The sequence below is a fragment of the Amborella trichopoda genome, chromosome 2 (genome assembly GCF_054954075.1).
Source record: "Amborella trichopoda isolate Santa Cruz 75 chromosome 2, AtrichopodaSantaCruz75HAP2 v2.0, whole genome shotgun sequence".
NCBI classification, from domain to species: domain Eukaryota; kingdom Viridiplantae; phylum Streptophyta; class Magnoliopsida; order Amborellales; family Amborellaceae; genus Amborella; species Amborella trichopoda.
The window spans coordinates 2,264,804-2,336,892 of record NC_142337.1 but is presented as its reverse complement, the minus strand read 5'-3'; the positions used below and the strand labels follow the sequence as shown (position 1 = coordinate 2,336,892).

The following is a 72,089-nucleotide window of genomic DNA, read 5'->3' as shown; positions in this document are numbered from 1 at the left end:
TGTTGTATGTGTTTCATGATTTATTTCTTGTACTTTATTTACTAAAAAAATCAACCCATCAGATTTAGAGCTTCCGTGCACAAGTGGTATCAGAGCCAAGTTTGGGGGTTTCGAGATGGCAGTAAAGGTTTCGAATTCAAGGTTCGAAGTGGAGAAATTTGATAGCAAGCATTATTTTCAGCAAGAATTATGAATAAATTTATTTGGCAAAAGATGAAGAATCCATGAAGCTATCCAATGGATGTTGGCATGGTGAGTATGTAATTTTGATATCAAGGTGGAGATTGTTGGATTTGGTGCAATCAAAATCACCAACATTATGACATTATCAAATTATGTGGGATTGAGATATTCTCATATTATGTGGGATTGAGATATTTCAATATTATGAGGGATTGAGATATTATCATATTTTGTGAGCTTGAGATTACTATTGATAAGTTTCCTAAGGGAAATATAAATCCAAAAAGAGTAGGACTTTTTGGAAATATCTCTTGGGTTTTGAGATGTATGCAACATCTATATGAAGTTTCCTATTTAGTATGGACTTCTAATTTTATATATATAGGATGAAAGTGCAAAGAATTTGTGTGCTCATTTTGGGTCACCATATGAGAATGGTGGTTCCTCTAGAGAGAGAGGGAGCTGGAGTCTGCTGTATATAAGATTCAATTTCCTCTTAGAGAGAAGAAAGCTTCATATGGAGATAAACATTGTGATGGTGTTTCTTGTTGACTCTTTAAGATTGAGAGGCTTGTTTCTTGTAGAGAAGTGGTTCCCATGGATATTTTGGGTTGTTTACTCTTTTAGTGAGATAAAATCTCGTTTGCTCACAAAGTTGTTATCTTCTTAGAAAGTGGTATAGTTATGGAATAAAGATGAGAGATCGGCATGGTGCCGTTTGGGACAACAGGTTTAAAAGGGGGTTTGTTCGATTTGTGTTTTTGTTGATGTTTGTTCCAAAATCTTTGATGCAACTTTAATTGGAATAGTAGATTTTTGTTTTCCGTGCTCGTGGATGTAGCCATTTTGGGGTGAACCATGTAAATCTTTGTGTTTTTTGTTGTATGTGTTTCATGATTTATTTTTTGAATTTTATTTGTCAAAAAATCAACCCATCAGGTTTAAAGCTTCCGTGCCCAACAAGTGGTATCAAATATAATAGGCAAGTGGGCGTATTGAGACCAAAATCTCGAAGTAGATGTATGGAAGTTTGGAAAAAGAATATTATAAAGCAAAGCAACAAGATGTATTTTTTTTTGGTTCCATCCTATTTTTAAGGAAAGCATTTCATGTTTTAGTGGATAATTAAATTGAGGAATATTAATGAAAGACAAATACAAAAGAGAAACAAAATAAAATAGGGAACATCACATATTCATTGAAGGATTGGCTAAATTTATGCACAAAAGGGGAAAATACTGCTTGGTATTTCAAAGGAATATTCAGCTTGAAGACAAAAATTAGGGCTTCATTTGAGAGGGAGAGAGATGGGGATCAAGATTTAGAGACATTTGCACCCATTCCCTTACAGCACCAAGAGAGGGAAAGGGGTAGGGAGTCCATACTAAATAGGAGAGCGGGAGAGCGGTAATTCAGCACGTTGTGTTTCCATTCTTATTGACATTGTCCCAGTAATACCTTTTCAAAAATTAATTTCTAAAATATTTGAAAAACGGGTAGAGAACTATTTTCCTCACTGAAGTATGGAAAAAAAAAAAAAAAGGTTTATAGGTCTAAGTTGACACGTCAAGGACATAACATGACACAATGAGAGTGCTACATGTCTGACTCTTTGAAAACTTGGATACGTTTTCTTGGTAGTTTCTCCATGGAAGTTTTTAATACCACCTTCTAAATAAAAGATGTATTTATATAGTATCTAGAAACGTGAATTTTGATATACACATTTGAGACACTAGCTTGTGTTAGATGGCAACGCGTGTATTCCCATGTTTTGCAACTTAAGTTTTACTCCAAATATGTGATTGGTTTGGATATAATTAAATAGAGTTGAGGCTCTAAACTATCAAAATAAAGCATACCTTCAAATAATGGCAATACATGTTTCATTATTAGAAATCTTCATGATAGCTTGACGCTTTATTTTCATATCTACTTATAACATTTAAATAGTAAAAAATAATGTAGATTGATCAGATCTATGACCGGATCCTACATTTCAGGTTCAATTTTTGGACCCATACCTGGACTTGGTTCGGATCTACCCTTAGTCCCGGGTCGGGTCGGGTCGGGTCGGGTCGGGTTGGATTGGATCCATTGCCTCCCCTGTGTCCAACGAACCCTTGTTAACATGTGACACTGGTGTGTGCTGCGCTAAGAAAATTTAGAAAACTCAAGTGCCATCTTTGTTACCTACTTCGGCAGCGGGCGTTCGGGCGTTAGGTGATCAGGACCACAGACAACACTACGTTGAGACCACAGACAACACTAGGTTGAGCTCCCAGAAAACATGGTCACGTTTTCTCCTTTTTTTAATTTCAAATATTACATAGCGTCTTTATTTACTAGTAAGATCAAATTAAGAAAATAATAGTTCAAAAAATATTTAATCTCAAATATTACATAGCGTCTTTATTTACTAGTAAGATCAAATTAAGAAAATAATAGTTCGAAAAATACTAAAAGCTCCCCAACTCAAAGCTTAGAAAATTGTTCATAAGGTGAACAAAAAATTATCCAAAATTTTATATGCTAACAACATCTCCATAGGGATGGGCCAAGTAATTAGGTGGTATAGCTGGACCACTATAATCCATTTCGTCACATAACTTTTTAGGGGAGGTCTTTATGCGTCTGGGGTCGCAATGCTACAATGGCGTCCCACGCATAAAACATCTATCTTAAAGTTGGATGTAAAGTGTCTAAAAATTATCTTCAAAGGTTATATTTTTTTTTTTTAATTTTATTTTATTTTATACATACCACTCCAGAATGTGAGAGTGAGAGAGAGAGAGACCATGACGTATTTACATGCGAACTTGGTGATGTTTACTCGAACTCGATGTGGTTGTTTGAACTCGATAGGCTTTTGAGTCTGCAATCAAATCCATGAGAATTGGCCTAGTCTAATTAGTCAGAACAACTTATCATCTTTATTTTGATTGGATCGAGTTTTTTATAGACCTAGGCGAGTTTGCCAGATTCGACTCGAGCATGAGAACCCAGTATGTCTCGACTCAAGTCCTTGTTTTACAATATTGGACATATGCAAGGTATGACGAAAAGTATTGATAAACGGATCTTGTTTATATACAGTGATTTTGTGATCTCCATCGTCCATTGCAAATTGAAAGTAGATGAATCAGGTGACAAAGTGCTTTTCCTTGATATTATAAATATTGAAATACAGAATACTAGTGGAGAGGAACATTTAATAATCCAAATCCTGGAGATGCAGGAGCAAAACAACGAAGACGAAATAGTTCTTTGAAAAAAATGGATATGTGGGATAGATCGTCTCCTACTGATCGATCGCGTGTTAGATAGGTTAGTCAAGATCGATGATATGAAAAAAACACTTTAAATAATTTTAGGAAAATAAAATTGGGGTTTATGGGAGGATTTAATGAACTATCAAATGACAATATTTAAAAGTAATAAATATTAAATATGAAGGAGATTAACAAGGCCATTTTTGGTTCCTTATGGAAGCAAGCTCAATGGGTTCACTTCACTATAAGTCATGAAATCACGAACGTGATATATAAAATTTTGGAAAATAATTGAAAATTTGCTAGAAAATAACATTTTTAATATTCAAATAAAACATAAAAAAATATATACAATGAGACCATTTATTTTTTATAAAAGGAGGTCATAATTATTATTGATCATTAGAAGTCAAATTACATGGTTGGGGAGATATTATTTTTATTTTTTATACAAGGAGGTCATAATTATTATTGATCATTAGAAGTCAAATTACATGGTTGGGGAGATATCATTGACTACGCACAACATCCAAAATAAATTTCTTGAATTTTGTGACATGTTTATTTTAGTAATTCAATAGAGAAGACATGCATTCGCAAGATTGAAAACGACAACGTCATAATTAGATATGAGGGTGCTATCACCACAACCCAAGCCCTTTCCTTGTGAGAAACTTCAATAATTGAATTTCACAGCCAATGGCTTAAAATAATCGTGATTTCTTTCCTTGCGAGAAACTTCAATGATTGAATTTCAAATCCAATGGCTAAAAATAATCGTGATTTTTATGTATTAAATGTAGGGTGCAGTGTGTATAGAACCTAGCCTTTAACACAACCAAATTAGAGCCTATCTCCAAATAGCGTCAAGAAATGTGGTTTCAAAATTGGAAATCTTTGTGATAGCTTTAAAATATATTTTCATATCTGTTTAAGCAGTTCAAAGCTTCAAAAATAGTGTAGATCGACATATCTATGATATCTTGAAAATTGACGGTCCAAAAATGCTTTACAAAATACACTATTTTCAAAAATTGCAATCCATTTTTTTCTCATGTCCATACATCTTGATGACGATATGATCAATTTGAAGATATTTGGGAATAAAAAAACAATCTTCTAATGAAATGTATGAGGTAGGCTCAAATTTGATTGTTTAGAGCCTCAGCTCTATATAAACTTTCCCTTAAAAGTAAAGGAAAAGTTTATATAGAGCCGAGGCTCTAAACAATCAAATTAGAGCTTTCATCAAAATTTTCACTAGAAGATGTTGTTTTGATGCCCAAATGTCCTCAAATTGATCATCTCGATATCAAAATGCATGAACAAGAGAAAAAAATGGATTTTAAATTTTGGAAATAGTGTATTTTGTAACGCATTTCTGGACCGTCAATTTTCAAGTTTTCATAGATATGTCGATCTGCACTATTTTTTAATATTTAGACTTTATAAATAAAGATGAAAATATATTTTAAGGCTATCACAAAGATTTCAACCTTATTTCTCAACACTATTTGAAGGTAGCTGTGGTTTGTATCAAACCGATGCTCTAAACAATCAAATCAAAGCCCACAGTCAAATAGTACAGAGAAATGTGGTTTCAATGCAGGAAATCTTTGACTAGCCTTAAAATATATTTTAATATTTAATTATAAAGTTTAAAGCTTAAAAACAGTATAGATTGAGCCCATCTATGAAAACTTGAATAACTTAATAATTATCGGTCTAAAAATGCGTTATAAGATGCACTGTTTTCAAAACTTGAAATCCATTTTTTTCTCAAACCTTGCATCTTGATGTCAGGATGATCAGTTTGAAGATATTTGGGCATCAAAACAACCTCTTCAGCATTTTGATGTCAGGATGATCAGTTTGAAGATATTTGGGAAATTTTTGAGATACGTCCCAAATCGATTGTTTAGGGCCTAGACTGGAAAATAAATGGCAATAAATAAACAAATAAATAAATAACACCATCTTTCACATGTGGCCTTAATGATCATCATGTGTCGAAAAGACACCGGAAAAAACATTGCAAAAAGTGGTGGTCCCTCTTGTCCAGTCTTGCTCTCCAACACGACAAAAACGTCTTCTCTTTGACAACTCAGACGCCAACTCGACACGGTGGAATCATACTCCAATGCCAGCGGATGTGCCGTGTCATCATTAACCAATGGTCCCACGACACGTTTCGTGAGGCATAGGCGGCCGGCTACCTAGCTGGCGGCCACGTTTCCGTGTTGGATCTTTGACATCGCCACGTCCGACAAATGACAAGTGGCAGATGAGACGCCTATGGACGACCTGTTTTTAGCTGGAGAAATTACCATGACTGCCATCTGGTTTTTACGTAATGCCGAAATTGTCTCATCCTGAACTGTTCACATGACCGTATTCTCCTCATGAAGCCTCCATTTGATTTTTTTTTTGCTCCTGCTGGACTGCACCTATTCCCTCCATCAAAACACCTATCGCACTTTAATTTGTTTACTTTAACCATATATAGAATTCCTAGATGATTATTTTTAAAATAAAAAATTTCAATTTTGAGTTTTGTGACTTCAAAAATGGGATTAGTACTTTATTTCGAAAATTATATTTGCTCCTATTATTGTATGAATTGTATGATATTATATCACCAAAATTTAAGATCTAAAAAGTAACCTTGACATGTATTTTGCCTTATAGGAAGTAAATAGATATGTACTCTGCCTTATAGGGAGTAAATAGATATGTACTCATGGAAGAGTAATAAATCTTTTGACTTTTGTTGACTACTACAAATTTTTTTTGATTGAGTGGGCTGGTTATTTATTTTTGGTACAACGAACTCGCAATTATTCTTAGCCATTGGATATGAAATCTAACGGATTAAAATATATCATGTTATTTGAAAAATTTTATTTTGGATTTTATACCTAGTCAATGATATATCACCAACCACATGATTTCATATCTAACAGTAATATTGATTGTGATCTCTTTTTACCAAAAGTAAGTGGTCTTATATACATTTATTGTTTTTTTTAATCGTCCGTGGACCTCTTAAGGATTTATCCAAATAAAATATTATTAAAATGGACAAATCACATATTAAAAAAATTAAGAAAGTCAAATCGAATAATTTATCGACTATAGTGATTACTTTAAAACACTATAAAGAGTAGGGTTGGTTTGTATAAGTTGTCAATCTTAAATAATTAAACAATCAAAGTAAGGAGAACCACTAAATCTTGTTAAAAGATGGAATTATGGTACCAGAAACACTTATGATGCTCTAAAAATATATTTTTGCCCCTAATTATGGAAATTAAAATTCTAAAATGGTGTAGAGTGAACAAATATATGAACATTCTAAAATTTTGAAAATTGACTATTTAAATAATTTGTAACAAGATGCACTACTTTTAAGACTTGAATTCTTTTTTTTGCATATTCATTTTTTTAGGAACAATATTTTTTGGTGGATTTTTGAAGTTCGCCTTACTAGAGCATAAGGTTAACACCTTATATGATGTTCCAAAAAAAGGGTTAACACTTTATATAAATTATTTCCTAGATATTATTTCTTTATAATATGAGTGAGATTTATATAAGGTTCCCACTCTATATTATATTAGTAAAGTACCTCTAAAAATTGCCATAAGATGTAATTCCGCTGCTAGAAACTTTATGGTAGCTTGAAAATGCATATTCTACTCTAATTAAGAATTTAAAAATTTTAAAACTAGGGCAAACTGAGCATATCTATATACATTTCAATTCAAAATCTTGAAGATAGTCGGTCTAGACAACTTATTAGAGATTAACCACTTTTAGATCTTGAAATTCTTTTTTTTTTCTTTACACCATATATCTCGAGGTCGAAATCAATAATAAGAAAGTTGTCTAACTTCGAAACACTATTTTCTATTGGACTTTTAAGAAGCACCTTACTTCTATAATATACGGTTGCAACTTATATAAGCTATTTCTTTTTAGTATTTACTCTATCATTTTAGTGAATATTAAAATAAATGCCCCTCTAAATCTCATTAAAAGATGCATTTTCAATGCCAATACCTCTTACAATATCGTAAAAACTATTCACCCCTGATTTTGAAATTTAATAATCCAAAAATAATGCAAATCGAGCAATATGATACACACTTAGATATTTTTAAAATGAACAATCTAGACAATGTATTATAGGATGCACTACTTTTAGGAATTTTTTTTCCATATCTATACATCTCGAGGTTATATGATCAATTGTAGGGTTTTTCAACGTCAAACATAACCTTTTCAAGTGGAATTTTTAGGTGCAACTACCTTCTAAGCATAAGGTGGACATTTTATATGGATATTTTTCATTTAAAAATACCCAAAATGCTGTTTGTTTTGAATTTGGAATCCTGAACAAGTGGGAGGTTTGATAATCAAGCCCCTCCAAGGTGGCTCAAGCTAGATGATGGAATACTCCAAAGCATAATCACATCATTTCCATTGAAGTCCATTGTTCCTTGTTTAAGGCCTAGAACTAGTAGAGGTATTTACATTTTTTGACTATGCTTTAGTAGTTAGAGTCGAAAAATGAAACTACTTCCCCTCATGCGAGTTACAAACTTGAACAAGTTATTTTTTTTTGCTTAAAATCTCTTGTCACATGTTTCGAACACAGAACAAGAAGGAGCATTTTCGCAAACTCATTGAGCATTTTAACGCCCTGAATAGCTATATGTTGGCTTTTAAAATAAAATACTCGATAAGGTATTTGATTTGAGCCAAAAGATATTATACTCCTGTAGAGTATATTGTCCATTTACTCCCTCGTATAAAACCCCACCTAGAATTAAGGCCCCATATTTTTTAGATGTAACCTCTTAAACCCATAGAATAACCTCAATTAAAAAAAAGCCCAATCGCATCCTCTATGCACATAGAAAATTAATGTCTTGAGATTAAATAGAGACCATCAAAATTTTAGATGGTGAGAACTAATTGTTCGAAAACTCAATTTTCAAAATTTCATTCTGAAAATAATCATCTAGTGATTCTTAAGTAGTTTCCAAAATTCCACAATAAAAAAATCCTTTTAAGTTGGTCTTTTGATCAAGGGAGTAGAAGTAAGCAACATTCTTAAGGGAGCATAGTATACTCCTCTTGACTTGATCATGTAACCACTTTATTGAGAAATTGATGGATATAACTATCTCAGTTATTTTCTTGAAAATACCGCTTAAATTGTTAAACGAACTTGTAGAATTATTAAGATGATCAAATCAACATATTTAGCTTTAAACTTTTTAGGTTTTATTTCACTCTTACATCCTCAAAAAATGTTTAATATTTACCAAATTACTCTGTGCTTTATTGAGAATCATGAACGATCTAGGTTATTTTATTAATTTGGCCACATCAAGTAGCCCAAACTAGCTGATGATAATACCCTTCATTATGAAAGGATACAAAACTGCCGAACAATACTTAGTAGGGTGCGGTGTGGAAGAGCCGAGCTCTAAACAATCAAAGTAAAACGCATCTTCAAATAGCGTCTAAAAATGTGGTTTCAATACTGAAAATCTTTGTGATAGTCTCAAAATATATTTTCATCTTTAATTATAAAATTTAAAGCTTCAAACATAGTATAGATCGAGCAAATCTATGAAAATATTGAAAATTGACGGTCCAAAATTGTATCACAAGATGCATTATTTTCAAAACTTGAAATCCATTTTTTTCTCATGTCTATACATCTTGAGATCAAGATGATAAATTTGGGGATATTTGGGCATCAAAACTACTTCTTCTAGTGAAATTTACCCTAATTTGATGGTTTAGAGCCTCACACTTATATAAATTTTTTCCGTACTATGCAACACGCAATTGGTTCTTTTTTTCATGCAAATGTCAAATATACTAAAAAATATTTAAATAACTAGAATGGCCCATTACTTCTAGCAAATTGTGCTCCAAAAATAAAAATATATTCCTTCGTTGTGTACTATATAGCCTTTCATTGTATTAAAATTATTTTAAAGAATTATTAATATTAACTAAACCACTATTTTGAGCAGTGCGTTTTTTTGTGGTGCCACTATGTTGTGCTATCTACTCAACTTGTGTAAAATTCATTTTAAAAAAATTAATATGAATGTATAATTTATTTAAACTGGATTATATTGTTTTACTATAGAGTTTAAAGCAGTACTTAAAAATTATAAAATGGAAGTTCTTTACTATGGTCTTGTTAAATTGTATTGCATATTTGTTTTAATTAATCTTGTAGTAGTGCATTGCGTCATATTTGTGTTGACACTATGTAGGGGCTTCATACTTTAATTGTGTAGAAGAAGAATAATATAAGTTTTTTATTGTAGCATTGCTATACTATATTGTAGGTTTGTCTGTAATTAATGTTACGTTTTTTAAGTCAATTAGATTTGTTAATCAATTTTCAAAAGTTTGTTCCAATTATAAGTTATAATTTATTATAACTTATAAAAAATTATTTAAATATTTGAAATAATTAGTTAAGTTACAAATATGTACTTATGTGTGTGTGAGAGAGAGTTACAATTTACAACTTATAGATGACAATTTAAATATTTGTATATTATATATACATTTAAATATATGGAAAATGATAAATTAATAAACTTATACAATTATAATTTACAAATAATAACTTTTATAGTGAATTATGCATTCTATTGTTTTAAACAAAAATTTATTTTGCAGTAAAACAAAAAAATTTAGAGTTAATTAAAAGCCATTAAACTCCATATAAAGTATATAGACAAAAACAATGCGAACTACAACTTCAAGGAGTTCATCTTTTTTTTTCCATCGAAGTTCAACTCTTTCACAAAATCTTGTTTATTATCGAACATAGGATTACCGACTCCACGTGGACACTCATCAAATATTGGTAGTGATTTTTTAAATAATCTCATGTAAAACTATTGTTTAGAATAGTGCTTTGTACTGACACTATGTTGTGCTACTTACTCAACTTGTGTAAAATCCATTTTAAAGAAATTAATATGAATGTAGAATTTATGGTTTTTTATGAAAAAAGCCATAGTATTTGACTTGGACTTGTTGAAAACTTATTTTTTACTTTGGCTCCCCTCCTTTTTGTAGAGGAGCAAATTGACCATTTTGCCCCCTTTTTAAAAATAAATTCCTAATCTAATTTTTTTTCTCATCTTGCACAAATTTTTCCTATAGTTTCTTCCTACGGCTTTATCTATTTCTCTAAAAATTTAATTTTGTGAAGCTCTTCTCTCCCACATTCTCTCTCTAAAAACTTGACTCATTATTCCATCTTCTAACATTTTCTCTCAAAATACCAAATATGTTATTTTCCACTATCACATTCTCAATCCAATTCTTCTCTCATCTCATATTCTCTCTCTAGAAATCTAATCTCATTTTTGTTTCCAAATACATTTCCTCTCTAACCACCCAACCCATTTGTTGGGTCCTCTCATATTCTCTTGCTTGTAAACCAATTTCATTTTTGCCTCCACTCACATTCTCTCTCACAACATCAACCCCATTCTGGCCTCTTCTCACTTTTTTTTTTTTTAGAGAAGAATGTGAGAAAAAGGAATAATGCACCGGGTTTCCAAATAGATGATGTATGAGGAGAGAGGAAAATCACCGGAAAAAAAAAAAAGGTCAAATATAAGATTTTGTTTTTGAAAGAGGGGCAAATCGGTCTATTTACCTCTCTATAAAAAGGGAAAGGGACAGTCAAAAATAAAATCTCATGATGTCTCATTTGTTAAAAGAAACTTATTATAAGGTTTTTATTTTAAAAAGTCCTAGAATTTATTTAAACTGTCTATTTTTTTATTATTATAGAGTTTAAATGGGCATGTGTATTGGATTACCTAGAAGTTATTTATTGTAGTTTTGCTAGACTGTATTGTAGGTTTGACTTTAATTAATTTTATATCAGTGCAACATGTCATTTATATGTGTCAAATGTTTATTTAAAAATATCATGAATGTAGAATTTATTTAATCTTTTTTTAAAAAATCATGATTCTAATATTGTAATTTAAGAAATATTTTTTCTTCATAATAGCGTTTCATAGCATTTCTTCCTTCATATTTTTCTTAATCTTGATATTATACCTATAAAGTCATAAATATGTAATTAAGATTCAAAACCTTACCTAAAATTTTGGTCATAAAGTGTTCAAGTAAATCAATGAAAATGTGAGTAACCTCATGTACGCCTTTTATGAAAGAAGAATAGTTTTATTTATGATTTAAGACTAATTTTATATTAATTATGATATTGCTTAATTATAAATATTTTATATTTAAAATTAATTTTTTTTATATATTTATTATTTATAAATTCTAATTTATAGTCATAGTTATAAATTATAATTTATAGTCATAATTATAAATTTTAATTTATAGTGATACTTTTAAACTCGTTTATTAAATAATTTAAAATTTTGATGTTTTGAAAATATCTTTGTAAGAAATTTATAGTTTTAAAATAAATATTTGAAAATAACATAGATCTAAAATAAATGAATATTAACTTTTTACATAAAATTTATAGCTTTCGAATGAAATTGTGAGAAACAACATGAATGTAACATTTATAACATAAATGCATAATTTTAAAAAATGAAATGTGTTGTTTGTTTTGACTTTTAAATAAAATTTTGAATTTCAAACCTATAATATATATATATATATATAAACGATGTGTTATATTCATGATTTTAATTTTTATATAAAAACAAATCACGAATCAATTTGATAATAACATTAGAATGCCAATTTAAAGGGAATAATATATGCTTTGTATATAATTAAAGATAAGAAGGGCATTGTCTTTTACAATAAAGCTATTAATCATTTTGGAGGACCCGATTTTTACGAGTCCATCAACCCATATTATTCTAGTGTGAGCTCCTTCTAACACCTATTTTTTATGTAGATCTTGGATCCAAACTTATAGAAATCTATGATGTACACTATGATGATTGTGGATATAAAAATACCAATTTTTTCATGCTATTGCCTCCTCTAGACGAAGGCAAAATGATGTTTCATGATTAACTATCCCTGAAATAGATCCTGAGAACACTTTGGCCATGAAATAGGGTATTGTGAACACCACTAGCAATAACTCTATGGGACTTCGTCAAGGTGATCCACTATCGCCTTTTCTTTATACAATTTATGCAGAGTGTTTTAGTCTCATGCTGAGTAATGTTGAGAGGAGTGAGGTCTTATAAAGATTCCAAATTGCAAATTCTGATATCACCGTGTCTCATCTTCAATGTGCGGATGATACACTTGTTTTTTGTAATGCTCAAGCAGTGCAGTTGGAAAATATCGCCAAGTTCTTAGAAATATGCGAAGTAGTTATGGGGATCAAAGTAAACCTCTACAAGTCTTCACTGCTGAATATTAACTGTGGGGTTAGGGTGGTGGAGAACCTTGCAAGAGTGGTGGGTTATAAAGTGGGTTCTTTTCCTATATTCTACTTGGGCCAACGAATTTTGGATTCTAAATTCCATGTTGCTGTGTGGGATAAGGTAATTGAAAGAATACGAGTTAAGCTAGACTTATAGAAACACAAATACTTATCTTTAAGCGAGAGGGTCACTTTGGCAGCATAAGTGGTTTAAAGAATTTCCCCTAAACGTCGCTTTCCTTGATCTTTTCTGTGTGGTCTCTGAACCAGATTTGGTTGTCGGAGATATGGTTGAGAAAAGAGGGGACATATTTTTTTGGAATATCAATCTCAGATACGGTCGGCCTAGTAATATTATTTTATCCTAGTGGTGTGCTTTGATGGAATTGCTGGAAAAAGTTTATATCACACAAGATGTTGAAGATGAGCTAGTGTGGGAGATTAAGAGTAATGGTATTTTCTCAGTTAAGCCTTGCTATAATTTGTTCTTTGATGATCGCTATAGATGGTCCTCTACTGAAATTGTCCATATATGAAAATGACCTATTCCCTATAAAGTTCAACTCTTCATTTGGTTAGCGGGACAACATAAGATCTTGACTATTAACAACCTTATGAAGCGGGGTAAAATTCTGCCTAATGTTTGCTTACTTTGCAAACAAGACGGTGAATCTGTTGCACACTTGATGATGTATTGCCCTTTCTCCTCTCGGATCTGGCACTGGTTGTTTAGTTTGCTTGATGTTTCTTTGGTAATGCCGCAGAAGGTATTTGAGATATTCTCTCAGTCCTCTCTACCCTTTCTTCCTAAGACAGGGAGAATTGTTTGGAAGATTGCAGTAGGCATGTTGTTGAGGGGAATTTTGAAAGAATGGAATAGAATAACTTTTGAAGGTATTGCTCTACCCTACCAAAAGGTCATTCTTTTAATTCAACAGTTAATTTGGTCATGTCTTTCTATGACTAAGGAGGGATGGGGTATTACAAAAGTGGATGTCATAGCCAATCTTTCCAGTCTTTTTTCACTTGGAGTGAGAAAGTCACGGCCTAAGGCTTTGTGGTGTGCTCCCCCTTTCGGTTGTCTTAAGATGAATTTTGATGGTAGCTCATTGGGTAACCAGATCCTGTGGGTATTGGGGATGTTATTCGCGATTGTTTTGGGAACACTATTCTTTCCTACGCAGGACCTTGGTATGGCAACTTTGAATCTTGCAGAGATAAAAGCTTTACTTAGAGGGGTGCTTATTTTCATACACCGTAACTTGGGCAACAGTTGTCTTGTTGAAGGGGACTCTTTAAATGTTATAAAGTGGTATAGAAAGAAGCAGTTTGTTCCTTGAGAATTTCGATCTCTATGGCTCCAAATATTGGACGCTTTAGTTTCTTTTACTATTACATTTTATTAAGCTTTTCGAGAGGCTAATGAGGTTTCTGATGCTTTGGCTAAAGGGATATTGGGCTTGATTCTCTTATTGTTTCTTCTCATGTAATTTCCTTTTAACCTTTCAATAAAGTTTTAAATATTAGTAAAAAAAGTATAAAAAATAAAATAAAATTTTATAACACTTTTTTAAAAAATATTTCCTAACCATTGGATAGGAATCTTTAGGTGACATTTGTGAGTCCTTAGGCTAGTAATTATGCTGACTCACAAAACACATTTCCTATTTTGGAAGAAGGAAAACTAACTTTTGTAGTTTATTTATTATGGCTATCCACTCCCCCTACACATTGTAAGATGTAAAAATATATTGCCTGAAGTGCATTCATAAGAATACATTGTATACTTGATCTATCAAGAAAAAAAAGCTTATCGGTAGTATTTTATGTATGTTAAATGTAGGGATCTACTTTTAAGTATATATTTTAAAAAGCAAAAAGTTAAATTTTGAGTTTTTAATGAATGTTATGATGAGAGATTATATACTTTAGGCACATAGGATCAACTTCTACCATTAGTTATATTTGACTTTACTCACTTATGGCTTTTGTATATTGTTAGATCCATGAATTTAAACTCAAAAAACATGTGAACTATTTCTTGATTGACACCTAGGCAAAGTTCCATTCAAGTTATATATATATGACAAGCTTTTTATGCTCTCCTATAGCATAAAACAATCTTTTTATGCTTTTTCTATAGCATAAAACTTATATACTTCCCCTTATCCGACCGTCCATTATGAATGGTGGGCTAAGTTTGCCCCAATCACAATGTCACGTCTCTACACTATTTTATTTTTACTTTTTTCTATAAACTATTTTGACACCAAAATTTGGACATCCAATTTTCTATTAAACTTGCACTAGCGAAAAATATTAAAAAAATATTTCCAATAAAATAAAATAACCAAAATACCCATGAAAGATTCAAGGGGTAAGATTCAAGGGGTATTTTGGTCATTATATTTTATCAAAAAATTATCTTTAATATTTTTTATAGGTGCGTCCCAATGAGAATATGACACGTACCAAATTTCACATTCATACAATTTGTATTAAAAAAACTAAAAATAAAATACTTTGAGACGTCGGATCTAAGATCAAACAGTGAGTGGCTCTTTTGATTAAAATTGGACGGCTGGATGGTAGGAGAAGCATAGATCTTCTATGTTGTAGGGGAAGTATAGAAACTTTTCCCATATAGATATAAATATTTTATGTTAGAAACCATTTTCAACATTGTCCTTCATTAATCTTTTAATAAATTAATATTTTTTATTTGAGATTGTCTACAAATAGACCATTTATCTTTAGTACATGGAGATCACTATCATTGTAGTCGTTTAAATTTTGAAATTGGTAGGTGTATGAGTGTCATTGAATAGACATAAAGTCAAAAAAAAAAAATTTCTCGGACTTCGTGACTCACCCAAGCCATCTAATTTGATATCTAATGAGTGGAAATCAAGGTGACCTCCATGTACAAAAGATAAATGGTTTTTTTGTAGACAATCCATTTTTATTTTATTGAATTAACAATTTATTTTCATGATAAACAATCTATTTAATTTAAGAAACAATTTATATACGGTTGCAACCTTATAGAAGTAAGGTGCAGTAATTTACACCATCCATCTTATTTGGAAGGTGTAGATGTGCAACTATCTTAAAAGGTATGCCACTTTTGAAATGGTTTAAAAAAATATGCTAAATCTATATCGTTCGACTAAAATAGACAGTGTAGAGCATCACAACTTTATTTTTACAAGTAAGGTTGCTTGTTATACAAACTGCACCACTTAACTTAGCATATAAAGTAATAAAATTTAGATAAATTTACCCATATATCCGTTATAAATATTGTGATTGCAAAAGTTGCCCCTATTTTTTTATATATTACGTGTGTATGCCTCTTTTGGTTAATTTTTTTATGGAAAATTGTTTCATGCGGGCTGGACTGCATATCCACATGCAATCCAAAAAGTATAAAGCATCCATCTTAAAAATGGATGCAAGTAGGTGTTCCATCTAAAAACAAGGGTAGGTGTTCTATCTAAGAGCAATGGAAACTAATTGTCCAAATCTTTTCTTACTAAAATTATTATGTTTAGTTTTTAAAATTTATTTATTTATTCATATTCATGATTTCCACATTAGATATTACATGTCTTTAAAAGTTAAGCCTTAAAATCCATCTCAAAAATAGATTTATTAATATGCCCGTATTTCTACATATGCACGCTTGGCCATATAGAAACAGTGTCCTTTTTTATACCTTCACTCTGAATATGAAGTTACAAATGTCCTTAAGGATTTTGGATATTGAAAATCCAAGTTCACAATGACTTAGGATTTCCAGAAGAATGCAGTTTTTAAGGCCTGGGTTTTTAAAAAAACAAAAAGTGAAGCTTCATTTTGAATTTTCATCTGGAAAGCACTTTGAGTATCAGAAATCTTCATGATAGCTCTAAAACCAATTTTCAACACCAATTATGAAATTTGAAGCTAAAAAAATGTACACATCTTGCGTATCCATAAACATTTATTTATAAAATGAAATAGACAATATGGAAAATGTGTTACAATATACATTATTTTTAGGGCTTGAAACTTTCTTTTTTTTTTCACAACTATTATTGTCAAAGTCGAGATGAGCAATCTGGAAGTTATTAAATGCTAGGACTACAATTTTCGTGAGTTTTGAGGCTAGGCTTCACAACTATTATGATCAAGCATTTTCCTTTCAAAAATCCTAACTTTGTTTATTTGTTTTTTTCTCTCTCCCCAAAAAATTGATTTTTTTAAAATCCATATATGACTTCGTGTATTGAACATCTAGAGTCATTTTGACTTCAAATTTTCAAATTTCTGAAGTCAAAGAGATTTTGAATTTTCAAATATGAAGTTAGAGAGGTTCTGATCAAATTCAAATTCACTTAGTTTTTTTTTTTTTTTTGACTTATTTTCTAAAATCCAGAGATGACTATGGATATTGAAAATCTGAAATCATCAACTAGCTTCATGACTCCAGGTTTTTTTTATCAAGGGATATGCATATAATATACAAAAAAGAAGACATTTTCATAGTTAGAATAAATTAATAATTATATGAGATGCAAGGGTATATTACTATAAGGGTGCAGTTTTTTATAAGGTTGCAACCTTAAAATTAAAGGGCACCTCCAAATTTTATCATAAGATGTAATTTTGGTGTAAAATATTTTTAGAAATATCTGAAAATCTATTTTCATATCTAATTATAAAAAAATTTAACTCCAAAAATGGTTCAAATCAAGCAGATCTATAAACATATAAAAATCTTGAAAATGGATGGTCTAGATAATATGCTATAAGATACATTATTTCTAGGACTCAAAATCTTTTTGTTTTTTATATTCATACATTTCGATATCAAGATGATCAATTAGAAGATTGAAACCAATACTAAAACGACCTTTTTCGATGGATTTTTGAGGTGCATATGTATTTCTGCATTGTTGCTACCTTATAAAAACTTTTCCCTTACTATTTATCCTACAAAGTCATGAATAAAAAGACAAACACAATAATATCCTAATAAAACCCCCCAGTTTTACTAATTTTTCACGTTCTTAGGGCTTGAGACGAGTACTGATAATTGGACTTTACTCTCCCACGTGAGCGTCACCTCCAACATGTGCGCCTTTCTTTGCAACGAGGTCCCCGCTTTGTTTCTTATTACACATAAGCCTACGGACCAATGGAAACACTCCACGTGGCACGAGGTGATTAGTCTAGGTCGCCTTCCCGGGGTCCCTGGATGCTCCTCCCTCACCAGCACGTAAACTGTCGGCAACCCGCCATTCTCCGCCACGTGGCACTCAACCGATGGTCCCGATTGAGACACGTGGAAGTCAGACATTGGTCAGATCCCCCTCATCCCTGCCGCTTATAAATATAGCAGCTCCTAAGCCAGAGTGTCGGCAAACAAAATATAGAAATTTCTCTTCAAAAAAAAATAGAAAATAACTTGAATCCTCATTTTCTGCCATTTTTCTTCGTTTCTTCAAAAGAATAGAGAATTTGATCTTTGGAGGTGCTGGTTTTCCTCAGGAAGACGTTTATGTGAGATTGGTGGATTTTTCTCACAAGGATTCGGCGGGTGGAATTCGCTGAATTTCCATTAAAATGAGGAGATTGAGCTTCAGCAGGAGTGGTTCAAAGAATGGGGAGATGAATGAGGGGTCGAAAGAGGGGAAGATAGAGTGGGAGATGAGGCCCGGGGGGATGTTGGTTCAGAAGCGGTGTGAAGTTCCCGACGGCTCTTTGGCCCCGACCGTGCGGCTGAGAGTCGCATATGGGGCGTTTCGATACGATATCTCTGCTGACCCACAATCGACATTTGGTAAAAATATGAGTCTGAGTCTCTTCGGGCTTTTTGTTATCTTGTTTTTAGAATGCTGGTTTTGATTTTGATTTTTTATTGGAAAAAAAGCTCTCTGTCTCTCTAAGAATAGAGTTATTCTTGCAATTTTTCAGGGGAACTGAAAAAGTTGCTTAGTAGTGAGACTGGACTACAACCAGGGGAAATGAGCATCAGTTTTAGGGGTAAAGAGAGAGAAAATGGAGATTATTTGGATAATTGTGGTGTGAAGGATCGTTCCAAAGTTGTGGTGATCGAGGACCCCACCAGTCGGGAACGAAAATTCATCGAAATGAGGAAGAAAGAGAAGATCCAAAGCGCCCACAGAGCAATTTCAGATATTTCAATAGAGATTGACAAATTGTCTGAGCAGGTTAATTCATTTATTTGTTTTTATCATATTTTCTTCTGTTTTTAACCTCTTTTTTTCTCTTACTATCTCTTTCCTAATTTTTTTTTTTTTATCCAAACATTTTTTAAGGTCTTAAATCACCACAAACAAAATTCAAGAAACAAGAAAGGCAACAAGAAGAATGAGAAGGGTAATATTTGTAATTTTTAAGTCAAAGTTTAAATGGCTGAAAGGTTCTCTGCTTTCATTGTTGGTGATAATTTACTGTGTGCTCAGTGCTCATAGTGAAATGACCAAAATACCCTTGCCTTGGATTCTACGAAACTCCCGCTTGAAAAGAAAAGACCACCAAAAAGGAATCGCGTTATAATAGGCTTTAATATTTGGGAAAAGTTTATATAAGGTTGGAACCTTAAAATGTAGAATCACATATGCACCTCAAAAATATATCGAAAATCTTGTTTTAATGTCAACGAAACACTCTAGTCGATCATCTCGACATCGAAATGTATGAATATGGAAAAAAAAAGTTTTTGAATCTCGAAAATAATGCATCTTGCAAGAATTATCTAGCCCGTTCATTTTCATAATTTTAACTATTTTTGAAATTTAAAATTTTTTAATTAGATACGAAAATATATTTTAAGATAATACTAAGAATTTTTTAAAACAAAAGTACATGCTATGATAAATTTTTAAGGTGCACCTTAATAGGGTTGTTTACCGCACGCTAAAATATCTCTTTATCCCCTATTTTTAACTTCTATATATCACGAGACCCTTCGACCATAAATTTTTATCTAAACAAACATTAAAATAATACCTTATTCAAACTCTATCTCTCTAAACTCCATATCTCTCTTCGCTTCTTAGTGAGTTTACCGGCTAAGGGCTTCGCTTGAGCTTGAACACGAGCACACCTTCTTATGTGAGAGAGAGATAGAGTTTGGGTTTTAAAAAGAGATAGAGTTTTAGAGAGAGAGATGGAGTTTGAGTTTTAAGGAGAGAAAAACAATGGTGGGAGACAGAGATAGAGTTTTTGAGAGAGAAATAAAGTCCTTTCATAAATTGTTAAAGTCAATAATACATGGTCAAAAAAGTTTGAGGTGGGAAAATAAAAAGATGAGTTTACCAATAATATTTTCAATTCTTGAGTCCAATGAGATATAAAAGTTAAAAATATGAAATAATATGATATTTTCCCTAATATTTAACCCTAAATTTTGCTATAAGAAATTTCCAATTATTTAGTTGGAACCATGATCGGCAAAACTCATTAACAAGGAGTTTTTTATTGGAAAATACTCTAATTTTTTAATAGCATCTTAATGTGTGATTTTTAAAATAGCTTTAGAAGCAAAGTATTTTGAAGAAATAAATATTGGTCTAGTTTCTAATTAATTTTTTTTAAAAAATAACTTTCAAAGATGGACATGGCCCTAAACAATCAAATTAGCCTAAGCTAGTCATAGCATATTGTGATATAAAGTATCAACATTGTTTGGTTTTTTTAGGGGGTATGCTAGAAATTGAATGTAATGTCTCGTGTTGCTAATGTCAATTGTTAACTACTGAAGCACGAGCTCAATTCCTATTTAGTATTGATTCATTAATTTGTTGTTTACATTGTTAATTGAACAATTAACTGCCTCTCCTTGTGCATGTACACCCCATTTTTTAAAATTCCTGCCGTTCATTATTTCCTTTTTGCATTTCTCTTTTCTTGATATTTTTATTTCTAATTTTATTTTCTTTATTTTCTTTATTTTATTTTTTCTTTCTTTTCTTTGCAAATGCAGATTTCTAGCATTGAAAAATCAATAGCAAATGGTAAATCAGTGCCTGAGGTTCAAATCGCTACCTTAATTGAGTTGTTAATGAGGCAAGTTGTGAAGCTTGAGAGGATCCCCACTGAAGGAGAGGCCACCACTCACAAGACAATCCAGGTCAGTTAAGTTAATTTGATTCTCTCTTTCCTTGGAGAAAACAAAGAAAAAAGATAAAAGTTTTCATTGCCTCTTAATTCAATGGATTGGTTTTCTTGAAATGCTTTTTTGTGGTATATGTTTGCTTAGGTCCACAATTTAATGATCCTCGGGCTTGAAATCCAAGTTACCCACACTAGGTCGAGGCCCACAATTTAGATGTGAGGCCCACATATGGTTTCCACCATCTAGATTTTTTAGGCTCAACACAACCACCAATAAAATAACGAAAAAGTTTATATAAGGATGCTACCTTATAATGTAGAACTACGGATACCCCTCAAAAATCCATCTGAAAAGGTAGTTTTAATGTTAAAAACCCTTTGATTGGTCATCGAGATGTATCATTATGAAAAATAAAAAAATTTTAAGTCTCAGAAATAGTGCATTTTACAACATATTATCTACATTGTCCATTTTCAAGATTTTCATATGTTTATAGATCTACTTGATTTTAACCATTCTTAAAATTTAAAATTTTATAATTAGATATAAAAATAGATTTTGAGATAATCCTAAAAACATTTTACATCAAAATTATATACATGATAAAATTTGAAGGTGCACCTTCCCTCTACACCTACGGATGTGTCCGTATGCAAACTGCACCCATAAAATAAAGAAAGGAAAGATAAACAATGAGGGTGTATAGTGTAGTCTTGAGGGAGCTTGTTATAGAGTTATTCCCTTGGTTAAACGTCCTCCTTATAGCGTAGACCTCCAGGAGCTTGTTATAGACTTACTCCCTCGGAGGAATTCTTTCCGAAATCCACTTTGGAATTCATATTAGTACGTTTGGGCATCAAGCAATGCACCTAAGTTTCCTTCCAAAAATCTATGTTAGAGATGGATTTTGAATCTAAAATTTTACATGTCGATAATCTAAACCCCCATATGACTATGAATCTAAAAAAAACATAGTTTTTTAACATTAAAATAGACTATTTTAAACTTTGTATTTGGACATTTTATTGTAATTATTTGCATATCATCATGCACTATATTTTGAGTTGCAAATTCATGGGTCTAAAGCGGAAATGCATCAAGAAGGACTTAGGATGTGTTTGATATCCTAAATCTATCTTAATAATGAGTTTTTTTTTTTTTTGGAAGGGAATTGCATTTGAATAGGTGTGTCAGGAAACACACCATAATTTTACCTTTTTCTGAACGAAGATTTTTTTACTATTTCTATTACGTTAATACAAAGTCAATATTTTCAACAAAAAAAAAAAAACAACTTTTTTCAGAGAAAAAAAAATCGAATCTGAACTTCCTAAATACTTAGATGTGACCGTCCAAATATTGGATAGTAACTATCAATCTTTGGGATGTTATTTCTTTGAGGCACTTATAAAGAACAGACGATTCTTTCTTTTCTTTTTTTGGTGGGGTGGGGGAGATTTCTCCTTCAGCCAAGGAAATTTAGGTCCTGAAATTACTCGTAGATAAGGTTTTTCGCCAAGGGAGTGAATATAGGATATACTCTGGGGCGCATATAATCTGTTTGTACAAACAATAAGTGTCCTTATATAAAGGAAAAAGTTTATATAGGGTTGCAACAGTAAAATGTAGAATTATAGATGCATCTCAAAAATCCATCGGAAAATATTATTTTAATGTTGAAAAATCCTCTAATTGATCATCTCGACATCGAGATTAACGAACATGAAAACAAAAAAAAAAGATTTTAAATTTCAGAAATAGAGTTTCTTGCAACACATTATCTAGACCGTCCATTTTCAAGATTTTCATATGTTTATAGATCTACTTGATTTTAACTATTTTTAGAGTTTAAAATTTTATAATTAGAGATAAAAATATATTTTCAGATAATCTTAAGAATTTTTTACATCAAAATTATGTGCTATGATAAAATTTGGAAGTGCTCCTTAATTGGATTGTTTAAAGTTGCAACCTTATATAAACCACACCCTTATAAAAATAGGGGATTATGATCTCATTTTTTGTAGTATATATGGCGGTTCCAAAAGTAGTAAGCGCTTAATCTTTTGTGCTTTTGTCTAAGTCATTCATTCTTAGGGACTCACTCATGGCCCTGTGGTTTGTCCTTTTTTTCATACATGGTACTTATTTTAGTATAGTAAATGATTTTTTGTTGACATTAAAATAAAAAGAAGATAAATAGGCAAAAGGTCCCAATGCACTTTCTTTGTCTGTACAAAGCATTTTATCTCAAAGGGACCTAAAGGTCATTTTCGGTTTTATGTAAGTGGCTTGAAATGTTTTTGTTTTTGTTTTAGTACTGAGAAAGAAGGAACAGAAAGACCATATAATTGTTTAATTTTTATTTATGAGATTTTAATATTACGAGATTATTTATCTTTAGTATAAAGAGGTCACAATTAATCTTAACCATTAAATGTTTAATTGGATTGCTTGGGGTATGTCACGAAATTTAAGAATTTTTTTGTCACATGTACACTTGCTACACTTTAATTTAAAATTTGATAGACAAGAGCTATTGTGGCCTTTTGTACTAAAACTATACCTTTCCCTTTCCCGGTGCGGTTCGTATAGAGCCAAGGCTCTAAGCAATCAAATGAGGGCCCACTTTCAAATGTCTATAAATGTGGTTTCAACATTGGAAATCTTTGGCTAGCTTGAAAATATATTTTCATCTTTAATTATAAAATTTAAAGCTTTGAAAATAGTATAAATCGAGCTGATCTATGACAATTTGAATAATTTAAAAATTGACGATCCAAAAATGCGTTACAAGATGCACTATTTCCAAATCTTGAAATCCATTTTTTCTCAAGTCTATGCATTATGATGCCGATATGATCAATTTGAGGATATTTGAGCATCAAAACAACTTCTTTTAGTGAAATGTTTTAGGTAAAGCTCTAATTTGATTGTTTAGAGCCTAGGCTCTATATAAACTTTTCCCTTTTCTTTATTACAATCATCCCAGCTGTGCAAAAGACAGTTTTGCCAAGTTTAAGAAAGTTTTTCTACTTAAAACACATACAAACAAGAGAGAGCTAAGCAGAAAGAAGTTGTTACATATTTATCTATTTTCAGGTGGTTTGATGTTGATTGGTATGTGTTGCTTTGCAGTCAAGAAGAGTGCAAAAGTGTGTAGAGAGCCTAGATGTTCTCAAGGTCTCAAATGCAAGGCAAAAGGATGTTATCATAACAACAAAGTGGGAGACATTTGAGCCCCAAACCCAACCCCCAATTTCAACACCTTGGGAATTCTTTGATTGATCACTCATTGAAAGAGACCCCAATTTCATCACTTTGGGAATTCTTTAATTGATCACTCATTGAGAAAGAGAGAGAGAGAGAGAGAGAGAGAGAGATCTAAAAGGGACTTTTAAGAGAGAGAGAGAGAGAGAGCTAAAAGGGACATTTAGTGCTGCATGGGCTTTTATAGAGAACTGAAGATTGGGTCTCTCCAATTCATTCTTGTAATGGGAAACTTCACTGCTGGGCTTGTTACATGTACAACCCTGGTGTAGGGATATTTACATTTGTACTATAAATGTAAAAAACCATGAAATTGTGGTGATGCAAAATAACTCTCTCTCTCTTTCTCTCTCAACAAATTACCATGAAAACTGGTGATCCAAAACAACATGCTCTCTCTCACACACACATCAAACAACTATGATCCAAAACATGTTCTCTCTCTCTCACACACATCGAATAACTAAAAGCAGGTGATGCAAAACATGTGCTCTCTCTCTCCCTCTACCCCCCAACCCCCAACCCCCACCCCCCACCCCCCGCCCCCCTCCACCCACCCCCCACCCACGCCCCCGCCCCCGCCCCCGCCCCCGCCCCCAGCAAGCTTGTTAACATTCATACAAACTCAACACACGACCACTTGTTCTCCTTTTTCCTGGCCCCTAGAAAAGTTAGTTAAATACAATTTCCAACACAGTGCACAAAGCCACCTCTCTCTCTGCCCCGTAAACAAGATGGTTAGCATTCCTACAAACTCCAACGCAGTGCACAATACCATTATTACTGTAAATTCACCAATAATCGTTACAAGAACAAAATCCATCTTTAAAATGGTGAAACCTACTCCGATCTCTCACTATTATCTCTCTCTCAAAGATCTTTGCAATGATCTTTGTAGCAGAATGACAGTCATGGCACACTCTAAGGTTCTTTACCACCCTTATCGGTGCCCCCCTCGGCATGTTAATAAGCCCAAATGCGATTGCCAACTTCTCACTGTGATAAATAAGCGCGCTTTCTCTCTCTTCCTCGTCGATATCAGCAAACACATTCGAAGTAACAGGCACATGACCATGAAACCTGAGCTTCTCTGCAATCTCTCTAAGCATCTCATATATCTCTCTAGATTGCGGGTGCGTCCTGTCTCCTCTAATGAACTCATGAACCTTGTTATTATGTTCGATTAAGCTGTAACCCGGTGTTTTCTTCACTTTCTCTCTCACCATCATCGATCTCTCTCTTTGCGCATCCGACCACCTTCCATCTGATGCATATAAGTTAGATAGAAGAACATAATCACCGCTATGTCTCGGTTCGAGCCGACCCAATTGGGCTCGAGCCAATTCACCAAGCTCTACATGTCCATTAATGGCACAGGCACCCAACAAAGTCCTCCAAATAACTGCATTAGGCTCAATAGGCATCTCTCTCATGAATTCATGGGCTTCTCTCACTAAACCAGCCCTCCCCAAAAGATCAACCATGCAGCCATAGTGCTCAATTTTGGGCTCTATACCATAATTATCTCTCATACTCTTGAAATACTTAAAACCTTGGTCTACCAAACCAGCATGGCTACAAGCATACAACACCCCAACAAATGTTATCTCACTAGGTCTCACCCTTTCTCTCTCTAGACCACGGAATAATGCGAGGGCCTCGATTGCCAGCCCATGGGCTGCAAGCCCACAAATCATTGCAGTCCACGAGACCACGGTCCTCTCAACCATGTCATCGAACACTTCTCTCGCTCCAAAAATGACCCCCGATTTGCTATAGAAATCGATCAAAGAGTTCAAGACATGGGTATTAAAGTTTAACCCGAGTTTAATTGCATAGTTATGGACCCTTTGGCCTAAATTAAGAGCACCAAGCTCAGCGCAGGCCGATAATAAGCTCACAATTGTAAACCCATCAGGCTCCAGGCCCATGGGCCCAGGGCCTACATGCCCACCACGCATTCGATCGAAGAGAGTCAACGCCTCGTTCGGCCGGCCATTGATGGCGAAACCATTAATTATCGAATTCCAAGAGACAAGGTTCTTCAGGGGCATTTCAGTGAACAGTTGGTGCGCGCGCTCCGGCTCACCACAGGCCGAATAGGCATGGATAAGGGCATTTTGGACAAAAACCAAAGAACCAAACCCGTCTTTTAAGGCGTTGCAATGGATTTTCTCGCTCTCCCTGAGAGAATTCAGCATTGCACAGGCCTTAAGAGAGAAAGGGTAGGTGTGGGTATCAGGGGCAATTCCGTCATTTACCATCTGGTGGAAAAAATCAATGGATTTTTGGGCCTGCTCTTGGTCAGAGAAGCCTTTGATCATAGTGTTCCATGTGAAAGCATTTGGGAATTGGATGTGAGAGAAAATGTTGAGGGCGTAGCGCATTGGGGTAGAGAGAGAAACTAGAGAGAAGATGAGGTGTTTTCCGACGAGTGGGTCCGAGGGGGCGACGCCATTTCGGAGGCCGAAGGCGTGGATTTGCTTGACAGAGGGGAGAGAATTGCAGTTTTGGAGGAGGGCCACGCATTGGTTTGGTATGGTTTTGGGCAATGGGTAATATGGGGAGTTTGTGAAGGTTCTGGGTTTTAGAGAGAGAAAGGAAGGGAGAGGAGAGAGAGTGGGGTTCTTGAAAGCGGGGACAGAGGAAGGGCGAGGAAGAGGCATGAAGCTTTGGCTGGGGATAGGATTTATGTGCATTTCTGCAGTATGTCATAAATAAGGGGATAATGAGCCGGGTCGAAGACAATGTGTACCTCGTCGGGCCGTGGCATGGCCTAACTCAGTGCCATTTCCTTTTTATGAATTCATAAAATAATAATAATAATATTTAGCGATCTGCCCTAGGGTTTTAAAACCCACCAATCAATATTAGGAATCAGTAATCACCGATTTGGATTAGGAATCAGCCTAGATCGAACTCATTTACGGGACAGTATTGGTGCCCGCCCAATCCCAAAACCCCACTTTTGTATTTTTGTATGGAATGCCGTAGTCGTTTTATAGTAATATGATAAAACAATCATAAAAAACCATACTAGTTTGACTCCAATTTTTAAATATGAACAATTTCATTAGGATAACCATATATATATATATATATATTTATTTATTTATTTATTTATTTATTTATTTATTTGCATCGTTCTCCTAAGAGAAGCTCAACTTCGAGCTTATTGAACTAAAATATTCAAAGGCTTTCTCAAAAGTTTATGATACAGTCTCAACTTTATTCTCGGTATTTTGTCTCTAATAAACTAATTCGTCAAATACTTTGCATGCAACTTGAAGCATAACATTAAGATCCCAAGCTTAATTTTAATTTTTCCTTCAAACTCACAATGTTGGATTTCAAATACTGCATCGCACATATCTTCATCTTCATAATTGATTTTCAAAATTTATTGTAAGTTTGGGTTATTAACATCGTTTTATGTATCGAGAGCTACCTCTTCATATTATTGTTCTTCTTGTTGCCATATACTAAGGTGATATTGTAGATATTCATGTAATGATATGTGAAGGTATTCCATGTGTTTATCGAATTGTCGATCCAATTACTCAAATATCTTATAAAATCGATTTAAACGCTCCCTATAATATATGGATATATGATCTCAATGTTCTACTACCAACTGATGTAGGGGAAAAATAAATTAAAAAAAATAAAATAAAATAAAAAATGGTTGAGAGGTCATACTATATACCATGGTTTACAAGGGAGTCCACTCAAGATCTTTTCACAAGATCAAACTCTTTTTTTATTCTTCAATCAATCTCAACAAATAAGGGACATCTTCCTTTTAAGTATAAACTTATGATGAATAATAATAATGTCTAACATATTATAACCAATCCAACCATATTAATCCATATCTTTATCTATCTTTTAAAAAAAAAACTAAAATTTCAATTCTATCCCTTAAATCTCTAGAACTAAAAAAAGATAAAGAAAACTAAAAATCAAAATAATATGCTTTTTAAGTCAAATGAAATATAAAAATAAAAAATCATTTTTTATTTGCATCAATGATAATAAAGCCATCACAAGATTTAAAAACGGAAAAAAATCCTACTTTCTAGGATGTGTTTTCTAATTTTGTTTTTTTTTTAATTATTAATAAAAAAAATTTTTGTTAGGGTACTCACACTATGGAGTAATTTATCATTGTACTCACTATGGAGTAATTTATCATTGTACTCAACAATTTTGGACACTTACGTACATTTTTTTATACATGACACACTTTTTAGTAAGGGCATTTTTGTTTATTTGGAGAGCTATGACATTATCCACATAGGGTGTAATATTACTACATAGACACACTAGTGGTATTTAATGCTCCATGTGGGTGCTGTCATAACCCATGCGGATGATGTCACACCCCTCCTGATGACAAAAATTACCCATGTGAATAGTATATTAGTGTAAAAAATTGTTAAGTACAATGATAAATTACTCCATAGTGTAAGTACCCTAATATAACCCATAATAAAAATAATGAATATTTAAAAAGGGTGCGGTTTGAATGGAGCCTATGCTCTAAACAATCAAATTAGAGCCTACCTTTAAATAGTGTTGAGAAATATTGTTTCAATACTATAAATCTTTGTGATAGCCTTAAAATATATTTTCATATTTATTTATAAAGTTTAAAACTTCAAAAATAATATAGATTGACACATCTATGAAAACTTGAAAATTAACAGTAAAAAAATGCATTATAAAATACACTATTTCCAAAACTTGAAATTTATTTTTTTCTCATGTCCATGCATCTTGATGTCGAGATGATCAATTTGAAAATATTTAGGCATCAAAACAACATCATCTAGTGAAATTTTCGAGGTATCTCCAAGTATTTTTTACCCATTTTTTCAATAGATTAGGGAATTACATTTTGAAGGTGCTAATTAGGGGTGTCAACGATAGGAATGGAAACCACGATGTGGTAACTGGATGTAGGGATGCTACCACCACAACCCTATCCCCTTTCCTACCTTAGATGAGGTTTTATCCAAAGGAGAATGTGCATTCTACCTTCGAGAGAGTAGGATATCTTTTGGCTTCATTATATTACTCTAGAACAGTGGCATGAGACATTCCTTTTTTAAATCTATCCAATGTTTCCAATATGTTGGCCAATTGGGGTAACCTAAATCTTTACTTGATGTGGTGAGGTCCCAACAACAATGAATCAAACACCTAAACAAAATGTTAAAGAACAATAATACTATATTTAAAAATAATATAGAAATAAGTAAAATGGAAAATCACCAGACCACAATACAAGTAAAAGTATAAGTCGCACACAAATTTACATGGTTCACCGAAAAGAGGCTACATCCACAGGCAAGAGGTAACGATGCATTCATTGTTAATGGAAAAAATTTACATGTTTATGAGTTTTGTAAAAATTACCTCATACAATAACAAATCAAACTTAAATATTTTTTTTTCAACCACAATACCACCATCAATTAACTCATTTCTTCATTACCGTCAACCATCACCATTGTTATGAAGAAATGGCGACAACATCCGGCCCAATATGAAACTGCAATGATGCTAGTGTTTGTGAAAAAAAAACCCATTTTTTATCCCACATGCTTCTCTATAATTCTTTTTCATTTTCTCTTTGCAAATGCACTTCTATGAGTTTCCATAAATGTTTATTTTCTATAATAAAAATATCCCTTAACAAAGAGGAAATCTCATATAAGAGGGATCTTTGCATCACATCCCAACACCATATCACCCATTATAAATCCATTTGTTAAAATTTTTATTTTGTTTTGTTTTTAAATATTATTTGAAGGAAAAATTTTCTATATTTCCCCTACAGTATAGAAGATCTATGCTTCTCCTACTATCCAGCCGTCCAATTTTGATCAAGAGAGCCACTCACTGTTTGATCTTAGATCAGATGTCTCAAAGCATTTTATTTTTAGTTTTTTTTATACAAAATGTATGAATATGAAATTTGGTACATGCCATCTTTTCTTTGGGATGCACCTATAAAAAAATATTAAAAATAAAATTTCGATAAAATATAATGACTAAAATACCCCTTGAAAAAATCAGGGGTATTTTGGTCATTCTATTTTATTGAAAATATTGTTTTATATTTTTCGTTAGTGTGAATTTAATAGAGAATTGGACGTACAAATTTTATTGTCAAAATAGTTTATAATAAAAAATAAAAAATAAAATAGTACAGAGACGTGACCTTGTGACTAGGGCAATCTTAGCCCTCCATTCAGAATGGATGGTTGGATAAGGAGAAATATATAAATTTTATCATAGTGGACAACTCACACTACAAATCTAAAATTTGGAACACTAGCATGCCCCAATTATGATGCAAGGACCAAGCCTAAGCTAATACATGAGGAGATGACCCACTTTGAAAGGGGTGCAAGTGGCATATGGATGCATCTGTAGTTGTAGAGGTAAGGACTACCTTCAAATTTTATCATGGTATATAATTTTGATGTAAAATAGTATTAGGATTATCTTAAAATCTATTTTTATATCTAATTATAAAATTTAAAATTTTAAAAATAGTTAAAATCAACTAGATTTATAAATACATGAAAATCTTGAAAATAGACGGTGTAGTGTTATAAAATATACTATTTTTGAGACTTAAAATTTTTTTATTTTTCATGATCCATCTCGATGTTGATATTTTCAATATTAAAATTACCTTTTCCGATGGATTTTTGAGGTTCATCCGTAGTTCTACATTATAAAGTTGCATCCTTATATAAACTTTTTTCATTTGAAAGATAGTGTTTGTCATTTTGTATAAAGAAAAGGGTCAAACGATTACTGTACCTCGAGCCCAAAGGAGACCGTTATCTTCCCGCCACTAAACAAAACTGGAAGGCCTGAGGAAACGCGGGAGTTAAAAGCTCGGAATTTTGAATATTTAAATTTTTAGACTTTTGGAAAACATATAAAAAGTTTCTATACAATTTTGGTGAATTGTAAAAGGGATTGTATACAAGGTCGCTCACAATTTTTCCAATCATTTGATGTGAAATCTAGTATTTTATATTAGGTGTAGTTTTTATAAATCGTCAATCATAACAAATAAAAATAAGGCGATTTTTTAAAACTTGTTTAAAGATGCAATTCTAGTGTGGAAAATTAATATAATGGGCTAAAAAACTATTTTCATCCTTAATTGGGAAATTTAAAGCAAAAAAAATTAGTATGGATCAAACAATAAATACTTATTTTTTTTGAAAATGGACGATCTTGATAATATGTTATAAGAAATATTACTTTTTCCTCTCTCTCTGTATGTCATTATTTTTTTTCATTTTTTCCAAACTATCTGATACAGGATTCAAGTTCATTTACCAACTTTATCCAAACAAAAAGGTCATTTGGAAACTTGAATTTTTTAATCTATTATTTTGAGTAAAGTTTTGAACTTAGTTTTGCCGGAAAAAATACAAGTGTGCTAAGTTTAAGAGCTATACTTCACGCTAATGACGTGTAAAATATTATGTTTGGAACTTTTTTTCCTTAGATCCTGTTTCTATGCGGCCAGGCCCGTATTTTTATGCATGCATATGTAAAAATGCGGGTCTCTTAATAAATTTATTTTTGAGATGGTTAAGAGTTAATTTTTAATAACATGTAATCTCTAATATGGAGATCATGAAAATGAATAAATAAATAAAATTTAAAAACTAAAAATAATAATTCTAGTAAGAAAACATTTGAGCGGTTAGTTTCTATTGTTTCCATTGCAAAAATGCGATTCAGCCTACATGAAACAATTTTTTTTTTTTTTTTGGGGTGAGTCAGTGGGGAGAAGACCGCCCCCATCCTAGGTAAAAATTGGGCATATGATGTAGCATTGCAAATCGTCTAGCACTAACCAATTAATCTTGGGCTCTTTTCTTACTGTGTAGAACTTCAATTCTTGAGCCCAGCACACAATAAAAGCAACATTTGCCACCACAAATCTGAAAAAAAAGTTTGAAAATTTGAAAGCCCACCACAAACCTGCAAAAAAAGTAACGTTTTGAACTCAAAGTTCTGAATTGAAGGTAATATGAAAAAAAAGAATTGAAAAATACTAAAGGGATTCGGGCTTGGACTTAAGTAGTTCAATTAATTTTTACAACCTTATATCTTAGGTTTGATTTCTAAAAAACATAATTATACCTATAAAAGGAACTTAAACTTGACATATGAAATACTTGGGTTTTTTTTTTTTTTTTTTTTTTTTTTTTTTAAAAAAAAAGCAAATGAAATACTTGGGCCTTTTTTTTTTTAATTCCAAAAATGTCCAGATCTTTTACCCATAAGAAAATTGATTTGATAGGGTTGCAACCCTATTAAAATAAGTATATCCTCACTTCATAACTCATTGAAAATTATAAGTAAAGCATTAAAAAACCTTTACATCGATCATCTCGACTTGAACATTATGGTTGTGAACAAAAATTAGGATTTCAATATCTAAAATAGTATATATTGTAACAAATTTTCTAGACCGTCAATTTTACTTTAAAAGTAAGCGTTCCTAAATCAATAAGACTATTTTTTGATAAATTGATTTATAACCATGATAGAAATTTCTAAACAAGGATTTTAGGTGAGGTTTTCTTTTGTTTTCATAAACCTTATGCCTCACATGTTTATATAGAGCCGAGGTTCTAAACAATCAAATTCGAGCTTACCTCAAAAATTTCACTAGAAGAAATTGTTTTGATGCCCAAATATGATCAAATTGATCATCTCGATATCAAAATACATGGACATGAGAAAAAAATGGATTTTAAGTTTTGGAAATAGTGTATTTTGTATCACATTTTTTAATTGTCAAGTTTCAAGATTTTCAAGTTTTCATAGATTTGTCGATCTATGCTATTTTTTAAGATTTAAACTTTATAAATAAAAATAAAAATATATTTGAAGGCTATCATAAAGATTTTAAGTATTGAAACCAATACTATTTGAAGATAGGCTCTAATTTGATTATTTACGGCCTAGGCTCTATACAAACCGCACCCTTGCATAAATTTATGTAAAAATATTTTTAGGCCTGCACTTTCAGAGCAAAAATATTTTTAGCACCCACACTTCAGATCCTGTCTCTCTAAAATTGATCCTGAGAATCTCGGAAACTTTTCTCTAACCGTTTTTTTTATCCCTATCTTCCTCTGTTTGAAAGAGAAACAAAAATAATGGCGGATTCGGAATACTTGGATAAGATGGTAAGAGAGCTAAAATGCCCCTCCTGGTAAATCTTGTATTTTGACCTATTTTCTTTGATTTTTAGCTATTAAATCTCATTCATTTGATTTATTCTCGATGAATTTGTTTCATATATAAGGTTTTGAAAGTGGACTTCTGCAACTGTTACTGCGGCTTGAGTCTTCTCAACTCTGCTGTTTCTCTCACATGTAAGAAACCTCTCTCTCTCTTGTGGGTTATGAATATGTTTATTTCTTTCTGCCTTCCTCCCTCCCTCCCTCCCTCGCTCCCTCCCTCCCTCCCATATCTTGTGGGGTAATGGGTTTTGGTTTTCTTGATCAGTGGTTTAATTTTTTTGTGATATTCTCACTCTTTTCTGTTCTCTTATTTGTTATATTGGGTTATTTGATTTTTTGTTCTGGGATTATTAGTTGAATTTTTTGTTTTATTTTCACTTCTTTCTGGTCTCTTAATTTCATTTATCGGGTATTTGGGTTTTTTGTTCTGGTTATTGTAGGATGGATTATGGTTTTTATAATTCCCTTTTGATATATGGGTTATATGATAAATATGTTGCTCTGATTTTTATTTTCCTGAGAATTTTTTGGTTTCCTTCGCACTTTTTTTCATTTTTTTTTATATACTCGGGTCTGTTATGAATTTGTTCTGGTTTTGTTTTTGAAGTTGGTAGATTTTTGTACAGTTTGTGTATATACAATTCTTTAAGACTGGAACAAATTGTCCTGTTTGTAAGGTGCCTTATCGTCGGAGCGGTATCTACATATAGGCTCAATTTCTTTGATACATAGAAATAAAGTTACTTTGTTATGGTATGTTAAAAAAAATAATTTATTCTTTCTATCTATCAAGAACCATTGCAAGTTATTGATTGTTCTATTTCTAGATGTTGTATCCCACTTTAATAAACTAGAACCTGGACCATTATTATCACCCTAATTTACATGGGATTAATAATGATTAGTCAACTTAATTCAATCATCAACTTAATGTGTTACAAGTCTAAGAGAATTTTATTGCATGTCTATGAACCATCAATCCATTCCTTGATTGAGGTTGAAGTCTTGGATTATTTGTCGTCCACCAAAGTGCTTCATATACTCACAATTTTTTCAGAGTAGGTTGTTTGACAAGAAATTATCTTTTTTTTTATTTGATGGAAAGAAGATCCATCTCAATTTTTGTTGTTTGAATAGACATTACAGAATTGATTTGGGAAATCAAGGAACTCTCCCTCTCTCTCTATCAATCTATCAATCTCCTCTTTCTTATAAATGGAATTTTATTTTAATATTGCAGAAAGCCGTCCTGTTGCTTATATAGATAACGTGGTGTGCATCTACAAGAGCATGAAAGGGGCTTCTGGGGTCAACAAGTTTGCAATACAAAGTGGAAGATCAACTAAAGGTGAATTTACAGTCACATAATTAACTCAACCCTATGGTCTTGGTTTCCTCCTTAAGTTGGGCAATTTCTTTTTCTCTTTTAGGTTTCTAAATCCAGGATTACGCAATCTTAGACTGGGCTATCCTAAACCTTGTCTCGTAACCGAGGTTTAGCTACAGTAACATAGTTAATGAAATTATGGGGATGGAGAATTTGTAGAGAGGTTGAATTCCCCTTACTGAAATTTGGGGTTCGCCAGAACACCAAAATTCTCCAAGGCAGTGAATAACCCAACCCCTCCCCATGCCCTCTCTGTTCACTCACTCAAGCCCTCCTTTTTCTCTTTACACCCTCTCAAGCTTTCTCCCTGTGTCTCTCTCACATTCTTTCAGGGCTTAATCTGTTTCACATGTGTAACCTTGTCAACAGTCGCAAAGTTTTTATTTGTTTTTTGCATCTTGATATTGGGTTGCTCATACTTTCACGCTTTTTTTAATTTTTAATTTTATTGAGGTGAATGTTATGATTCTTGATCTGTTTTACGGTTCACAGTATAGTTCTTGATTTGGGTCACTGAAAATTCTACATTTTTTTCCTTTTGTGGAGGTAAAATTTTTAGCTCTTGATCTGTTCTTTGGATATCCTGATGTTGGGATGTTGATTTGGGTTTCAAAAATTTCCCATTTTTTATTTATTTTGGAGGTTCTTTGAGTTGGTAATGGCTTTGATCGCTCTACCCTCGTTCTACATGTCTCAATAATTAGTTTTTTTGGGATTTATATTGAGTATTAGCCTTTTATGTAGGTGAATTTGTTTGGCACTACGCTTACTAGGTGAATTTGTTTGGCACTACGCTTACTTGAATAGTATGACATGCTGTATTTGGGCTTTTGTACATATTTATAGATAGCTTAGTGGTCTAGAATAAATAAGTGATATTTTATTATGTCTAGTATTGCAGATGCTGTGCTGTAAGTAGGTGCATTTTGGTGCCATTTGCCTACACATGGGTTGTTACTATTTTTTGTATTGTGGCTTTCTTTGCTCCTTGTGTGATTATTTTTGGTTGCCTTTTTTACTGATATTCTTTATGCGGTTTTAACTTTGTGTTTGTATTATGACTTTGTTTTCCTCATATGAACCTGTGCTGTTGCTGTAATTGTTATCGCCAATTTAATTGATTTACTGCAATGTTAAGTTCTGTAGATATTTTGTTTGGCGTATTTCTGTTTGCAGGGGTGACGTATTCTGTTCATCTTCTGCTACTTGTATTGCAGTTTGGGGTCTATTTGTTCTCCTCTATTTTAGTTTTCTCTTATTTGATCATTATCATCGTTCTTTTATTTTATTTTTTTAAACAGTTATTCACTTTAAAAGGCTTTTTATCAAGATAGCTATGGTTTTCTTTTCCTCAAATAATTTATACCAATGCCTTTCTGATCATTATCTTATTACCCTTTTTCTTTTCTGAAAGGGCCATTCTCTTATGGCGTGATCCTTCTGAAATCTAGAGTTCATTTGCTTTTAGAGTTATGACAAGCTGATCACTTTATAGGAGTCAGAAATTTCTTAGCCAGTTGCTAGAATAATAGCTTTGAGGAATCCTTTCCACTTGTTTGGAATTGTGCCCTACATTGTCATGGTTTTTCTCACTCAGGTGATCCTCATGCCATGCATATACATTCTCACCTGTGAGCTGCATATTTTGTAGTTCATTCAAAATTAATTGGTGTTGTATTGTTGCGAATCTGAAGAAAATGTTTATGCACTACACACTTCACATGCCACAAGTATTCTGTGATTGAATATTCTCAAAAAAAAAAAAAATTATTCTGTGATTGAACTTTCTATCTAGAACCTCTAATGTTGTCTGTTAATTCTGATTGCATTGATATCAATGTACTATTGTTGAAGATCATAAGTTCTATATTGTTAAAATGCTTTTGATTTTCAATTTCTCTCTACTGTTGGTGAATTTAAAATGTACTTCTTCTACACTATGGTCGTAGCCATCATGGATCCAGATATGACGGTCATGGCATTTTTCTTCTCAGTGCCTTTTTTGTCTGGATTACATGGAAGGAGGAGTAATCGATGAATTATTTGGAGATCTCAAATGCATTGTTTTCTTTGGGTGGGCTTGACCTGACTTGAGTTTAGAAAGACTAGATCAGATTTAAGCCTGATATTGCTATTGGTGTAGAAGAAGGTCCTGCTGGTCAGTAGGTTTGCATGCAAGTAAGCATAGAAAGGGTATGGGTAATGAAAAGCTTCTCTATCTCTGTGATTTTACTTCGGTATTAATATGAAGGATACCTTACTTGACAGGCCTCTAGATTATGCTCTGTTTCATTTTCTTCTTTTTTTTTTGCTTATGCATAGTGGCAACTATTATTACAGTCTGGCAATCTATCTTTGATTAGTCTCAGATTCATAGTATGTTGCTTGGGCTTATTGGTGTTTATGGCCCAAAATTTGTCCTAGGTATGGATAATGAAGTTGTTGCAAGTCAATCAGCATCCAAGGCAAAGAAGCTACAATGGACATGTGTGATGGAGATGGTTTTATTGGAGTTACTTGTTGAGCAAGTCCTCCTATGTGGGAAGCCAGGAAGTGGTTTCAAAAACGAGCAGTGGACTCCTATAGAGACCAAATTTCGTGCCCGACTTGGAATGAACTTGAGAAGAGATAGTTTCAAGAATAAACTAAAAACATGGAAAAATAATTACAAGACAATACAGGAATTGAGGAATCAAATTGGCTTCAGTTGGGATGACAAAATTCAAATGGTTGTAGCCGATGAAGCTCTTTGGGATGAGTATTGTGCGGTGTGTGTCCTCCTTGTTATTTTATGTCATCATTTGATATGTCATGCAATAATTACTTGAATTAATGCATATTACAATAATTATGCAGAGCCATCGAGATGCAAGGCAATTTAAAGGAAAAACCTTCCCTTATTGGAGGGAACTGAGCATTATCATTGGCAATGATATGGCTGAAGGAGCCGGTGCTAGGACACCAAAACTGTTAGAGCTGGACCTTCCAGATAGAAATGAGGGACATGGTGACACAGCAGTGGATGTAGATGCTGATGGTGATGATGAGGAGGTGGGAGACGATGAGGAAGTACTAGAGACACCTCGGCAGTCAAGGAGCATAGGAAGGGGGGCTTATAGACCCACATGTACACCATTATCATCTAAGAGGCCAAAGAAGAAAAAGAAAACCATAGCCAAGGCAATCCAGTCAATGGCAAATGCCATGGCAACAATTGGGGCTGCAATTGATAAAAGGAACGAAGCTAAAAATCCAAATATCCAGAGAGTCTATGATACCATTTCAAAGATTGAAGGCCTCGATCAAAGAGTCGTAATACGAGCATTAAAGGTAATCACTGCTGATGTCAATGCCAGTGAGCTATTCTTGACAATGAATGAGGAGCAAAGGGTCGTCTGGATTGACATGGAGTTTGCTCAGTGAGGCAGATCAAGTTATTGTGGACTTGGTCTTTTATGTTGATATGGACATTTGAACTATGGACTCTTACTAATCCATGGTGGCTGATCTGTAGAATTTGTAACACCTTTATGAGATTTTTTTGGTAGTCGTGGCATATTGGTATTCTTGATAGTTTTGTTGCATGATAATGGACATGAGCTTTTCAAATGCATTTTATAGGGTTTTCAGAAATATGTTCGTCTCTTTTATATCCTCTTTCTATGCCTTTGTATTTGTTAGTTTCTGATCAGCACTTTAGGCGATTGCTGCCTCAAAGCTAAGACCATATGAGCCTTCAAGCTATCCTGATAGAGCCCTGAAGCTTTCATGATGGCATCCAAGTCCCTTCTTCATTCTAAAAAAGCTCTTCAATGGCACCCATGCACTCAATCTAATTTTGGGATTCAGGGCTTGGAGAGTCATCATTTCCCTCATGCTGTCCACCATCACAATCATAGCTACTGCTACTGGTTCACTAACACCGCCTTGCTTCTTTTTTTTTAAGTTCGAGGCATGGGAGTATTGGGTTGGGGCCTCTTAGAACAACTGGATGATGATCTGCCAGTGTTGCTCAATGGCGATGATTCAGCCTCAATTTGGGGAGATTCAAATGGTGTTGATGCACCTGCCACATCACTTGTTGGCATGTTTTCACCGAGGTTCGTGTCGCCCATATCTTCTTGATGTCACGAGAAGAAGATCTAGGAAAGAAAGCCACCACACCATTACACTTCCGACAGGTCTGCTTTAAATAAAGAATCATGTATTAACAAATCATCAAAACCAGTAAGCAATACCTCTTATTCTTTCTCAACATTACCCGCAATGCAGCTATTAGAACAAGTTAACCAAGATGCACTTTGATACAATTACCACTAATGCAGCAACACACTTTTATTCAATTACAGCAAGATAAGCAACATGACCACTAATCATTCAACTCATGCAAACTAACTAGGGCAAAATACTGTCTTGTAACAATATCCAACACTCGTGTATAAATGGACCCAATCATTTCAAAGCAACGACAAACTCTCCAAAGGATTATCAGTTTCTTCATGAATTGACGATGCCGAGATGTTGCAACATAAATTGAAATGGAAAAATGGGTAAAAAAAGGAAAGGATATGGACTTTTACATAAACAGTCAACGAGTAAACAAGGATATGGAAAAATGATGACATTTCTTCATCATGTAATGATAGGATGAACAAACTCAACAATCATTATCCCAAAAAAGACATTAAAAGTCCAAAAAGGAGCACAATCTTCCTTTATTTCATTGTTTCAAACCAGTCATATCATTTTGTTGACATGATTTACAGAAAAAAAAAAGAAAAAAGAATCTTCCATGTCTTCATCACTTCAAACTAGTTGTTGACAAGATTTAAGAAAAAAAAAAGGAAAAGAAAGAAAAAACAAAAAGAAAAAAAAAACAAAACAAAGGCACAGACTCGCATTGCTGAAAATATGGTCGTCTTGAACCGGCTTCCAGAACCGTGTTGTTGAAACCTTCTAAACTCTAAAGTTTCCTCTACTTCCGCTTTAGTAAGGGTGGCAATGGATCGAGTCAGGTCCGGGTTGACCTCAACCCGGTTGGCTTAGACCCGGGTTGTCCCAAGTCATTTGAACCTAGACCTAGGTCTAGAAATTAATAAAATAAAAAAATTATTTTATATACTATTTATTATATATCTATATATTTTATACCATGTCAGATCAAACCTATCCCGACCCGATAGGGGTCCATGCCAGACCCGGGCCCGGACCCAATTCTGGTCGACCCAAGTTTGCAGAGTATAACCACTTATGTGTGCGGAGCATTCCTCACATATCATATAAATCCCAAGTTTGCCACCAGCAAAGACCCCACAATATTTTGTCATTGTTTGTCATGAATATCAAGTTATTCAATAGTATGGGCATCCATGGGGACATCATGCCCCACTCAAATCCCACAACTAACAAATAAAGGGAAAAACCAAACTCTTTAAAAGAAAAGTATTACCATATAAAGATAGCCATCGCATTCCCATCTAGAGCCTAACTACCACATTAAAATATAGGGATGACCACTACTTTAAATATAAGAGGGATATGATTATATATCCCACTAAAAAAGGAGATAAAAACACCTTAAGAACACCCCCCATACCAGAGAGAGAAGGCTTTAATAAACCCAAATTCAGCAAATAGTTTATGGGGGCATTGACTATGTATGTTTATTGGGAAATTGATAAAACATGGGTGAGGTTTGTATAGAGCCGAGGCTCTAAACAATCACAGTAAATCACACCTTCAAATAGTGTCGAGAAATGTGGTTTCAATACTGAAAAATCTTTGTGACAGCCTTAAAATATATTTTCATCTTTAATTATAAAATTAAAGCTTAAAAAATAGTGTAAATCGAGTAGATCTATGAAAACTTGAAAATCTTGAAAATTGATGGTCTAAAAATGTGTTATAAGATGCACTATTATCAAGACTTGAAATGTATTTTTTCCTCATGCTCATGCATCTTGATGTCGAGATAGTCAATTTGAAGATATTTGGGAATTGAAACAATCTCTTCTAGTGAAACTTTTGAGGTGGGCTCGAATTTGATTGTTTAGAGCCTCGACTCTATATAAACTTTTTCCATTAAAAATACCCATAAGATATGAACTATTCCAACTCACAATGCTATTTTATGGTTATTTTGAAATTAAATCAAAAGATATGGATAAAGTGATAAATTATTAATCTCTTATGGGGATTTGATAAATTTCCCTTGTTTATTTTGGGAGATTGTGTAATTGATAACTATGTCGGTCTTAATTTGGGTTTTTGCCTTAGGACAAATTTTTGTTAGCCATACACTTGATTATATGGAAGCTGTTACGAATTGGTAAATCATATATTGCATTCAATTAAGTATTACAACATGATATATACAACTTGGTCACAGCCAACTCCAAGATTGTAGGAATCGTAATTTTGGAATTTACAACAAACTATCCAAATCCATAAGAAATACAACTTGTGATGTCAATCACAACATACAACTATATAAAAATTACAACATGTGATGCTAATCCCAATCCACAGTTACGATATCACAATCTCAATCACCCAATACTCCCCCTCAAATTGGCGCATGAAGATCCGTAACGGCCAACTTGTTGCGAAGAAATTGAAATTGCTCATGACTTAATGCTTTGGTGATAATGTCTGTGACTTGATGCTTAGTAGAGACGTGAGAGGTTTTGAGAATGCCTGGATAGATTTTTTCTTGGATACGATGACAATCGAGTTCTATATGCTTAGTTCGTTCGTGAAACACGAGGTTAGCAGTGATGTGGACAGCAACATGGTTGACGCAGTATAGGCACATTGGATGAGGATGAGGCACACCGAGGTCTTGAAGTAAGGCTTTGAGCCACACGAGTTCATATGTAGCTACAGCCATAGCACGATACTCAGCTTCAGTCGAAGATCGTGATATTATTGGTTGTTTCTTAATCTTCCATGATAGTGGATAAGCATCAAGGGAATTAAAATAATCGGTAATCGATCTCCGGGTCATAGGGCAGGTGGCCCAATCGGAATCACAATGAGCTATTAACTGGAGCAAGGAATTGGATGGTAAAAGGAGTCCAAATGAAAGCGTGCCTATGAGATATTGAAGTACATGAAGAGCGGCCATGTAATGACGTTGCCGAGGACTATGCATAAATTGGGTAGGGATATGGACTGAATATAATATATCAAGTCTTATGATAGTGAGATAAATTAACCGCCCCACTAGACATCGATACGGACCAGGATCATGAAGGAGATCGCCATATGTGGCAGTAAGACAAATGTATTGGTCCATGGGAAAAGCAACTGGTTTTGCACCTGTGAGTCCAACTTCGACCAAAATATCAAGAACATATTTTATTTGATTAATAAAGATTCCTCTTTAGAAATGGACAACTTCTTTGCCCATAAAAAATTTCAAGACTCCCAAATCCTTGATATGGAATTTGTGAAGAAATCGTTTTAACAGCAAAATGAATCTGTTGTTATTGCCAATGACGATATTATCATCAACATAAACCAGGAGAACAATGAAAGTCTTTCCAACAGTTAAGGTGAATAGTGAATAATATGCAACAGACTAAATAAAACCAAGGGATTGCAAAGTGGAAGAAAAATTATCAAACCTTTGCCGAGAGGCTTGCTTGAGCCCATATAATGATTTGTTAAGTCGACAAACTCGAGTCTCCCCCTGTTGAGCAAACTATAGTGGAAGTTGCATGTAAACCTCCTCATACAAATCACCATGCAAGAAAGCATTGTGCGCATCGAGCTGATAGAGGGGCCATCCTCTTATGGATGCGAGACTAAGTACACACTGCACAATAACCAGCTTTGCAACTGCCGCAAATGTCTTATGATAGTCAAGCCCTTCGACATGTATATATCTTTTGGCTACAAAGCGAGCTTTGTACCGTTCAATAATTCCATTGGCCTTGTATTTGATTGCATATACCCACTTGCATCTAATGGGTTTCTTGCCAAGAGGCTCAAAGTATTGTTTTGTTGTAATGCATCACTTTCAACTTCCATTGCTACCTTCCAACGGAGAAACTTAACCGCATAGGTCAAGGACTCAGGTTTTTCCTGAGAAGATATAGCTTGAAGCAAGGCAAATTGTGTTGGCGATAATTTGGCATTTGAAACAAAGTTGTAAAGAGGGTAACGCGTACCTGTCGAAGAGCCTTATGCCATGGGTGAAGTTCTCATGACTTCTGGATGGACCAAAGAGCAAACAAAATCCTTATACCGTGTCGGCATGTTACAAACATGTGTGGATCATCTAAGTTCATTCATTGACTGTTCTTGTTGTGGTTCTGGTGCGGTTCTAAGAGGGGATGTGATAGGAGTAGGATTAGGAACAAGTACCCATGTCTGCAATGGGTTGAGGTAATACTGTGGTTGCTTCAGGCTCTTGTAGTGATAATTCACGAAAAGGGAATCTGTCCTCTACAAAAGATACATCACTTGATGTGAATATTTTGCGGGTTTCAAAATCAAGAACGCGGTACCCACGTTGTGCAAAAGGATATCCTTTGAAAACACATCGAGATGCTCTGGAAGCAAATTTGTGTCTGCCACGCACATGATTGTGGGCATAACAAAGACAACTAAATACCCGTAAATGAGCATAGGATGGATTGGAATCGAGAAGGACCTCATGAGGGGTTTGACCAGAAAATATAGGTGTAAGTAAGATATTTATGAGAGATGTGGCAATGAGCACACATTCTCCCCAAAATTACAATGGTAAGTTGGCTTGGAAATGCAAAGCGCGGGCTACTTCCAACAAGTGACGGTGCTTGCGTTCAACCACCTCATTTTGTTGAGAGGTGTTGACACAACTCTATTGTTGATAGATGGTCTACGTTCAAAAAACATTCTATATATATCTAGAGACAAGAACTTAGTCCCATTGTCAGTTCGAATTTATTGAACCTGTAACTGGAATTGAGTTTTTACCTTGGCGCAAAAAGATTTTAAAAAAGGTGTCGTTTCAGACTTATAATGCAGCAAATAAACACATGTGCAACGTGAAAGATCATCAACAATAGTAAAAAAGTAATGTACCCCTGAAAAAGATGCAGTTTTATAACTCCCCTAGATATCACAATAAATCAATTTAAATGGTTCGTGACATCTATTTGTATTAATGAGAAAATGCAACCTTGTCTGTTTTGCCAAATGGCACATATCACAATTATTCAAACAATAACGTAAATTAGCAAAATCAGGTGAGCAATGGGAAAGGCACTGCATAGATGGGTGGCCTAACCATTGGTGCCATAGGACTAGGTTTTCTTTTCGAACAGTTGACGAGGCTGATGGTGATGAGGGTTGGATATAATGATGAAGTCCATTACGAACTTCACTCACTCCAATCAGCTTCTTTGTGGCAAGGTCCTGAATTACACATAAGGTTGGGAAAAAAATAGCAACACAATTCATCGATTGGGCCTATTTGTTAATTGAAAGCAAGTTAAAATTAAATGTTGGAATGCATAAAACCTTGGATAATTTCAAACCAGAATTCAGGTAAACAATTCCTTTGTGTGTGATGGGTTGCATGTGTTTAGTTGGCAATTTCACAGGTAACATGTTTGATACTGTGATGGTGTCAAGAAGGGAAGAGAGTTGAGGCGTCATGTGATCTGATTCCCCATTGTCAATAATCCAAGTATTAGGTGGTAATATAGAATGTGCATGACAAGAAATAGTACCTGTAAGGTTGGCAGAGGTGGAAGAAGAATCAACTGAAAGTAGGCTCAACAGTTGTTTATATTGTTCGGCGGTAAGTCCCTGAAAAGGAGAACAAGCTGCTGCGACAACACTAAGCACTGCGTTAGATGCATTTCCATAGACTTGTATGGCTCGTGACCTAGCATAAGTGCTCGTTCCTTGCCTCTACATGAATCGTTTCTGCCTGTTCCAATTGGGTGGGTATCCGATGAGTTCAAAACAATGTGCCTTATTGTGACCAATCACTCCACAATATTCACATTTTTCTTTGCTTTTGCCTTTGGCTCCTCTTGTATCTCGTGACGCCGAGGGGTGGCTAACTGCAAGAGCTACCGCATCTGGGGTATTGGGTGTCATTTGAAAAAACTATCTCTTCTCTTCTTGACTAAGAATAAAGTAGGCTTTACCAACCGTTGGCAACGGTTCCATAGCAAGAATTTGGCTTCGGAGAGCCATAAAAGACTCATGAAGCCCCATTAGGGATTGATATAACTTCTCCTCTTCCTCATGTACTTTCTTGGGATCAGTGGCATAAGATGCGAGTTCATCCTAATACTTTGAAGTGTAGAGTAATATTCGATAAGCGGATGTTACTCTTGTTGCAATGTAGCTATGCATATCTTGAGTTCAAACTTTCGAGGTTCATGGCTTTAACCCTTTGCCATCTCAATATAAATCACATTATTCGAAAGAGGTTTTAAAAGTGTGTTCACGATCCAAGAATGAACCATGTCATTATATTGTTGCTATAGTTTATACTTGGCAATGTCAGGCTCAAAGATTGTTCCATCAATTAAACTTAATTTAGTTTTTGTACTTAAGGTTTTCTAAATGGCTCGTCTCCAAGTAGATTAATTATCACCGACTAAAGGGTTATAACCAAAAGGATACTTGTCTGAATGGTGTAATTAGAATGATGACGAAACTGTGACAATCTCGGTCGATTTATCAGTTGCGTCTTTGTCTCCATTGTTTGCCATTTGAAAGAGCCAAAACTTACTTGGCACAAAACCAACCATCAAAATCTTGCTCGTGCACCAAGAACTCACATAGAAACTCGTGCACAAAGGCAGCAGCCAATCACTCTGAACTTGCAAAGACTCGTGCACAAATCTGTAATCACCGACTGCACACAAAACTTGTACAAACTCGTGCAAGATGTGTAAAAAGAAAAGAATCAACAACAGAACACGAAATCTTCTAGAGAGAGAAACAAAGAAAGAGGATTCAATAGAGAGAGAAAGAGTTTGCAGCCTATCCGTAAATAAATCAAGCACCTTTGCTGCTAGCTCATGCAACAAACTAAGGCAACTTGGTAGAAGAAAGCTAGAGAGAGAAAGAAAACCCCCTCTTGTAAACCATGTATCAATGGGCATGAAAATTTTGGAAGGCAAGTGTTCACAGTGGATCGTGCCAAGCAAATTGCAATCTTGGGGCAAATCGTACCAAGCAAATTGATCTCTTGATTGCTAGATGAAGTTGGGCCAGCTGGTCAATGCCTTAGGGAAACTACTTGCAAACAACATAGTGTCTTGTCTCTTTGTCAAGCTCAGCCGCTCTCTATGGAAGCAGCAGCCTCAGAAGCAACCGCAAATTTGGGACAAGGCAGGGTACGACTGGCAAGGCAAACTTCTCGATGTGATCATCCTCTGTTAGTTCAAAACCTCGGTGCTAAAGACGGGGCCATTGCCATAAACAGAGAGGACCACCAGCCCATACGAAAAGGCTATGATACCATTTTACGAATTGGTAAATCATATATTGCACCCGGTTGAGTATTACAACATGATATATACAACTTGATTACATCCAACTCCAAGATTATAAGAATCTTAATTTTAGAATTTACAACAAACTATCCAAATATATAAGAAATACAATAACAATTTACAACTATATAAAAAATACAACATGTGGTATCAATCTCAAGCCACAGTTATGATTTCACAATCCTAATCGCTACATGGCCTTCAAATGTGAATTTTGATGTTTATCAAAATTTTGTTGAACCACTTACTCATACCTGGGGTGGACTCATGGCAATTGAAGTGAGTTTTTGGGTTTATTGCATGAATGGATTTCGACATATTTTGCTTTCCCTATGGATTTCATTGAATAAGGCTAAGAGTACTACAAATGTTTAGACTTATAAGATCCACAAATCATTAGCTTCATTCCATCCAAATCTAGCCTGAAATCATGGATATTGCTAATTTGACTGCTCCATGTTTTCCTCTTATAAATGCCATGTTGAAGAACATGTTTTACCTGCCATTTGATCTTTGGTTCCCTGTATCTATTGAACTTTGCTGAAGAATGGTTACCTTTTTTTTAATTTCTGAAGATTTTCAATGTGCTATATATTGTCATTATATTTAAGAGTCTTTGAATTTTATAGAGCTCGATTTGATGTTTTTGAGGCTCTATGTAACTATGGCACTCGTATGAGGATGGTTAGTGTTTGGAAGAATTTCAGACATGGGTCTCAGTCCAAACTCATTGTACTTTGCCGCAATGGCACCTCGTTCTGCGATGAAGAAGAGAAGGTCCTTGAATTAGAAAAACTAATGGTGATCAGGTGCTGGTTTAGATGACGACAAATGCACGCTTTATGATGATCTGGTGTGGTTCTGGTAATCAGGCTTGGCTTGTTATTCACTTTGTCGGAGAAGTTTCGGTAAATGGTCGAGGATTGTTTTTGCCGTCGGTGGTGCCTCAATGTTACCTTCATGGGTATAAGAGATCTGTCGTGTCTAGATATGCTTGAAAATATCTTTAATGATCATAGAGAAGCACATAATGTGCCAAACTTACTGTAAATTTGCATTTTTTTTTTTTTTTTTTTTTTGGGTTTCTCTAGGATGGATCAATGGGGAAGCCCCACCTATTTTAGAAATAGTTAGTAGTTTTCAAATGTATAAGTGAGAATGGAAAGCTAGATCAGTAACTGAAGCTCACACAGTGCTATCACCACGACCTTAACTCCATTCCCATAAATTTATTAAGTTTTCATTTGATCTTAACCATTCCATGGGATCCATCAGTTATCTTTAACTGAAAGTGAAATGTTTTCAAATTTTCAGCCTCCTTTGCTGCCATGTCTTTTTGAACTATCTATAAAACTTACATAGGGATCCACTAATATTTCATAGAACTTACATTGTTGTTATAACGGATAACCGTATTTTGTTATTTGAGAAGTTTTGTTTTGGACTTTGTACCTAAACAATGATACAACCTCAACCACCCGATTTCAAATCTAATGGTTAGTGGTGATTATGATCTCTTTGTATCAATGATAAATTGTCTCATTGTATACATTCCCTATAAATATAGAGGGTCCATAATTGGAAGCGCGAGACACTTGTTGGTAGAAGAATGAGAAGCCATTTCCCACAATGATGCAAAATGAAATAAACGGGATGGCGATGGCTTATTTACCAACATTTTAGGGGCAAAACATTAGTCCCTACTTCAATACAGCATTAAAGGTGATTTTGGCCTTGGGGAACATGGCGTCTAAAGTTCCATTCTAACTGGAGTACCAACTCCCAAGTTGACATTAAAAAAAAAAAATTATGCAGGGAAGCAATCCACCATCCATTATTGGAAATGAGTGGTAGAGATGATCTGAACCACATCTCCAAGATCTCCATTTCCATTCATGACAAAGGCGTTGAACATCTCGACCTCATCTTCAATTTGTAACCATGCATATATGTACAAATAGGAGACAAATCTCATTCGGGATATTCCCACCCGCATTGTGGGTGAAAATAGGGGATTATTAATTTAGATAGAAAAGCTACATCAATAGTTTGTATACATAGCTACAACAATAGTTTGTATACAAAGTAGGGTTTTGTCTCTTTTTTTTTTCTTTCTTTTTTTTTTTTAGCGAAAATGGAAATATTTTCGGCCAACTCTGTAAATAAAGCATTTTGAGTACACCAGATCTTATATATAGGAAAAGGGCTGGGTCGTGGTGGTAGCACCCCCACACCCTAATCATCACGTTGTGATTTTCATTCCCACTGATATTGTCCCATTAGCACTTTCAAAAAACTAACTCTTAAACTATTTGAAAAAATAAGTAAGGGCATATCTTCCCTACTGAATTACTTAAATAATAATAATATCACATGTAAGGTTAATTGAGAAATTGAAAAAAAAAATGAAAAAGAACTAAAATTTCTAAATTTTGTGCCTAGTGTTTGTAATGCCTTTGGTCAGTCCAACAACCAATCACATTGGAAGAGATACAAGGTTTGACCAATATTTTAAGGTAACATTATTTCCAAATTTAAATTACTTCAGACTAGTGCCAAGATTTTGTCAGAAAAATTGATAGGAAACTTATCTCAGCTTGCGTTAAGAGCCAGCTACACAAAAGATTTTTCAATAAGATTGATCAAATGTTGTAGGTTTTGATATGCACTTTCTTTGTATAATTGCATCCGCTTCAGACTCCAAACTCTTATATAATGCAATTAGATGAAAGTAACCCCTTATTTGATTTGTCATTTTTATAACAAAGTGGCGAGCGGTATAACCAATGCAATTAGGGTCTGGGTATGGGTCCAAAAATTGGACTTGGTGGGTTGGGTTTGGGTCCAAATTTTGGACCCAAATACTATTCAGTTTTGGATCCAAGTTCCACATTTTCAATTTATGAAAATATATAAAAATAAATTTAAATACATAGATATTTTAAGTTTTGGGTTGTGTCCAATCAAATCCGGGTCCCATATTATATTTTCGAATACGGGTCCATATCCCATAATAAATTTTCAGTCGACCCGTCCTGTTGCCACCCCTATGCAGGACCCCAAAACAAATTTTTAGTCCACCCCTATTCAAGGCCCCAAAACGAATTTTTAGTCCGGACTTTGAAATTAGGAGATCCAAGCCTTTTAAAATTTGGGGAAAACAGAAAATCTGACAATCCAAATCCATACAATCATCTTTCTTTTGTGGAAGAAGCAGTCTATCACTGGATCAATAACACAAGATTGGGCCTAGGAGTTCGATTTTCATGGAATACCAACCATTGGATTCGACGAATTTCAAATCTTCAAAATGGGGCGAAAACTCGCCAATTCTTTGATCTACAAAATAAATAAAAGAAATCTGGTGGCTTTTTTTTGAATTTAAGGCTCTAAATAGGTAAATATAGTGATTTTATTTTCCAGCTTATAGTGCAACGGTAAAACCCTCAGGTAACTAGCGCAAGAGCGTGGGTTCGAGTCTTCAGAGCAGCCACTTTGTGCATAAGCCGTTAGGACAATTTCCAGCTTATCCCTCTAGGGACCTTACTTAGGCATGACCAGCACCGGGTTGCTACCCTTTATTTTCCATCGTATACTGAAAATTGGATCAAATTATGAGGTTTTGAAGCTCCTCCGATCAAGAAAAATGAGAAGTGGGGGTTGGATTTCGGCCCCCCGTTTATTTTGAGTTGCTATGTAATACTCAGCGATTATTGTAGTGACTTGCATGAGTATTAAAGAAGGATAAAGTTTATTTAAGGTTGCAACCTTAAACTATAGAATTAACGTGCACATTTAAAACTCATCATAAAATGATGTAAGATGTTGGAACACCCTCTAACTGATCATCTCGATATCGATATATATGAATATGAAAAGAAAAAAAGATTTCGAGTCTTAAAAATTGTGTATATTACAATACATCATCTGGATCGTCTATTTTCAAGTGTTTATAGATATACTTGATTTCAATCCTTTAAGATTTCATAATTATAGCTGAAAATAGATTCTCAATCCATCTTAGGAATTTTCTGCCTCAAACTATATTTATGATAAAATTTTGAGATGCACCTTAATTTGGTTGTCTAAGATTGCAACCTTATACATACCACACCCATTGTAGAATTGGGGTGGGTCTACCTGACTTCTGTAGTAATCAAGTGAGTTTATACAATACTCACATCAGAATTGTATGGGCAACCCTAGCTCATGCCAAGGCCGAGTAACTCGGCTGAGTCCGAATCTGAAACACTGGTATGTATGTATACTTGGCTCAATATCTTTGAAACATAATAAGTAAACAAACTAAAACACTAGTATGTATGTATACTTGGCTCAATTTCTTTGAAACATATAAGTAGATAAATTTAGCTTGTTATTTGGGCATGTAAAAAAAGGGAAAGCTTTCTATATTTCTCCTACTATATTTAAGTTATATACTTCCCCCTATCCAGTCGTCTAATCTTAATGGATGGTTGAGATGGCCGCAATCACAATGTCACGCTTACACATTGTTTTATTTATAATTTTTTCTGCAAAGCATTTTATATTAAATTTTGGGAGTCCACTCATCTCTTGAACTCACACCTGCAATAAAAAATATATAAAAAATATCTTTTTGATAAAATAAATTGATCAAAATGCCCCTTAAAATTTTAGGGGTATTTGGTCATTTTATTTTTTGGAAAGTATTACTTTTTATTTTTTATTTAGGTGCACCACATTGAGATGATGGCACCCATCAAATTTCATATTCATATGATTTGCAAAATAATAATAATAATAAAATACTCTAATACGTTGGTCTAGATCAGACGATCAATAGCTCGCTTGATCTAAATTTAATGGCTGGATGGGGGAAGTATATAACTTACATACAAAGAGGAAGTATAGAAAGCATTCCTTTAAAAAAAGGATTATTCTTTCTATTTAAACATCAGAAGTTATTTTTTGTTTTATTCGTAGATTTTGCATCTCACTCTAATAAACTACAACCTGGACCATTATTACCCCCTAATTCACATATACTTTGGATTTCTGGTTAACTTGATGTATTACAAATCTTAACCCCTGTCAAAAAAATGTATCACAACTATCAATGAATATTTTTGCATTTTATGAACCAATGTATCCATTCCTTAATAAAGGTTGAAATCTTGTATTATTTCTCATCGTCTCACTTGCTTCACTCGTTCACAAATTTTTCAAAACAGGTTGTTTGATAGAAAACATTTCCTTTTTTAACTGACTAACTAAAGACCCCATCTCAATCATTTTGTTATTTGTGAAGACATTATAATTTTTAGTGAAGTTTATAAAAAAGTTACATTTTTATTTTTTTAGTGAAATTTATAAAAGTTACATTTTATTTTGAAATTTAAAATAAAATAGTCCTCCATATTTTGTATTTTAACATAATCCGAAGAGAACACCTAGTATATTTTAATTTTTATTTGGTTATACATCAAATTAACCTCAAATATCTCTAACAAATATTTAAAATAAATAAAATTAGCACATTAACCAAATATCTCATATGGACATTTTTGTTAATTTCTAGTATCAAATTAATGTCTTTATATATGTTATAGATGCATGATGATGAAAAGTATGAACACCCCAACTTTTTATCTAAATGTGATGATGGAAAATCTTTGAAAATCCACTCTATATTCTCTCAAAAGATAGGGTCTAGTACAAAACCTGATCTAATATTTATTAAAACTAAACTCTCAAAAGAGGGAGGTGAATAAAAAATATGAAATATAGAAAATTATTTTTTGGGAAATTAAAATGTAAATCCATTTTCTCTTTCATATTTAAAATGCCATCGACATTTTTTCTTGTTTTACATTGGGGTCACCATTTTTCTTCATTTGTTTTTAGTTTGGGTGTGGTTTGTATAAGGTTGCAATAGAAAAACGATACTCTTTACTGTCTATTTTACTTATATTATGTAGATTTGATACATTGTTTAAAACAATATCATTATATGACATCGTTTTTTAAGATAATGTCCAATTTACACTGTCCAAATAAATGGACGGTGTAGATTAATGAATCCGCAACTTTATATAAACTTTTTGGTTATAGTTTTGTCCAAAATAATATCGATCGGGTATACTTCAACTACCAAATTAGAAGTAAGTTCTCCTCCCTCTCCCTTTAAAAGCTCGGTATGACACTTGGAAGTACCACACTAAGTTATCCATACACTTGAAATGTTGAAGAAATTGTGGTTCAATACTGGAAGTATATGTCCAGCTAGCTATTTTTGCTAGAAGCCTCAAGTGAAAAAAATATGGCATGGGGCAAAAAGGTCGATAAAGGATGGTTCAATAATATAAGTGTCGGATCGATAGTAATATAGAAGGGATTGATACAAGGTGGTTACAATTACTTACAATCACCTGATGTCAAATTTGATAGGTTGGATGTGTTACAAAGTTCGAAAAAATTTCTTTTGAAGTTTGAACTTGGTCAATGAAATAATTACAGTCACCCAATTTCACGTCCAATAGTCAAGATTAATGTGATCACTTTGTACTAAAGGTAAATGATCTCATTATATACTTATCCAAATAAAAAAAAAAGACCTACAAATGTGAAAAAATGGTAATTATTTTTAAATTATGAAACATATTTATATGCTAATTTATTATGTTTAAATATCAAAAAATAAAAAAATTATGTAAATTCCCATTTTGTTACTTGAAAAGACATTTATAATTTCGAGAAAAAATATTACCCGTACCATAGATAAAACAAGGAATTACACAAAGGTCTATTTGTGTTTATTCGATTTTGCCATCTGTTCCAAACATCAAATTGCTTTCTTATTTTATTTTTAATTTTTTTTAAGGGTAAGGACTAGGCCGAGGTCTAGATCCTCAAGCCACTTAGCTAAATATTATACAAGGAGTTCTGGAGCCCCATACCAATCCATGGATTGTGAATTTCAGTCTGCCATGGACCACTTGGCTTTACGTGAAATTTGTATAAGCCAAGGAATCCAATATTCAAGACCTCATATTGGTATTTGGATTGCAAATTTCACAATTCAAATACTGTCTTGAGGGTCGCGACCAAACCTGCTTCCATAATATTCACAAGCTAAGCAGTCCTACACTTCAAATATTAAAAAATAAATAAAACATAAAAGTTGTCGATACTTGGAACATTGGAACAAGAGGCAAAAATAAAATAATTAAAAAAGGCCCAAGAAAGTAAAAAAAAGATATTAGGAAGATTAGACTCTTGGTATACCTTCAATTAAATTTGAACAATTGTTTCATGTGGGCTAGACTGCATTTCTACAATATGCGGTCCAGAGGTAAAAAGCATCTATATTAAAGATGGATCCATCTAAAAACAATGATAACTAATGGTCCACACGTGTTTTTTAATATAATTATCATTTTTAGTTTTTTAATTTTTTTTTCATATTTATATTCTCTAAAAATTAAGATAAATTTATATTTAAAAATATATTTATTGCCGCTAACCGTTTCCATTAAATTTTAGACGACCTCATAAATTTTTCTAATTTTGATACTAATATAGTGCGGGAAATCGATACTCTTTATATATACATTCACTATTGTCCGTCAGATCTTCAGTCTCACGCATAAAAATTAATCATTAAGTAGAGGTAAACAAAAAAAATTGTCCAACTTTGGAACGTACCCTAAGCTATCTAATTTAAAATCGAACAGCTAGGACTCATAAATAATCTCATTGCACACATTTTCATATATATATATATATATATATATATATATATATATATATATATATATATATATATGTTATTGTATACATTTTCATATATATTTCCTCTCTGAGAGTTGAATCTTTCTTTCTTTTTGAATGTTTTAAATGTCACTCTCTCTCTCCTTAAATGTCACTCTCTCTCTCCCGGCGAAAATTATAGTTCTCTTTCAATATTGCAGAAATTCGTCCCATTTTTCACGTAGATTACTTGGTGCACCTCTGCAAGAGCATGGGAGGAGCTTCTGGGGTCAAAAAATCTGCAGCAAAACCTTCAACATCAACTAAAGGAGGTGAATTTACAGTTAATAATTAACTTCAGTTCGATTTTTTCTCCTCTATCTCTCTCGCCAGTCGTGACCGATATTCAAACCCCCAATGGAGTTCATTTGGTTCATTGATCCAAAACCCTAATAGAGCGAAAACTCAGAGACCTTAATTAGAAAGCTGAAAACCCTCTACCCGAAAGGTTCCAAAACCCTTGATTCAAAGCCTTAACAGATACTCGACCCCTTGCCTTATATTCAATGTTTTGTTCTCTGTTATTCATCTTTTGGTATGCTTTATTAAAGGATTTAATTGTTAAGCTTTGCTCATTATGCTTGATTTTTGTGTTTAATGTAAACCCAAATTAGGGTTTTCTTTGTTTATTATAAATCATAGAAACAGAATTTCAGTAAAGGTTCAGTCAGTTACTGTATTTACTCTAAATTGCAGTAAATTACAGAATGTTGGCACCTGTTATGTTCAATACTTAGTCCGAGTTGACTCGGACTCAGCTGAGTAACCCGAACTGGCATCTTGCTGGGCCGAGCACTAGTTGACAAAATCCGTAATTAAAAAAAATAAATTCATAAAAATTATATTTCGTTAGAAATGTATAAACATGTTCCTGTATAGTTTTCATTGTTTTTATGATCACTTATGAACTTTTTTTATCATTTGCTTTATTCTTATAGTTTTCCATTTTTTTAGAATTTTCTGAATTATTTCGATCTATTAATATATATTTTTCCAAGTTACATCTTTTATGTTTGTTTCATCATTTTTAGATTTTGAGTGCTCTTTATGGTTTAGTCCGAGGCCCAAACCGAGTTTCAGAAAAAAAATTTCACTGTAAAGGGAAAATTTATTTTCATTCACTGTTATATGTATTTGAGGTGGTTACTATGAATTTGTTTACAATAATTTTGAGTTTCATTTTTCATTGAAAATTACTGCAATTACTGTACATTAATCACTGTAAATGTACAGTGGATTGTCAGGGGTAAAAGATGGATACGATTTCATTTTTAACTCTTATTTGTCTTTATAAGTATTCTTGTTCTTTGCCTTCTTATTAATAACTGAATTCAAGTCTATGTCCAATAGTTCAGTAAAAAAAACTTAAAATTTCTCTAATTAGCGTTGCCATGATATGCTTAATTGGTAGGGTCCATATGGTGTGTTTGTTAACTAGAACCTTTGGTGCTAGGCACGGTGAATTCCAGGTTCTGTAGCAGTTCCGTAGTTTGAAAACTGGAACTGCTACAATGTTATAGGGAGCTGGAAGTCCACGCTCCTCAAAAATTTAGGAGTGCAGACTTCCAACTCCCCACCTCCAATTGGAGCTCCAAACTCATGGAGTCATGGGTCTCACACCGAGGGAGCCGCTCTCACATCTCACTCTGTTCTCTCTCATCTTTCACCTGCCCTGCAAATCTCTCTCTAACTCTCTCCTCACATCTCATCTTCTTGTTCGCACATTTCTTACCTTCCCTGCAAAGAACACCCCGAAACTAAAACTCTCTCTTTCTATGGTTGTTCCTGTAAAACTCTACCTACTAAGCTCTCAATGAAGCTCGTATCTCACCCTTTTTCCTCAAATAATTTTCTATTATCCATTCTGATAATTATCTTATTGGCCTTGTAGCCCGACCCTTTGAAATCTAGAGTTCATATGCTTTTAGAGTTAGAGCTGGTTACTTTGTGGGAGTCATATTTTACAAGCAATGGTTTCTTAGTTGCTAGAATGATAGCCTTGAAGGATTTCTTCCATTTTGAAATACTGCGCTACATTGTCCCTGGTTTTTCTCACTAATGCGATCCTCATGAAAGGCATATGCATTCACTTGGGAGCTGCCAACTTTGTAGTACATTCAAGATTTGGTTGGAGGGCCTGTGGATTTCAATGGCGCATCGGGATTGTATTATTGCATCAGGACAAAATGTCTATGCACTACTTACATCACATAACTATTCTATAATTGGACTTCTTATCTAGAACCTCTAATATTAAGTGTTATAGTTCTTAATTGCTTTGATCAGTGTTCTAAAACTCAGACGGTGGGTCAAATTGGTGACCCACCAGTTCCAAGCAGGATCGGCCGACAAGGGAAAGTTCATAACAAAAAAGACAATTTAAAACTTGGTTGTTTAAAGATTTTACACAAGGTTTAGGAGTCAAATAAATTGAAAACAGTGTTTTAGTGACTCATAAAGACATGAATTTCAGGGTTTTCAGGATGAACCGATCCCAGTGCTGATTCTGTGGGGAATTGGACTTGTTCCCAGCAGGCTTGGCGATTTCCTAAAGGAAAAAGTTTATATAGAGCCAAGGCTCTAAACAATCAAATTAGAGCCCACCTCAAAAATTTCACTAGAAAAGGTTGTTTTGATGCCCAAATATCCTCAAATTGATCATCTCGACATCAAGATACATGGATATGAGAAAAAAATGGATTTCAAGTTTTGAAAATAGTGCATTATAAGATGCATTTTGAACTGTCAATTTTCAAGATTTTATAGATCTGCTTGTTCTACACTATTTTTTAAGCTTTAAATTTTATAATTAGAGATGAAAATATATTTTAAGGCTATCACAAAGATTTTCAGTATTGAAACCACGTTTCTCAACACAATTTGAAGGTGGACTCTACTTTGATTGTTTAGAGCCTTGGCTCTATACAAACCGCACCCTTTTCTAAAACATTGGCTTTATTATGCAATGTGCTATCAATAGTATGTTGCCCATAATGTTAAATATGCTTGTGATTTTCAGCCCCATGCTTCTGTTGTTTTTTTTTGGGTGCAACTTGTAAAGGGTTTGAGAGTATTGTTAGGTGTTACTGACTCAGAGTGATGCCAATAACATTCCCTGAAAATCATTGTTCTCTTTTCCCTTGGTGAATTTAAATGTAGTCTACAAGGCACTCCTCCTGCACTATGGTTGATCCAACCATGGATACACAGATGGTGGTCACTATATTTTTCTCCTCAGTTCCTCTTTTTTGTGGATTATGTGGAAGGCAGATCGATGGACACATTCTTTGGAGATCTCACATGCGTATTGTCCTGACCCAAAAATTCCACTCTACTCGATTCGAGTTGCATTTGGTTGTGGATGCCCAGTGAATTGGTCATTAAAAGAAAAGAGCTTGAATGTTGACTCAGTTGAGTCTCAAGTAAGGCCAGGGAGTAGGATTCTTTGGGTGGGGCTGACCTGACTGAGTTTCGAAAGACCATATCACATTTAAGTCTGGTATTGCTATTGGATGTAGAAGAAGGGTCATGTCACTTACTAGGTTTGCATGCAAGTGGTAGGGGTAATGTGATGCTTGTGTTTTAGATATTGTTTTTCTCTCTCTGTGATTTTACTTCAGGTTTGTATTGTACAGTTTCTTGTTTCTTGTTTGGAAGAACTCCAAGGAATGAGTTATTATTGTTTATGTTGAATACCCCTTTTAAGCCATAACTTTTCAGTTCGAATCCCCTTGTACAAAGCAAAAGGAAAATAAAGAAAAAGTATAGTGATTGAATTGCATATTTATGTAAAGTATACATCTATGGGCCTCTAGATTATGCCCTGTTCCATTTTTTTCAAGTTTCATGAAAGTGGTCACTGTTATTAATTGTCTGGCAATCTTTGATTAAGTTTCAGATTCATAGTGTGTTTCTTAGGTTCATTGGTGTTTATGTTTCAAAATCCATAGGCATGGAGTTGCAACCCTCGTTTACACCTTCACCTTCACCATTGGCAATTGGAACACAAGCTAGGGGAAATATCCAGAGAACTAACCAGTGGACTTTTACTCAGGAGGTGTCCTTCATAGAGTTCATGTTAGAAGAGATCAATAATAGTCGGGGCGTTCAAGGTGGGTTCCAGAGGGAAGCTTGGGAAAGAATGACACAGAAGATGGTAGCCTTGTATGGTGATTCATTTGACCGTGAAAGGCTCAAGAATAAGCACAAATTGCTTAGGAATATGTACAGAGATATAAAAAAACTCACATCAGTCTCTGGTTTTAAATGGGATGGCCTGAGAAGCATGGTGACAGCTGAGAAGGAAGTTTGGGATGATTACTTAAAGGTCAGTCCATAGCCCTTACACCTACTTTTCTCTAGTGTTAGATTATTTGAATGGTTAGAATACTCAAAATTGCATGTCTATACCTTCTTAGGAAAACCCATGGGCTACCAAGTTTCAAAATAAGGGCTTGCTGGATCTGAATAGCTTGGATCGCATTTTTGGGGGAGCTATTGCAGATGGGAGGCGTCGTGACACAGTGGGCAATGCGGTCCCCCTGGACAACACACCAGTGGCTGATGTGGGCGGTACATTGACACCATTAGAATCTCCCCAAATTCACCTACTTGATGGTGAGGCTGAATCATCACCATTGAGCAACACTGGCAGGTCATCATCGAGTCGATCTAAGAGACCCCGACCCAATACTCCCATTTCTCGAACCCAAAAAAAGAAGCAAGGCATTGCTAGTGAACATGTAGCAGCGGCTATGATTGCGATGGCCGACAGCATAAGAGAAATGATGGCCCTGCTAAGCCCGAATCCCCAAATCCAGATGAAGGAGTGCATGGATGCTGTTGAAGAGTTGTTTCAGAATGGGGAAGTGGACTTAGATGATGTCATGAAGGCTTCTGGGCTCTTTCAAGACAGCTCGAAGGCTCATATGTTCTTAGCTTTGAGGCCTAAGTACCGACGGATGTTTCTTGAGAGAGAATTGGCACATTGACTATGCTTGTTTATTTTGGGAGATAGGGTTTTTAGACAAATTTTAGTGAGCCATACACTTGATTATATATAGCAGTAGACTCATGAGAATGTGGATTTTGATATCTTATCAAAATTTTGTTCAACCACTTTCTTATAGCTGGAGTGGAATTGAAGTGGGTTTTTGGGTTTATATAATGCGTGAATGCGCATATCATTGACATATTTCACTTCCTATATCTTACTTGTACTCTCACTCTCTACTTGAGGTTAGTGATTACTAGTGCAAATGCTTTATGGGTTCTTCCATTTCGTCTCATTTTTCATCTTTCAACATTTCTTCTTTGTAGAAAGGTTGCTCTTTTTCATTTTGTGTTTTGGTTCAATCATGGAAGCGTCCTTACTTTGCCATTTTGTGTTTTGGTTCAACCACGGAAGCGTCCTTTGTGAGGGTTTGGGTTTCTTTTCTAATGCAACTAAAAGAAAACATACTTGAGTTAGCAAATAAACTATGCACATCCCAATTTGGATGGAATAAGGCTAAGAGAAAGGCAGATGTGTTTTTTTTTCTTAAGCCACTGACATTGTATTAAGAGTAAGAGAATACAAAATATAAAAACGCACACACAGAGGTGTTGTGCTGACTGCAAAAAGGAAAAAGAAAAAGATATATAACCACTGCTATTACAATTCATTAAGAAAGGAAGTAGACAAAAAGGAAAGATGTTTAGCCTTAAGAGATCCATAAATCACTAACCTTATTCCATCCCAATATCTCTTGAAACCATGAAATCTGCTAATTTCCCTGCCCCATGTTTTTCTATGATAAATGCCTGTTGAGAAACACTTCACTGTATATAGTGAGCTTTGCTGTAAAACTGTTGCATTTTTCTGAATTTCTAAAGATTTTCAGTAAGATATGTACTGCCGTTGAAATGGAAGTCTTTTGAGTTGTATGAAGCCTAATTTGAATGCTTATGAGGCTCTGTAACTGTGGCACTTACATGTGGCTGAGTCATTCTTCAAATAATTTCAGATAGTCTCAATCCAAACTCAGTGTAATCTTCCAGACTGGCACCTCTGGATACAATTAGTAAGGGTCTTGAGGAGGTGGTCCTTGAATTAGAAAAACTAGTGATCGGGTGGTGTTTAGGGTGACTAAGAACAGATGCGGTACGTGTGCGTGCACATGCTATTTGTGTGCATGTATGCAGGACAAACATACAGTTAGCTCATGCTGCTAAAGAATGACCTCTGCATGATTTCTTCCAGTTTGTCGCCTTGTATACCCGAGGAACAATATACTTATGTTATCGTGTGGATAATTTGGAATAAGTGGTATTAAATTGTGAGATTAATACTGATGTGAGATTCATGCTGTGTTTTCTTGTTTCGTAAGTAATTTGAACAGGGCATCAGGTAGTTGCAGGTGATTTTCAGGTATTTTGTTTGATGGTTTGTCCTCTTGAGAGCTTTGAACTTTGAACAGTGATGCTGCGTTGATATGTGAAGCTGAATTTCAATGGGTTAGGAAAAGGAGAAACCTTTGTCCCTTTGGCTTTCGGTCTGGGTGGTGCTTGTGCTGTTTATTCGGGGGTTGGAAGGCATTTTCTTTTATTTTAGGTGCATGCGCAGGCATATTATGGAGGTCGCAGGTGTGCTACTGGCAATCGCTTTGCTTGTGATTTCGTGAGTCACACTCTTCTTCTAAGAAGTTGCAGTAGATGGCTGAGGAGTGCTTTTGCTTGTCACTGGTGCCTCATGTATATAAGAGATCAGTTGTGTCCAGTTATGGTTTGAAATTTCTTGAAAGGTCTTAGAGAAGCTATAGTGTGCCAATCTTACTGGTGAAATTTTGCTGATTTAGGTGTTGCTTGATCTTAAGGTTTCCATGAGATCCACGAGTGTCCTTAACTGAATGGGCAAAATTTGAGCCTCTTGCTGCTTTATCTTTTTAAACTGTCTTGAATTTACACGGGGGTAAACTAATATTTCACAGAACGGATATTGTTGTTGTAATGGGTAACAATATTCTGGTATGAATTTGTCTAGAAATCGAGTTTATGCATTGCAAATAGGGGCTATGTTCGTTGTGATGGCAATCTGCGAAAGTGCTTTGATCCATTGCGAATGGAAAGAACTGTATTCATTGAACTTCATAGAATTTTTTGAACTTGCGAATGGAAAGAGCTGCATTCATTGAACTTCATAGAATTATGAGAGAGTTTCCCACTTCAAAATATGAGACACATTATGGTAAAAGAACGAGTGGCTATTTTCTCGATCACTGTGGTACAAAAATGAACGAAAGGGGTCGGTGCAGACTTTTTACCAGCCTTATGAGCAAGTCGTCAATCACTACTTCAATAAAGTATTACAGGCAGTTCTGGCTTTGGGACAATGTGACGTCTAGGGTTCTATTCCCATGGATCTCATAGATTATGTATATGGTTAATTGAGGTATTAGAAAAAAAATCTAAAGAAAAACCGAATTTTTTGAAATTCATCTTTGCATTGAATGTCGTTGAACAAACTCTGAAGTAATGAAAATCACACTTTCCAATTCTAAAGAACCAAATTTAGTATCCGTGGAGTGCACAGGTCAAATCATCAATATATCGTGGTGAGACTTCGGGTATTTCTAGGTGACGAGTTATGAGAATTGGAAATGTTGGAGAGGAAGATAACCCTAGTCAGTCGAGTAGGGAGGACTATATTACTATAATATCAGTTTACACTCATGACATTTTAGAGTGTCATTTCTATTATGTTTGGGTACCACAATATGACATCTCGAGTTCCATTCTACCCTTTTTATTCTGATCTACCAAAAAAAAATGATGTTAACCGTTAAAGCACTACAATATCACTCGTTTTTCAGATCTTGGAATTCCCCCAAATCATAAGTAAGAGTTTCATTGCTTGCTTGCACAATTGGCAAAGGGGTGGTTGGCGTATCTGTTGTCAATGATCGGGACTAATCGAAGCAGATGCTACGGCAGCCCTGGACCAACCGTAGGCAGACTTAAGGTGGACATAGTAGCCTTCATTCCTTCCAATGAAGAACCTTGCTAGCAAAGAGCTTGATACTCTTCAGGATTACCGAGACTTAAAAGTAAGTCAGTTCTTCCAAAGAACCAGAAACGAAGCACTGTGCCGGGGCAGGGGGACTTGAACTCAATCTCGAGGTCAACTAGGATGAATTAAGCAGTTGCGCCGATAGCCACGAAGGCAAAGGAAGCATTACTGCGCTTGGGTGCTATCAACTTCTAAAGTGAATCAATGGCATTTAGAAAGCGGTCAATAGATCACTATCAGTCTTGCGTGGGAAGGAGTCGACCTGAACATTGTTCAGTCCACTTGGGTTCTGGCCCTGCCCATCTTAGTTTTTTGGATTCTAATATCCCCGTTTCCTTTTCTTGTTGTGGATACATAACAATGTTCAGCTAGAACACCATGGCGACTAACAATAATCTCAGATATCATAGGGTATTTTGAGCATGGACAATATATCACCAACTAGTTGCTATAGAGAAGCCAGTATCTAGACAGATGGTTTGGCCAGAGGAGAATCCTTTCAACCAATTTTGGCAGTTTATAGTATTACTCTGGTTTTGTTTAGCCTGCAAAAAATTGTATACTTGTATATTTTGGCATATATTAATGGAATATCTCCAAGCAAAAAAAAAAAAGAAAAAAGAAAATCCTAATAATTAACATGAAAGGGAGAAAGAATTGACTAGTAATAGCGTTTTTTTGATATTATAATTAATTAATACCGTAACTTTTGATCTGATCTATTCATTTTTATTTATCCCATTACGTGGAGGGTTATACTCAAAACATCTCACTCATTGGACCAATATCAATATCTGGATGACATGGTGAATGTTTTCTACCCAGCTGAACTGAACAACAAAAACTAAAGGCACGAGTATTTATGGGGAAATATTTTCACACCAAAGAATTCCTTTGTGTGGTTAGGTTTGAAAATATTTTTACACCAATTGATCTTAATGCATCTTTTCACACCAATTGACAATTGATCGGTGAAAAATATTTACATGCGAAACAAACATGCTCTAAAATTACTATTCGAGTCCGAGTCTAGTTTCGATGGGTCCAGATCCAGTAATATTTTTTGGATCCCAATATATGAAATATATTTAAATATATAAATATTGTAATTTTTGGATTGGGTTTAATCGGATGTGGGCCCTACACCATATTTTCGGATCTAGTGAATTCGAGTCGGACGCGAACCTAGACCGGTTTGCGGCCCTTAGGGAGAGAGGACCAAGTTGGAAACAATGAGGGTGGGTGTTTCTGTCATTTTTATAAAGAGACGGGCCGCATAATTTTTCTCTCTAAAACGGCGAAGTTGCCGCCAAGAAAGAGAACCAAAGGGCAAGGAAAAGAACGCGGGAAAAGAATCTCGAAACTTTGAATATTTCGATGCCCTTTCAAATTTCAAATGTTTACCGCTCCCTCCTTTCTTAATCGGCGCTCCTCCTCCCTTCCGCTTTCTCTCTCTAAAACTTTTGATTCTTCATTTTTTAAGACACCTTACAAACCTCTCTCTAACCCATTGTCTACTTCTCGCTGTGACACTTAGCCTGCATCAAAAAGGAGCAACAAAAAGAAAAAATGGCGGATTTGGATCACTTGGATAAGATGGGAAGGGAGCTAAAATGCCCCATTTGGTATATCTGGAAAATTTTCAACTATTTTATTTAGTTTTTAGTGATTACATCTCATTGATTTGCTTCGTTTTTGATGAATTTGGGTGGTATATGAGGTTTTGACGTGGGCTTCTGCAACTTTTATTGCAGCTTGAGCCTTCTAAACTCTGCTGTTTCGCTTACATGTAATCATGTGTTTTGCAAGTAAGAAACGTCTCTCTCTCTCTCCTCCTCGCACCCCCTCTTTTTGGCTATGGGGTTTCTCCGATAATTATTTGGTTGAAGTTTTTTCTATTGTTCCTAACGGTTTGACTTCTCTTAATTTCTTTTATTGGACAATTGGATTTTTTGTTCTGTAGATTACTGATTGAATTTCTGTTTTATCATTCCCTTTTGCTATCTGGGTCATATGTTGAATAAGCTGCTCTCTCTCTCTCTATATATATATCTCTCCTGTCTGTTTTTTTTCAGCTATTGAGTTTTTTTACCTTCTGATAATTATTCATTGTTTTCTTCGGTTTTATTCTCATTTTTTCTATTTGAGCCTTGTGATTAATATGCTGTGGTCATTATTGGTTGAATATGTTTGGTTGTTTTTTTGGTGTTTTTGCACAGTTTGTGTATATCAAAATACATGAAAACTGGATCAAATTGTCCTGTCTGTAAGGTGCCTTATCATCGAAGAGGTATGCATACTAGGCTTAATTTCTTTGATAGCTAGAAATAAAACTATGTTAATTGGGTATTGGAAAAAATGGTTACTCTTTCTATCATGAACCCTTAGGAGTTAATGATCGTTTTATATGTAGATTGTGTATTACACTAATAAACTAGAACAAGGACAATCTTTTCCTTAGTTTAGATTGGATATTTAATGATCATCATTAATACATTTATTGTTTTGTTTCTAGTATAAATTTCTGGTTTGCTTATGCTTAGATATATTAGTGAGTTTGTGGCATGTATATGAACCAATCAATCCATTCCTTTGAACAAGGTTGAAGTCCTCTGTTATTCGTCATCCTCTAACATGCTTTCATTAGTTCACAAAATTTCAGAAAATTTTCTGAGCAGGCTGTTATACAAAAAAGTGGTTATCTATTTAGCAAAACTGAAGGGTCATCTCAATGATTTTGTTATTTTTCACACTTTGGGAAATCAATATGCCACGTGCACACACACACTTTCTCTCTATCTATATAATAATTGTATTTTTGTTAAATATTGCAGAAATTCGTCCTGCTCCTCACATGGATAACTTGGTGAGCATCTACAAAAGCATGGAAGTAGCTTCGGGGGTCAAAATATTTGTAACACAAACTGCACAAGCAACTAAAGGTGAGATTATAGTCACAAGAATCTTATTCATTTAATACCAATCAATTTTTCTGTAAATCTTAGTTTTGCTTGTTATACTGGACTTTTTGTTTCTCTCTTTCATGTTTCTACATTAAAAATACTTCTTATTTTATCTCTCTTTTTTTTTGTCTTTGTTTATAAATGTGCCTCCATTCAGAAGCTCACTTTTCTCCTCTTTTCTGTCTTCTTTTTTATATTTTGTTGTGCTAAAGAAGAGGAGAAACCCAATAAATCTAGTTTTGTTTCTGATGCTCCAAAAGAAACCCATAAGTCCCATGGAAATTCAAAGAAACAGAAAAGGCAATCTAAGAGAATTTTGCAAGCCACTGATGAATTACCTTCCGAGCCTTCAAACCCAGCAAAGAAAAGAGTACAGGTCTCCTTATATCCACCAGGAAGTTCTGAAACTCCAATTCTATACAAGAAAATCTCCAAATGTGAAAATAAAGCTGCCAATAATGAAGTCGAAGGAAACTCTCCCATACTCAAAGGAAAAAAACAACTGATATCCAATGGTTCATATGAGAATAATGGTTCAATTGTTCCCAAAGAGAAGCCTATTTTTGATGAGAAAGGAAACCCGATATTTTCACCATTTTTTTGGTTGAGAGACGAAGATGATGAGGAAAAGCCAGTTTCTCAGCAAACAGAGAATGCTCTGGTCTTGGAGACCCCACCTCATGGAAAGCCTTCTTTCAGTGACCTTAAGGATTCTGATGATGATATATCTGATAAAAAGGTATAACCCCAGCATGCTAGTCTCTCTTTCCTTGTTTCTCAAACTTGTAGTTGGTTTTTTGTTCAATTCCATCTTGATAACTTCAAATCTGTTTTCTTTCTATGGTAAAGCTTTAGTGCTTTATTATGATCATGGTTGTTACAATCTATTTTTCTTATTTTCTTTTCTTTAGGAAGAACAAGATGCTATTTCCAAGGCTGCAGACATGTTTGATAGTGAGATGTTCGAATGGACTCAAAGGGCCTGCTCTCCTGAACTATGTCCAACTCCATCTGAACTGCAGGTTTTGATTATTACCACTATTATTGCTAGTGTTATCATTCTAGTTTGGATTTCCTTAAGTTCAGCTTGTTACTTGTTTTTTTATTTCTTATTGTCACATAAGTATGCAATTAAGTTGGAATCTTAATTTCACAGCAACCTCAGAACAATGGGATTCAAGACAAATCTGACTTTTATGTGACCTGCAACTCTGATTTTGCTGAAAGTGCAAATCTTGATCCAGGAGATGAAAAGTTAGATTTGTGTTTGCCTGATTCTTTGCATCAACAACCTGAAAAGAGCAATTCAAAATTAACAACCACCAAGAGAACTGAAAATTGCAGTAGCCAACTACAGAAAAAACATACAAGGGGGTCTTTGAAGCAACCCAAGAATAACGAGACTAAAGACAAGGCTAAAGACAATGCAATTCACCGTGCTGAGGATGCCAAAACCCCATTATTTGGGCATGGGGGTGAGACATTGGATGTGGGTTTGCTTGATTCTTTGAACCAACAAACTGAAATTTGTAATTCAAGAAGAACAATCACCAAGTTAAAACAAAACTCTGGTGGCAAAGTAGGGAAATTTTTTACAAGAGGTTCCAAAAGAATGAGTAAACCTCAACATGATGAGATTAAAGACCCTTCTGTGGATGTCCAAAACTTGATCATTGAGCAAGGGGATAAGAAATTGGATGCTGGTAGGCCTGATACTTTGCAACAACAAGCTAAAATTCAAAATTCAAAAACAACAGTCACTGGAAGAAAAAGAAAATCAGGTAGCAGAGCAGGGAAACATTCTAGGGTTGAGTGCACTAAGGTGAAGAAGTCTCAAAATAACGAGGTTAATGATGAGGCTGAAATTAATGAGACCCACCCTTCTAAGGATGCCAAAGATCCAATATTTGAGCATGGAGATGAGAAAGTGGATGCAGCTTTTCCTACTTCTTTGCACCAGGAAATTTGCGATTCAAAAATCACCACAAAGAGAAATAAGCCTAGTAGTGAAGTAGGGAATAAATCTATAAAAGGGTCCAAAAGACTGAAGACAATTACAGAGTTTTTTGATGTTCCTTCTGCTGGGCCCATGACAAATGTAGCTGAGAAGACAGTTGAAATGCCAAAGTATTCAGTTTCGGTGTTAAAACCATGCCTTCATCGGGGGATTAGCGATGATTTCAAGGTCAATGCTGAAGTTCACTCCACCGAGGATGTTATTGAGATTATTCATGACCGAATCTGTTGTGCTTTCTGCCAAGCTGATAGCCATTCACAGGTATTCTCACTGTGATCTCTGTAGTTTTGCTTTGCTCTTACCAGTGTTTGAAGACTTGGCCTAGTTTACTCGGACTTCGCACCTTCTCGAACAGAGTGTTAATGTATAAAATATATCCTACAAATATGTTGACATATAGTTTTGATATTTTTGATGATTATCTGTGAGTTTCTCTGTTTCTCTTATTATATGCTCTAATTTTCTAATTTCCCCTTTTTTGGATTTTTCTTAACTTTTTCCAGCAATAAATCTAAATTTTCTAAATTCCATCTTTCAAATAGTTCTTTAGCCTCTTACTGGTTTTTTCTATTTTTAGCATTTTTTAAAAAAATTATTTGCATTTTCTAGCCTTTTTGGGCCTGTACACTATTCAGGGCGAGTCGACTTGCCTGTGTTATTTGGCTCGAGCTGAGTTTTTTAATGATTGGTTCTTGCATTGATTAATAACACATCACTGCCCCTTCCTCGCTCTCTCTCTCTCTCTCAAGGTATCTGGCAAGATATTGCACCATGTCAATGGCAAGGCTGTAGAGGCAGATTACAAGGGAATGTGTAGTGTCATCCATGCTCATAAGAACTGTGCAGAATGGTATGCAATATAGAAAAAAGAAAACCCACTTCCATTTTGTAATTGGCTTACTAGATATTATAGAGATTATTTTAAAACTACTTCATTACGTTTTCTGTTTATGTAATACAACACAGGGCCCCAAATGTTTACTTTATGGAAGATATTGCAATGAACTTAGAATGTGAGGTTTTGAGAGGGAGAAAGATCAAATGCAGTAGCTGTGGGATCAAAGGGGCCACTCTTGGATGCTATGAAAAGAGTTGTCGCAAAAGCTTTCACTTTCCTTGTGCTAAGTCTCTTCCACAGTGTCGATGGGATGAGGTAAGGGCATTATGTTTTATTTCATTTTTCCATTATAGTAAACATTTTATTTCTAAAATATGGGACTTGGAACTTCTCAGCATATTTATGCATGAGTTGAAATATACTTACTGGTTTGAAAGAAGTTCAGGAAATATAAATGAGCAGACAAGATAAAACAGGAAAGAGACTCAATGAGTCATTGCTTAACTGAATCATACAACCATGGAAGAACTATGGGTTTCAAAATCAAATGTATATAGCCAATGTTTTAAAACTCTACAGAGTCACCTTGTTCAGCACCTTGCTGAGTTCAGTCGTGGTTAGAAATTTGGACATAAAGAAAAACAACATAAAAATTATATTTTACTAAATTGATGTGTAAATATGTTTATGTATTATTTTAATGTTTTTCATGATGATTTGTGAGCTTTTCTTATTATATGCTCTATATTTATAATTCTCCCTTATTTGGACTTTCAGAATTGTTTCTAGCTATAAATCATTTTTTTTTAAAAAAAAATTCATCTTTTATATATCTTCTCCATCTTTTTTAGACTTTTAATGCTGTTTATATAGGTTAGTTTGCTTTCTACCCTTTTCTATTTTTTAACTTTTTTTTTTTTTTTTGTACACTTTTACATTTTTTAGCTCTTTTTTTAGGCTTGTACATGATCATGTGAGTCCACTCAGACAACTGAGTTACTTGGTTCATGAATGGCCCAATTCCCAAGCCTGAGCAAAGTTCTTGCACACTGGTATCAAGGGATTGATTTGATTTTTCATTCATGATAACCATCAATGGAATGCTGTGCCTCAACGCATTTCAGGGAGAATCAACTTTTGTATATTGAAAACTTTGCTATTGATTCTGTTACAGGAAAACTTTGTGATGCTTTGTCCGGCTCACTCTTCATCCAAGCTTCCCAAAGAAATATCAAAGGCTGAAAGGAACAAAAGAAACAACTCCTCGTCCAAAATGTATGTTCAATCTGCATTAATCATGAGTGTAGTTCTTATTTTTCAATATTTTTTGCAGCCAATTGTGATTCTTAATTGATGACAAGAAAATCTCTTTTTGGGTTATTAAACTGGTTTTTGGACTTAGCCATTGTGTTGCTTATTCTTGTGCAGGGACCCTCAACCTCCATCGATCAATCAGTCTGGTAATGCATCAAAATCAGTGTCCAAGAAGCAATGGCGATGGTCTTGTGCATCATCTAGCAAGTGGGTTCTTTGTGGATCAGCTCTAAATAATGCAGAGAAGGTATGTGGAGAGAGAGAGAGAGAGAGAGAGAGAGAGAGAGAGAGAGAGAGAGAGAGAGAGAGAGAGAGAGAGAGAGAGAGAGAGAGTATTAAACAGAAAATGTTGAAAACAACTATGGGAATGTAGGAAGTGGTTTCAAAGTTGGCAAACATGGCTGGAGTTTCAGTGTTGAAAGCATGGCATCCAAACATCACCCATGTCATTGCATCAACAGATGAAAATGGAGCATGCCGAAGAACACTGAAGGTGCTGATGGGCATTATTGAAGGGAAGTGGATAGTGAAAATAGATTGTGAGCTCTCTCTCTCTCTCTCTCTCTCTGTGAGGCTTAATATTCTCTTGGGTTCTCAGCTGGAGATGTTTAGCAGCTATTCTTGACACTTTTGGTTTCGTTACACAGGGATCAAAGCCTGCTTGATGGCTATGCAGCCTGTTAATGAGGATTCATATGAAATAAGCCTCGATATCCATGGCATCCGTGATGGTCCATGTAATGGCAGGCTTCGAGTTTCTGGAAAGGTCTATATTCCCTCTGAAATGTTACTTTATTTCTCTTTGTAAATCTGTAGTTACCGTTCATGGCTCCTAACTCTTACCCCTAGAAATCATCACATTAATCTTGTCCTGTCTAAATGCCTTAAGCATTTTATAGGAGAATACAGCTGAACTACTAAAACCAACTTGAAATGCATAATATAGCTCTAAGTTGGGTAGTGAGTTTTTCATTGCTGATCCAGTTTGTTATACCAGATCTGCTTTTTTCATAACTGATCTCAAAATTTCAAGATCACCATGTAAATTATAATCCCTCTTTAATGGCTATGAACTTTACTGTAAAGAATGTCTCTTTTGTTGTAATTGCAGAAGCCCAAGTTATTTAATGGCTATGAGTTCTATTTTTGCGGAGACTTTTTGGCTTCTTACAAGAAGTACTTGCAAGAGATGGTTACTGCATCAGCGGGAACTGTGTTACAGAGGAAACCCATTCTCAAAAAGAGAGAAAACTCCATAGAAAATGTCACTCAAACAAAGAAAACTTTCATAATTTACAGTCTTGAGCTCCCTGAAAAGTCCAATTCTGGCCAGAGAGCTCTAATTATGGATCGAAGGAGAGCTGAGGCTCACACAATTGCAAGTGGATTAGGTGCCCAAGCTATAGGTCACTCGTGGATTTTGGACTCCATTGCAGCCTGCAAGTTGCAGAATCTTCATAGCTAGACTCTCTCTCTCAAAAATCCTCTAAGCAGACTCTCACACCCTTTAGAATCCTCTTAGCTAGACTCTCTCTCTCGATCTCTCGACATGCAGGGTCTGTTGATAGCACAGAACCCATTGAACCTGCAAGTTATAGAATCCTCATAGCTAGACTCTCTCTCCCTGTATGTAGAATTCTTTTAGCTAGACCCCCTCTCTCTTTGTAGAATCCTCTTAGCTAGACTCTCTCTCTCTCTCTCTCTCTCTCTCTGTTAGTCACTAGACATGTACTGTCTGTTGGTTGCTGGATATACACACTCATGGTAAATCCTTGGAACATATAATGATATTTCAAAGAAGGCAGAGGTATTTAAATAACTGAGTTAGTCAAATGAAATTCCTAAAGTGACCAGTATCTAGCTTTGTTCGATTGCTTTTCCACCATCCTACTATTTTTACTTGAATATGCAGAGGGAAATAATGCATTTGCTTCAGCATCAAACCTTTGATCAATGTTAAAATATATTACTTGTGCATTATCTTTCTATATTTTCTGTTGAATAAATGTGCATGTTACCTGTATAACTGTCGCATCCCTTGTTCTTTTTCAAAGGGGTATATTTATAATATCCAAGGCCCTGTTTGGACGTCTTATTAACCATATGAAAAAGCCCTGTCTTTATCTGTCTTTATAGGCGGTCATCATTCATGAAATAAAAACTCTTTTGGTCACAATGACTTGAAACAATATTCAAGATTTTGTCAATGGCAGTAAAAGAGGCAACTATAATGGAATATTTATTGCTGTGGCTAAAATATTGTACATCCAAATGGGACCAAAGTTTCTAACTAAATAAAGAGTTTCCTTGTGCTACTTTCCTTAAAATCTGTTCCACTGTCAACGTTAGAAGAAATGAGTGTTGGAAAAACCATAAAAGGCAAAACCCAAATGATAAAACCAAGAATCTCACTCTTATATAAAACAATAGGGGTTGTACACAATGAGACCATTTATTTTTAGAGCAAGGTCACAATCATCATTTGACCATTAGATTTGAAATTAGGTGGTTGAAGATGTATCATTGTTTAGGCAAAAAAATCTAATGAAACTTCTTAAATGTTGTAACACATTTTCATTTATTGGATTTTACATCCAATGATTAAAAATGATTATGATCTCTTTGTATTAAAAA

At 34.4% G+C, this 72,089-nt stretch overlaps 5 protein-coding genes across 10 annotated transcripts; 4 read left to right on the top strand and 1 right to left on the bottom strand.

The window, feature by feature from the left end:
- The first annotated feature begins 18,292 nt into the window (after positions 1-18,292).
- Positions 18,293-24,618, top strand: LOC18427203 (BAG family molecular chaperone regulator 3). The gene is made up of 4 exons (XM_088857376.1): positions 18,293-18,718; positions 18,853-19,109; positions 20,888-21,034; positions 24,158-24,618. The coding sequence occupies exons 1-4, from the start codon at positions 18,502-18,504 to the stop codon at positions 24,305-24,307; spliced, it is 771 nt and encodes a 256-aa protein (XP_088713502.1). The 5' UTR covers positions 18,293-18,501; the 3' UTR covers positions 24,308-24,618.
- Positions 24,619-25,053: 435 nt separating this feature from the next.
- LOC18427204 (pentatricopeptide repeat-containing protein At4g21065) lies at positions 25,054-27,315 on the bottom strand. Its single transcript, XM_011622511.3, has one exon. It carries the CDS (start codon positions 26,986-26,988, stop codon positions 25,081-25,083), a length of 1,908 nt encoding a protein of 635 aa, XP_011620813.2. The 5' UTR covers positions 26,989-27,315; the 3' UTR covers positions 25,054-25,080.
- A 6,048-nt stretch (positions 27,316-33,363) lies between these two features.
- On the top strand, positions 33,364-38,608 carry LOC105420106 (uncharacterized). Of its 5 annotated transcripts, none has more exons than XM_020662922.2 (6): positions 33,364-33,531; positions 33,651-33,720; positions 34,829-34,936; positions 36,970-37,153; positions 37,400-37,743; positions 37,832-38,608. In XM_020662922.2, exons 5-6 carry the CDS (start codon positions 37,402-37,404, stop codon positions 38,396-38,398), a joined length of 909 nt encoding a protein of 302 aa, XP_020518581.1. In that variant the 5' UTR covers positions 33,364-33,531; positions 33,651-33,720; positions 34,829-34,936; positions 36,970-37,153; positions 37,400-37,401; the 3' UTR covers positions 38,399-38,608. The 5 variants fall into 5 exon arrangements, with proteins under 5 accessions (XP_020518581.1, XP_020518579.1, XP_020518580.1 ...); XM_020662920.2 differs by having other exon boundaries at positions 36,970-37,168; XM_020662921.2 differs by having other exon boundaries at positions 36,925-37,168.
- A 15,851-nt stretch (positions 38,609-54,459) lies between these two features.
- On the top strand, positions 54,460-59,554 carry LOC18427206 (uncharacterized). Its single transcript, XM_006836260.4, has 3 exons — positions 54,460-54,548; positions 58,227-58,603; positions 58,695-59,554. Exons 1-3 carry the CDS (start codon positions 54,488-54,490, stop codon positions 59,265-59,267), a joined length of 1,011 nt encoding a protein of 336 aa, XP_006836323.2. The 5' UTR covers positions 54,460-54,487; the 3' UTR covers positions 59,268-59,554.
- A 4,088-nt stretch (positions 59,555-63,642) lies between these two features.
- Positions 63,643-71,274, top strand: LOC18427207 (protein BREAST CANCER SUSCEPTIBILITY 1 homolog). Of its 2 annotated transcripts, none has more exons than XM_020662917.2 (14): positions 63,643-63,948; positions 64,078-64,131; positions 64,543-64,613; positions 65,158-65,265; positions 65,502-66,025; positions 66,198-66,308; positions 66,443-67,564; positions 68,053-68,153; positions 68,270-68,456; positions 69,316-69,416; positions 69,570-69,702; positions 69,829-69,994; positions 70,103-70,221; positions 70,567-71,274. In XM_020662917.2, the coding sequence occupies exons 1-14, from the start codon at positions 63,893-63,895 to the stop codon at positions 70,918-70,920; spliced, it is 3,207 nt and encodes a 1,068-aa protein (XP_020518576.2). In that variant the 5' UTR covers positions 63,643-63,892; the 3' UTR covers positions 70,921-71,274. The 2 variants fall into 2 exon arrangements, with proteins under 2 accessions (XP_020518576.2, XP_006836324.2); XM_006836261.4 differs by having other exon boundaries at positions 65,499-66,025.
- Positions 71,275-72,089: the final 815 nt, after the last annotated feature.

Bases quoted from the DNA above. Each gene is read 5' to 3' on its own strand.
- LOC18427204 (XM_011622511.3), bottom strand. From the start codon at position 26,988: ATGCACATAAATCCTATCCCCAGCCAAAGCTTCATGCCTCTTCCTCGC.
- LOC18427207 (XM_006836261.4), top strand. From the start codon at position 63,893: ATGGCGGATTTGGATCACTTGGATAAGATGGGAAGGGAGCTAAAATGC. The intron at 68,457-69,315 runs GTAAGGGCATTA...ATTCTGTTACAG, and splicing joins CACAGTGTCGATGGGATGAG to GAAAACTTTGTGATGCTTTG. The intron at 69,995-70,102 runs GTGAGCTCTCTC...TTCGTTACACAG, and splicing joins GTGGATAGTGAAAATAGATT to GGATCAAAGCCTGCTTGATG.
- LOC18427203 (XM_088857376.1), top strand. From the start codon at position 18,502: ATGAGGAGATTGAGCTTCAGCAGGAGTGGTTCAAAGAATGGGGAGATG. The intron at 19,110-20,887 runs GTTAATTCATTT...TTGCAAATGCAG, and splicing joins TTGACAAATTGTCTGAGCAG to ATTTCTAGCATTGAAAAATC. The intron at 21,035-24,157 runs GTCAGTTAAGTT...GTTGCTTTGCAG, and splicing joins CCACTCACAAGACAATCCAG to TCAAGAAGAGTGCAAAAGTG.
- LOC105420106 (XM_011622463.3), top strand. From the start codon at position 34,879: ATGAAAGGGGCTTCTGGGGTCAACAAGTTTGCAATACAAAGTGGAAGA. The intron at 34,937-37,399 runs GTGAATTTACAG...AATTTGTCCTAG, and splicing joins AAGTGGAAGATCAACTAAAG to GTATGGATAATGAAGTTGTT. The intron at 37,744-37,831 runs GTGTGTGTCCTC...ATAATTATGCAG, and splicing joins TTTGGGATGAGTATTGTGCG to AGCCATCGAGATGCAAGGCA.
- LOC18427206 (XM_006836260.4), top strand. From the start codon at position 54,488: ATGGGAGGAGCTTCTGGGGTCAAAAAATCTGCAGCAAAACCTTCAACA. The intron at 54,549-58,226 runs GTGAATTTACAG...CAAAATCCATAG, and splicing joins TTCAACATCAACTAAAGGAG to GCATGGAGTTGCAACCCTCG. The intron at 58,604-58,694 runs GTCAGTCCATAG...ATACCTTCTTAG, and splicing joins TTTGGGATGATTACTTAAAG to GAAAACCCATGGGCTACCAA.